The sequence below is a fragment of the Stegostoma tigrinum genome, chromosome 5 (genome assembly GCF_030684315.1).
Source record: "Stegostoma tigrinum isolate sSteTig4 chromosome 5, sSteTig4.hap1, whole genome shotgun sequence".
Taxonomy (NCBI): Eukaryota; Metazoa; Chordata; class Chondrichthyes; order Orectolobiformes; family Stegostomatidae; genus Stegostoma; species Stegostoma tigrinum.
Window position 1 is genome coordinate 3288642 of NC_081358.1, and position 72089 is coordinate 3360730.

A 72089-nucleotide genomic window follows, 5' to 3' on the forward strand; every position below is an offset into this window, starting at 1 on the left:
AAAGTCAGTGTCCTTCTCCAGTCTGCCAGAGTACATGCCACTATTTTCTCTCTGACCTAACAGTCATCTTATCTCTGCTAATTGTATCCTCCTCTCACCAAGGATCATGACCTACCATTGTCATGCACCTCAAACCCCAATGCCTTCTGATGCTGCCTTCTGTGCAGCCTGCTAACTCAGAATATAACAGCTGTGCCACCACTTCCGTCTCCTATAATATCCACCTTCTCTCATTCAAGAAGAAATCAACCTTTAGTAGTGCAGTAAGTAGTGGGCTGCCTGACATTTGGCTCCTCACCTCTTATACGGAAGGCATTCTGATTCTGACCACCTTGAGCCCCAGCCCCTGGACTGGTCTCAGAGGCTCCCCTTGACATAGAGTGTCAGGACCCCCTTATTTTACTGGGACCTATTGACAACCATGACAAGCTTCCTGCTAAATGGCAAGCAAAACAGAAGTACTGTGAAAAAGCACCATTGTCGACAGAGTTCTTATCTTGGTCTGACCAATCTCCTGCACTTCTGTCCCCACTCCTCTTCACTTCTGCAGCAGTGATAGGATTCCTGTTGTCCTTACCTACCATCCCACCAGCATCCACATCCAGAAGATCATCAGTCACTATTTCTGCTACCTACAGCAAGATGCCACTACCAGGCACATATTCCTTTCCCCTCCCTTGTCTGCCTTCTACAGGGACTGTTCGCTCCAGGACGCCGTAGTCCACTATTTCATCACTCCCAACACCCTCCACGGCACCTTCCCCTGCAAGCGGCGAAGGTGTAACACCTGCCCATTTACCTTCTTCATCCCCGGTAGTCAAGGGCCCAAACATAACTGCTAGATGAAGCAACACTTCACCTGCGCTCCCAGAATCCAGTCTACTGCTTTTGCTGCTCACAGTGTGGTCTCCTGTACATTGGAGAAATGATGTGTAGACTAGGTGACCACTTCACAGAACATCTGCGTTCTCCTCTCAAAAAGGACGCTGAGCTTCCAGTTTCCTGCCACTTTAACACACCACCCTGTTCCCTGGCCAACGTCTCTGTCTTGTGCTTGCTGCAGTGTTCTAGTGAAGCCCAGCGCAAGCTGGAAGAACGATACCTCATTTTCCGCTTGGGGACCCTGCAGCCCCTCAGACTCAATACTGAGTTCAATTACTTTAGGCCCTGAACTCTCCCATGTTCTGGCCCCCTGCCCCGCGCATTATGCCTTGTTATCACATCACCCGCCATTACACACTACCTATTGTTAGTCACTAACAATCCCCGTTAGCAGCGAGTCAGTGCAAAGCAGGAATGTTGTGAGCATCCAAAGTTAGACTCAGAGTGAGAGAGTGCAGTGACAGTACACAAAGAGTCCAGAGATGCAGTCTGATCCAGAGCATGGCCTGGGCGCATGGGCAACTTACCCACAGCATAGTGAGAAACCCACCATACTGCTTAACAAAACTTAAAAGATGGTGCAAGATGCCAAGTTTGAGATAGGTCTTGCCAGATCTCTTGCACTATTCTGTGCAAATTTTGCCACGTCCAATGTTTCTCAGACCCATATAAGATTCTACCCCATATAGCTGAAGAGGTTAGAGGTGCTTCTGAAGAAATAACATCTGCATTTCAGTTACACAAATGACCCAAAATCAAATTTTGTATCAAAATAAAATCAAATAATTTTTTTGCGTTGGATGTTGAAAGCAATGAACTTGACAGCTTTAAAATACTTTTTCATTATAGTTAAGTGCATCTTTGTACAATTAATTTATTTAATAAACTGAGATATATTAAAAATATTAATTTCATTTTTTTAGGTATAATGGCAGCCACCTAAACCAGCTATTCATTTTTATACTCAGTGTATATGTAAAACCCCCAAATTTTGGAACAATTTTTAGAGCTTCAAGTGTCATCTAAGTTAATGCTACAGTATGGGCCTGGTCCTGTTTCTTTCACTTCTTTAAAATCGATTCAGGCATCTCATTTCTATGTATAGTATAATGCCACTGGAATGGTAATCCAATTGTCTAGGTTAATACTCTAGGGCACTGCTTCAAGTCCCACCCTAACAGTTAGTGGAATTTAGTTACTAAATCTGAAAAAGAAAATAGTCTTGTGGATGGTGACCATTACAATTATCATTGATTGTTGCAAAAGGAAACCTGCCACCCTTAGCTCTTTTGGTGTGCAAGTACTCTAGATCCATGACAATGTGTTTTCCCAAATGACAATGCCAAAAAATTAAGCAACTGTTGAAATAAATTTCATGAAATGGAACATTTAAAGAACCTCCAGTAAAACACTTAATATTTACTTTAGAGATAATGGGAACTGCAGATGCTGGAGAATCTGAGATAACAAAGTGTAGAGCTGGATGAACGCAGCAGGCCAAGCAGCATCTTAGGAGCACAAAAGCTGATGTTTCGGGCCTAGGCCCTTCCCAGACCATTGCTTGGGTCTCTGGATTAATAGGCTAATGATAATAACACTAAGCCGTCACTTAATCATTTTTCTGATGAAGAGTCTAGGCCCGAAACATCAGGTGGCTGAACAGCTTGGGGGTGTTAACAAGATAGAGAGAAGAATTCACTCCCTCACCATTTCAGAAACTCTGTTTTTTCTCTGCTGTAAAAGTAATGCCGCAGTCATTTTAAGCCTGAGAATCATTTACGTTTCGTTCAGCAGTTGCTGTAAGCATTTAAGCTTTGTAACTAAGTCAGAGACATTTTTATAAGTGTGAACCTGTCATCCTCTACCTCTTGCAAACTAGTGAAAATATCTGGAGAAGAAAGAGTGCTCCAGCATAAGAGTCATCTCAGCAACACTTTTTAAAAAATCATTCATGTGGGCATCACTAGCTCAGCTAGCATTTATTGCCCATTCTTAATTGCCTAGAAGGCTGTTAAGAGTCAACCACATTGCTGTGAGAGTGGAATCACATGTAGGCCAGCAAGATAAGGATGGTAGATTGCCTTTCCTAAACTGAACCTGATGGGTTTTACCCTTGACTTATATGGTCATCATTAGACAACTCTTATTTCCATATTATTGGATTCAAATTCCATCATTTACCATGGTAGGATTTGAATTGTGGTCCCCAGACCATTGCTTGGGTCTCTGGATTAATAGGCTAATGATAATAACACTAAGCCATCACTTAATCACTGTGAACTCTGTGAGCAGGACCCACTACATCACCTTCCCAATCTTTCTTCCATCCATGTATATTTTCCTGTCTGCATCAGTAAAGAAAGTTTATAAGAGGACTAGAATTTTAAGTAGTAGATTTATGTGGAAATAGTTCATAATTATTTAGTTGTAGCTAGAATCTAATTACTTGTCATAAATACTAATTTTTGTTAAGAATGGTATCTAGCCCGTGTTTTCTGTCAACCTGGGCCTAAAAAACAGATAAAGTGGGGAAATTAATGTACTTTTTTATTAAAAGCTTTAACTTTTGTGGTGACTTCAATCTTGATTTCCACCACACTACCCCAGTGAGGCATGGCCATAACGCATCTTGTAGAGGAAATTTTAGAGGTGAGGACACTGGGTACAACAGCTGCGCTGAAGAAGGGTCACTAGACCCAAAACATTAATTCTGATTTCTTCCTCCAGATGCTGTCAGACTTGCTGAGGTTTTCTAGCAATTTCTGGTTTTGTTTTTGTTTTTGTTTCTGGTGTCCAGCTTCCACAGTTCTTTCATTTTTGATTACAACAGCAACAATGTTCTTGGTGGAAAGGCAGATTGTGAGATGTTTTACAGAACAGTTTACAGAAAGATATTGAGAGGTTAAGTAAGTTGCAAAAAATTGGCAAATGGAATACAATATAGGGAATTGGAAAGTTGTTTTATTTCGGACGAGAGAACAAAAGAACAAAATATTGTTTAAATGGAGGAAAACTGCAGAAAGCTGCAACACGTTAGGACTTACGATTCTTGTGCGGGAAACATAGAAGCTAAAATACACAGCAGGTAGTCAGGAAGGCTAATGGATTATTGGTCTTTATTTCAAGGAGGTTGGAGTATAAGGGAGGGGGAAGCAATTCTTACTGCAACTGTACAAGATGTTGGAGGTTCACAAGAATAATCCCTGGTATGGCAGGATTGTCTCATGAGCAAACACTAGAAAGATTAGGACTCTACACACTGGAATTTAGAAAAATGAGAGGAGTTTAAAGGAATCTCACCAAAACCAATAGGATTCTTAAGAGACTTGACAGGGTCAGTGCTAAGAGGATGATTCCATTCATGGCAGAGTCTGGCAGATAATCTTAGAATAAAGGAGTACCAATTTACAATTGAAATAGGGAGGAATTTCTTCTCTCAGAGGGTTGTGATTCTTTGGAACGCCTTTCCACAGAGAGCCGTGGGGTCAAAGTCCTTGTGTATATTTAAGGCTGAGATAGATAGTTCCTTGCTCTATTAATCAACGATTATGGAGAAAGCACAGGAAAGTAGGCATGAGGAATATTGGATCAGCTATCATCTTTGAATGTCTGAGCAGACTTAAGGGGTCAAATAACCTACTCCTTTACCTATTTTTTTATAGTCTTATGTTTTAATTTTGTACCCGAAAAGAGTAGGAAGCGAAGATGAAGGTGTACAATCTGGAAGACTTTTAGACAGAAATCACAGTCTATGAGTGAGTTAATTCTATTGCATATTTTGAACTCAAATAAATTACTTAAGATTTGTCTGAGAGGCAACAAATCATTGCTACCTCTCTTTCTTCACAGTTCCTCTCAGCAAAATGTAAAAGCTGAAGTTCCATGGAAACTCATCTTTACGACTCTGGTAGAGTTCCTGGAGAAGATTTTCGTGGAATCCACCCCAATATCTGAAGCAAAGGGAATTCGGGCAACTACACTTGTTCCAGGAAGATAGTAGTATCAGCAATATGTATGTGGTTGCATTAAATAACTTCAGAATCTGAACACCAAAGGGGACAACCCATGATATTTTCTTTTCTTCATGAGTTGAAACATTACCACTGTATTAACTTTAATGATGACCAAAGCTTTAAAGCTAACACATTGTAGAGAATTAATTTTTTTTGTCTCTTCTTTTTTGGCTGATTTCTTAAAGTTGGCTATATCATTAACCTGATTGAATTTAAAATTTGTTGTGACCAATGGAAGAGTGGGTCTAGGAAGGGAAACAGTTCACCCCTCTGACCTGAGTCATAACAAAATCCTTATGTACATCATGGCATTTCCTGATTGTAAATACATTCAAAACAACTGGTTGTTACAAGTGCCACCTATAGGTACAATGTCTGCACTGATACTGCATACCTCCAAATGCTAATATTTTGACTTTTAATATTCAACAATCTGCTTTCAGGTTTCCTTCTCATGACAAAAATAACATGTGGTCCCCTTGGTCATAACTAATATCCGTATTAACACAGTGTGGAGCTGGAGGAACACTGCAGGCCAGACAGTGTCAGAGGAGCAAGGAAGCTGATGTTTTGGGTTTGGACCCTTCTTCAGCTTTCCGGCTCCCCTGATGCTGCCTGGCTTGTCGTGTTCCTCCAGCTCCACACAGTGTTATCTCTGACTCCAGCAGTGGCAGTTCTTACTATCTCTAGAATCCGTAATATCTTTCTTTTCCACTATTAGTTTATTTGGCATTTCTGCTATCTTCCTCACTAAAGTCATTATTTTGTTCATTATAAGATCTTTTATCTCTTTGCTTCTATGTAGATTCACAAACGGTGGTCTGCTGCTACTTACATATTTGTGAGTTTGCCATAATTGCAGCGGCCCTTTTCTGAGAAACTTTGTGGTATCTTAAATAAAATCTTATACTAAAAGTTCCTAAATTTAATTCTTCCTATTATGATTACCACCTAAGATTTCAAACCTGGTTCAAACATCATTGTCCTACACCATATATCAAACATAAATTACTTACAGTAACAAATTCCACAAAATTCTGATTCTTTTTACTGCTCAGATTTATAAACTTTTGTATGTAAAGTTTAAGCACGAACTAGTGTGCACTGAAAACAGAATTCTCCACTGTATATTAACTGCTAGATAGTACATGTATCACTTTTCCCATGAACGCACTTAATAATAGAACTTTTTGACCATTATAACTTTGTACCAAATTTATCATGTAATATAAAACACATTTTAACTCCTTGCTCACTAAATTAAGTTGCCAGATAAATATTTTTACTAGATCAAAATCGGGAGTTAAATTCGACATTGTTAACTTTCCCTCCTACATCCAATTCACATAATCTAAGCTTTTAGGTGTAAGATCAAACTTATTTGCTTCCTTTTTTATCTGGAATGCAAGATTTTTCCTTGATGTTTTCTCTCCCTGTCCTTTTAAAACTCAAAAGTTTTCCCATTCTTTTGTTCTTGAAAGTCAAGTTTTCGTATTTTCCTTTCTCTTTGACCTCAATTTTTCATTTGCCTTTGTTTCTTAACTTAATTTTTTTTTGCAATTCTTTTTCTGTTTTAAACTACATTATTTGTAATTGAGTTCTACCTAACTGAACCTACATGCTGCCTGGATTACTTGTTTTTCTCATCGGTTCTATTCTGAAGCTGATATGTCAGCAACTTCTGCTTTTTTAGTGCCCATTTTTAAATTTGTTCCCAACTTCTCTGTGTTATTAAATTAAACTGTGCTGCCAAATTAAGCTTTTGTAATTGCTGCAAGACACATACAGTTAGGTCTGTTTCTTTTGAGAAATACTCCTGCAATGGACATAGCCATGTTATGTGTTTAATGAACACAGCAAAAGCAAATGGGAAATATTGTTCACTTGTACTCTGCTAAATTCTAGCATATTCATTCACATCATCTGGATTCATATCCTACAAGAGGCCTCAATTTTGATACAATCCCTGTTTAGGCCATTTACTTTAAAAAGATATTTGAATTCCCAGTGTCCTAGCTAAAGAAATCACACACTGTTTCAAGTTTTAAGACTTACGCTGTAGGAAACACACTAAAAGTAACAGTAAACACAATTTAGCAAATAACTAATACTCTAAATTACAGAAAACATAACCTTTTTTAACATGAACAATAACCCCATACTGCATTCATGTAGATTACAACACTCTCCACAATATTTCAGTCTTTGTAAGAAACGGTACGCAGACACAGCCAGATTCCAGTGGTTCGGATCTTCCTGTTTCAATGAGTCACGGCCTGAGTAATTCACAAAAGTGACCATCGCTTCCCTTAGCTTTTAGAGAACTTCCAAAGTGCCAACTAGCATGATGACCCACTCTAGCAATTTCTCCTCCTGGCTTTTTAGCCAGGGAAAATCTTTCAGTCTGTAGTTTGTGAAAAGATGTATATCTTTGATGAGAGACTGTCTACCCTCTTGTATTTTCCCTGGAATAGTAAAAAAAAACACACAAGAAGTATTGTTAAACTTGCATTAAGCACGAGTTAAACGTCAGTATGACTGCGGGTGACTATTTCTGCACACCACTGTTTAGGAAATATTTGAGACATCAGAATGAGTGCAGAAGAGATTCATTAGATGGTTCCATTGATGGGGAACTTTAGTCATGTAGATGGATTAGAGAAATTTGAACTGTTTTCCCTGCTAACAGAGAAGATTGAGAGGAGATTTGATAGATATTTTCAAACTCATGAGAGATCTCACAGAGTATACAGAAATAAATTGCCCAATAATGGAAGAGAATGAGACTAGAGAGCACAGTTTTAAAGTATTTGACAAAAGACACAGTGGTGATCTGGATATTTTTCTATGCAGTGAATAATTAGGATGTAGAATGCACTGCTTTAACATTTGGTGAAATGCTATAAAATGATATTTAAATTTACATTTATTAATTTCCTTCGTGATTTTATTTTTCTTTCGGTGCTCCAGAGTCAGCAAGACCGAGTTACACCCATTGGAAGATAAAGTTAGGGTAATCAAAAGTCCCACGTCTACACTGGCGTTTGGGCCTTTCCTTGGATTGGCGAATTATTATTGAAAGTTCATACGTAACCTGATCTCCATCCTGGTACCATTACATCAGCTATTGAAAAAGGGTCAGCTTTGGAAATGGTTTTGTAGCCAAGACATAAGCCTTTAGGTATGTGAAGAAATTGCCATCAAAGTCAAAGATGTTGGCACATTCTAATCCCATGTGAGATTTGATACCAACTTGTCTTGCCTCCCTGTATGGTATGGGGTATTGTTGGCTCACAGAGGGTCCAATGGAGAGGAATGCCCAAGCGTATGCTTCCTAGACTTTGGCTGATGCAGAGATCAAGCATGCCCAGACAAAGAAGGATGGCTTGGCAGTCATCTTTGGTGTGAGAAAGTTCCATCAATAACTTTACAGATGTAAGTTTGCAATAGTAACAGACCACAAACCCTGCAAGGGCTACTGAAAGAAGATAAGTCTGTGCTGCCCATGACTTCAGGTCAAATTCAGCAGTGGACTCTCATTCTAAGTGTGTACAGTTACAAGTTGGAACCCTATCTAGGAGGCCAAGCAGCAAATGCCAATGCCTTGAGCTGCCTCTCACTGGCAGATCCACCACTGGTCCTGGTTTTAAACTTTTTGGACACCCTCCTTGTCATCCCCAACAGTATCAGACTGTGGACACAAAAAGATCCAGTCCTGGCCAAACTAAAACAGCTGGTGGTCATGGGCGAAACAAAAGGGCCATCACAACTAGAATTTAATCCTTTCTGGACCTGGTGAGACTGTTTCACTGTTGAGGATGGAATTTTTTTGTGGGGATCAAGAGTGATTGTCTCGAGCAAGGAGTGGCGCCACATACTGCTGATCTCCAGCAGGGTCATCCAAAATGAAGATGTTGATGAGAAGTTATGTCTGGTAGCCAGGGTTGTATGCAGACATAGATAATAGGAACTGCAGATGCCACAGAATCTGAGATAACAAAGTGTAGAGCTGGATGATCACAGCAGGCCAAGCAGCATCAAAGGAGCACAAAAGTTCTGGAAGTAGGAGGGTAACTTCTTTATGTTAGGCATCCGTAGAAGAGGCTTCGCAGTGAGGTTAAAATTGTATCTGAGATAATAGGAACTGCAGATGCTGTGCTCCTAAGATGCTGCTTGGCCTGCTGTATTCATCCAGCTCTACACTTTGTTATCTTGTATGCAAAGTGTTGGTGGGGCAGTGCACAGTGTGCCAACAGGGACAAATATTACTGCTAGTAGCTCCCCCACATTCATGAGAATGGCCTCAGTTACATGTCGACTGTGCTAACCCTTCCATGGGTTCAATGTTGTTAGTCATTGTAGATGCCCATTCAAAGTGGTTGGCCGTGTACAGAGTTCATTTGTCAAATACAGGGACGATGACAGAAAAACTGCGAGCATCTTTGTGATACACGGGCTCCCAGCAGTGTTGGTCACAGAGAATGGGCCATCAGTGTGACTGAAATGTCAAATATCCTTGAATAGTCAGCTTCCAGTCTTAGTAACCCTGCAGGTATAGCAAAGAAATCAGAACCATCTACCTCTATTTAGGCCTTTAAATCATTCAACTTGTTCCAAAAGCTGCATGTAATCAGTTAGGAAAGCCCTTAACTTTGTCTTTTTGACATTATTCTGCATTTTAAGCATAGTTAATATTTGCTTTCATTTTGGTTCCCTTCTCATTTAACTTGCTATTTTCCTACTTCTTCGTGTCAGACCATAATATTGTTAAAGCAGAAATAGGCCATTCAGCCATTGAGTCTGCTCTGCTATTCAATGAGATCATGGCTAATCTGATTCAATTCCAATTTCCTATATTTTACCCATTGTCCTCGATTCCATTATTGATTAAAAGTGCATCTATCTAAGCCTTGAATATACTTAATCACCCAACCTTCAGAGCCCTCTGCAAAAAGAACTCCACAGGTTCACTACCCCTCTTGGAGAAAAAAATCCTCCTCATCTCTATCCTGTCTGGATGACCCCTTATTCTGAACTTATGTTCTCTGGTGCTGGAGTCTTTCAGAAGGGAAATAACCTCTCGGCATTGACCTGTCAAGTCCCCTATGAATCTTGTATATTTCAATAAGGTCATTATTCATACATCAAACTCAAATGAGTATAAGCTTATCTTTTCAATTTATCGACATGGAATAAACCCTCCATACCTGGAATCAACCTTGTGAACATTCTGTGGACTTCTTCCAGTGCCAGTGTATATTTCCTTAGATAGAGCGATAAAAACTTTAGCAAGACCTCCCTATTTTTCTTTGTCATTCCTTTTGAAATATAGGCCAATATTCCATTTGCCCTCCTCGTTATGTATTGAACTGGTATGTTGGCTTTTGTGATTTATGAATGAGAAGCCCCAGGCCCTCTGTGTTGTCATTTTCTACAGTCTTTCTCCATTTAAATAATATTTAGCTATTTGTTCTTCTTGGCAAAGTGCATAAATTCACATTATGTCCGTTCTGCCATCTTTTTCCCACTCTATATATTTCATCTGCAGACTGTTTGTGTCATTCTCACCACTTGATATCTCACCTATTTCTGTCAGCTGTAATATTGGCTATAATACAAACACTTTCCTCATTCAATACAGTAATAAATATTCGAAATAATTGTGGCCCAGTACTGATGCTTGTGGCACTCTACTGGTTACTGGTTATTATTCTGAAATTGCCCCCTTATTCCAAATCTCTGTCTTCTATTAGTTAACCAATCTTCTGCCCATGCCAGTATATTGTCTCCAACAATGTTGGCTTTTATCATATTAAGTAGCCTGGTGTAGTACACTATCATTATTAGTACATTATCATGTATTAAACATCTTCTAGAAATCCAAGCATATCATGTCCACTGTTCCTCCTTTATTTCTCCTGCCTGTTAACACCTCAAATAATTAAAAATTTGTCAGGTGTGATTTCCTCTCCATGAAACCTTACTGACTCTGCTCGATTATGTAATGCATTTCTAAATGTTCTGCTTAACTCCAAACTCATCAAAATCTTCCTTCAGGATCTCATCCCACTTCTTGTTCTTGTTACCAATATGGATCACGACTCTAGGCTGTTCAATCTCCCTACAAAGGATATTCAGCAGACTGCATCCCAGAAGCTTTTGCTTTGACACCAGGGAGATGACTCACCATTTTGGAGTAACATTTGTTGCTTGACTGATGCCCTAACTATGGAATCCCTAATCACGTCCACTCTTCTTCCTCCCTCCTGTATAGCCAAATTGCCCATGCTGCCACATACATGGCTCTTACTGCACCTCTCCAAGGAATTATTGGTCTCATTGGTATTCAAACTGGGAAATAAATTTTCAAATAATACTTAGTTTGGGGACTCCGGCGTCTGTCTAGTTCTGTTAAACTGCCTGACAGTCACCCATTCCCTCCTTGCTTGTGTGCTTCTCACCAGTAGTGTGATTGCCTCCTTAAATTTGTTATCCATGTAGTTCTTTGCCTCAAGGGAGCACAACAAAGATTCCAGCCACTGTTGATTTCAAGCTTGTGCTGCACTGCCATTTCCCACACATGTGATTGACAAGGACACATGGTGCATCCGTTCTTTCCCACATAGTGCACTTGGGTGGGCTGGCCAGCAATATCATAACTTTAAAAACAATTTATTACAAACAAGATAGACAATTGACAATGATCTGGGCTTCAGAAATCCTAACGGCAGACACAGCACAGCCCACTCTGCAAAGGCTTCTTTACCAATATTTGTGGAAACGTCAAAGGTGGCAGGGTACAGACTGTATTCTAGGTCAGGGACTTCAATGTCTGACACCAAGAATGACTCAGTTGCAGCACCATTGACCAAGTTGACTGAGTCCTAAAGGACATAGCTGCTGAATTGGTTCTGTAGTGAATGGTGAGGCAACCACTCAGAGGAAAGTGATAATGGGAACTACAGATGCTGGAGAATCCAAGATAACAAAGTATGGAGCTGGATGAACACAGCAGGCCAAGCGGCATCTCCTGTGCTCCTGAGATGCTGCTTGGCCTGCTGTGTTCATCCAGCTCCACACTTTGTTATCACTAAGAGGAAAGTATCTACTTGATTTTGTCCTCATCAATCTACCCTCTGTAGATGCCTCTGTCTAGGACACCACACAGTCTTTGTGAAGACAAAGTCCTGACTTCACATTGATAATATCTTCCATTGTGTTGTGTGGACTACCATCATGTTAAATGGGACAGACTTTGAACAGACCTAGCAGTTCACAACTGTGCACCCATGTCACTGTGAACCATTAGCAGTAGCAGAATTATATTCAACCACAAGTTGTATCCTCATGACCTAGCATATCAACTACTATTGTTATCATCAAACTAGGAGATCAGCCCTGGTTCAATCTAGAATGTAGGAGGGAATGACAAGGGCAGTACCAGGCACACTGTCGCAACACTGATAGGCACTGGATATCAAGACCCATATTTCACGAGTCATCACAAATGTGAAACCAGATAGACAATTGGCAATGATCTACGCTTCAGAATTCCTAACGGCAGACACAGCACAGCCAACTCTGCAAAGGCTTCTTTACCAATATTTGTGGAAACATCAAAGGTGGCAGGGTACAGACTGTATTCTAGGTCAGAGTCATCGCAAATGTGAAATATGACTAATTTAATCACTAGAATGGTTAATGCCTGACTGTTACAACTATTTAAGATAAAATAAACAATGCAAGGTTACATCAATGAACAAAAAAGCAAAAATGTACTCATTATAACAAGCATATCTAACGTGGCAAAAATTGATAATTAGTTACTAATATGCAACTTTATACTTATGCTCCTGTTAAATCCAAACACAAATGTTAGTTCATATAGCGGAGAGAAGAGACAAGCACTGTTTTGTAGAAATATTGTTGGTAGGAAAAATAGGCAAAAAAGCACAATGTCTGCGATTCAGAGTCCAAACCAAAAGGAGAAATGAGATGACTTTCTCACAGTGCTTTTTTTAGTTTTTGGTGTGTTATCAAATTGTTGTCAACTGTGGTGATCCTTGATTTGGGAGCTGGGCAGCTGGTCTTGGCTTGAATTCGCTGTTCTTTTCTTTTTGGCAGAGTCTTTGAGTGTTTTTCTTTCCTCCCACAGAGAGAGAGAAAGGGCGAGAGAGAGTGAGAATGAGATCTTGCTTGCTGGAAGACATTTCAGAAGTCTGGATCCTAACTGTTCTCTTTCCTCTTAGTTCTGTGATAGACTGCCACTTAAAACCAAACCACAAGTTGCTTTACAGTATGTTTTCTTTTATCCCCAAAGACACTGGTGCCAGTGGGTTTCAAACTGGTAATAAATATAACTTCTTCAGATCACACAGGTCTCCTTTCTCTTCGAGCCATAAGCAAAACAAATAATCCAAACTTTCATTTTCTGATTTATGTTTCAAAGTGGCATATACAATGTCCTTACAAATGAGGTTAAAACCAGGCGAAGCTACAGTAGGATTTCTTGTACACTAAACAGTGGAAGCAGTGTGTGGAGATGGGCCTAAGTGATTATGCAACTAATAAATGTGTTCTAAGCTATGCAGTCGGGCCACATCCAATTTTAAAATGGTGGTGGTTAAATAACTAACAGAAGCTGGAAGTTCCACAAATATCCCCACCCTGAATGTTGAATAAGCCCAGGATCAAAGCCAAAGACAAGGCATCCACCTTCAGCCAGAAGTGCCAAGTGGATGATCCACTTGCTGAGGTGCCCAGCATCACAGATTGAATTCACTCCGCATGATATCAAGAAATTGCTGAAGTTGTTGGATATTGCAATGGCTGTGGGCCCTGACAATATTCCAGCATTAGTACTACAGATTTATGTTCCAGAACTATCTGCACCCTAGCCAGCTGTTACACACCAGCTAAAACTGACGACAGTAGGATAAATTACAGAGATATATCCTGTGCATAAAATGCAGGACAAACAAAACTCTGCCAGTTACTGACCTATCAGCTTACTCTTCATCATTGGCAAAGTGATAGAAGACACCATTGATCAGTGCTATCAAGTGACATATGTACAGAAATAACCTACTTACTGATCTTCAGTTTGGATTCCACCAGGGCCGCTCAACTGAGCTCAATGCACCTTTGGTCCAAATATGAATAAAAGACAACATCAGAGGTGAGTTAAGGGTGATTGCATTTAACATCAATGCAGGTTGAGTATTTCAGAAAGTGCCCCAAGCACAGTTGGAGTCAGTAGCAATAAGAGGGAAACCTCTTGACAGATTGGAGTCATACCTAGCACAAAGGAAAATTGTTCTGGTTGGAGGAGGTCAATCATGTCATTTCCAGCACATTACTACAGGGGTTCCTCAGGTTGGTGTCATAGAACAATACAGCACAGAACAGGCCCTTCAGCCCTCTATGTTGCGCTGACCTGTGAACTAATCTAAGCCCATCCCCTACACTATCCCATCATCATCCATCTGCTTATCCAAGGACTGTTTAAATGCCCCTAATGTGGCCGAGTTAACTACATTGGCAGGCAGGGTGGTCCATGCCCTTACCACTCGCTGAGTAAAGAACCTGCCTCTGACATCTGTCTTAAATCTATCACCCCTCAATTTGTAGCTATGTCCCCTCGTACAAGCTGACGTCATCATCCTTGGAAAAAGACTCTCACTGTCCACCCTATCCAATCCTCTGATCATCTCGTATGTCTCTATTAAATCCCCTCTTAGCCTTCTTCTCTCCAATGAGAACAGACCCAAGTCCCTCAGCCTTTCCTCATAAGGCCTTCACTCCAGACCAGGCAACATCCTGGTAAATCCCGTCTGTACCTTTTCCAATGTTTCCACATCCTTCCTGTAATGGGACGACCAGAACTGCATGCAATATTCCAAATGAGGCTGCACTAGTGTTTTGTACAGTTGCAGCATTACATCACGGCTCCGGAACTCAATCCCTCTACCAATAAAATCTAACACACCGTAAGCCTTCTTAACAGCACTATCAACCTGGGTGGTAACTTTTGGGGATCTACGTACATGAACACCAAGATCCCTCTGCACATCCACACTACCAAGAATCTTTCCATTGACCGAGTATTCTGCCTTCCTATTATTCTTCCCAAAGTGAATCACCTCACATTTATCCACATTGAATTCCATTTGCCACCTTTCAGCCCAATTCTGTGGTTTATCCAAGTCTCCCTGCAACCTGCAACATTCTCCCACACTGTCCACCACTCCACCAACTTTAGTGTCATCTGCAAATTTACTAACCCATCCACCTATGCCTGTGTCCAAGTCATTTATAAAAATGACAAACAATAGTGGTCCCAAAACAGATCCTTGAGGCACACCACTAGTAACCGGACTCCAGGCTGAATATTTTCCATCAACCACCACTCGTTACCTTCTCACAGAAAGCCAGTTTCTAATTCAAACTGCTAAATCTCCCTCAACCCCATGCCTCCGTATTTTCTCCAATAGGCTACCCTGTGGAACCTAATCAAAGGCTTTACTGAAGTCCATGTACACCACGTCAACTGCCCTACCTTCATCCACATGCTTGGTCACCTTCTTGAAAAATTCAGTGAGGTTTGTGAGACATGACCTGCCCTTGACAAATCCATGTTTACTATCTTCAATCACATTGTTGCTTGCTCGATGATTATAAATCCTATCTCTTATAATCCTTTCCAAAACTTTTCCTACAACAGACGTAAGACTCACTGGTCTATAATTACCTAGGTCATCCCTACTGCCCTTCTTGAACAAGGGTAAACATTTGCAATCCTCCAGTCCTCTGGTACTAAACTTGCCCTGGGCACAACCAGCTGCTTTATGAATGATTTTCCCTTCACCGTAATGTCAGAAGGAGGGATGCTCACTGATGTTTGCACAATGTTCAATGTAATTCAGAGCTCCTCAGAAACTGAAACAGCTTTTGCAGCAAAACCTGAACATCTAGGTTTATGCTAATCAGTGGCAAATAATAATCACACCACACCAATGGCAGACAATTACCATGTCAAACAAGAGAGAAACTAGCCATCTTCCCTTGACATTAAATGGCATTACAATTGTTTGATTTCCCCACTGTCAACTTTCTCAGAGTTACAATTGGCTGCAACCTGAACATGACCAGTTATATAAATACTTTGGCTACAACTCAGAGACTTGGAACTCAACTCCTGATTCACTAAAGCTTGCCCACATCTACAAAACCATGAGTCAGGAATAGATGGAATACTCTTCATTTTGCATGGAGGGGTGCAGCTCCAACAACATTGAGGAAGCTCGACATACTTTAGGCACATGACCTTCAACATTTCCTCTCTTCTCCACAATGCAACATAGCAATACACAGAGAACATGCACTACAGCAACTTGCCCAGGATCCTTTGACAACATCTTCTAAACCCATGACCGCTCTCAGAGAAATACAGGGGCAGCAGCTGTATGAGAATACCACCACCTGCAAGTTCCTTTCCAAGACACACACAATTCTGATTTAGAATGATATTGCTGTTTCTTCACAGTGGCTGGGTCAAAGATCCAGAGCTCCCTTTCTAAAATTAATGTTTATTCCTACCTCGCGCAGTTTGCCACCACCTTCTCAAGGGCTAATATGGATGGCCAATAATACCGGCTGAGCTGGTTACCTCTACATCCATGAACGAATAATAAAATAAAATGGTTTTGTATTTTTAATCCATGGCAATTTATTTTTCCGAAAAGCTTGACCTTTTAAAATCTTCACACTATGCACGTTTCAAAAAGATGGCAACATTTGTTAAATGTACATTTAAATGGTGTTTAATAAAATTACAAGTCGCTCTGAGTAACTTTCTTCTGCGCAAAATAGAAGTTGTCACAAACTGAATTTGGAATAACTGCTGAAACCATGGGACTATTACAACTGCGAATGACGGTTCCCTTCATGTCATCGATGAATTCGTATTAACGCGACTCTGCGAGTGCATTTCCACCCAAACTCTGTTCCTGTTTATCGGTTACGCTCAGTTAGTGTTTGCCCACACTATTTAATCGCCCGTTACTGTCGATCCTCTTCTGTTTCTTGGCCAATGTTACTTGCTGGATTTGATCAGCATTGAAGCCTCTACCTCAAAAACTTGTCCTTCTTTGCACATGCCCCATACGATTCAACGCGCTTCGGGTGAAGAGCTGGATTTAAGTAGTAATAACACATCTGAGGTGCTGTTATGGAGGAATCGTTGTAGCTGAGTCACTTCATCAATAATACAGGATTTCATTTTTATTTGCTCTGTATTGTAATATTTAAGATTTAAATTTCAGGTCAAATGTGATGAGTAAGCAAGCGCCTCTCTGAAACTATATGCAAACATTGAGCGTTTCAAAAATTGTCATGCGTGAGGAATAAGAAACAGATGCAGGTGATGTCACTGTAAGTGGAAAAAGAGATGAAAGATACCAGCAAAGGAAGTAACTGGAAAAAGAACACCACATTTCTGATGGGCATTGCACGCTAGATGCCGTCCCATCATTTCCGCGGCCCCTGCCGTGGCTGAATTTATCTCCTGATAGTTCTGGATTGCCGAAATCTGACAGGAGCACCTCCTCTTATTTGTTATCATTCTGATCGTCAGCTCTTAATTGGTCGCTCACTTTAAATACAGGCAAATAATTTATATCCCCTGACCACCCCCCTCCCACCTGAGTCGCTGATTTTTTTTATTTTTATGTGACAAGAAGTATATATATACTGGAGGAGAGCAGGGGAATCGGTCTGCACTTTACAAGATGCTGCCAGTGTTTGCTGCTCTCTGCCTTTGGCTCGGACCAACTGTCTTGTCGCAGGGAGCACCCTGCGAACGTGTCAGAATCCCGATGTGCAAAACAATGCCATGGAATATCACTCGGATGCCCAACCACCTTCATCACAGCACCCAGGAGAATGCTATTCTCGCCGTAGAGCAATATCAGGAACTGGTGGACACTAACTGCAGTCCAGCGCTGCGCTTCTTTCTCTGTGCGATGTACGTACCCATCTGTACCTTCGAGTTCCTTCACGACCCCATCAAGCCGTGTAAATCAGTTTGCCAGAGGGCAAGGGACGGTTGCGAACCTATAATGAGAAGGTATAACCACAGCTGGCCGGAAAGTTTGGCGTGCAACGACTTACCTGTCTACGATCGGGGAGTTTGCATCTCTCCGGAGGCAATTGTCACTGATGGACCCGCAGGTGAGAGGCTGAGAACGATTTCCTATCTTTCAGAGAAGTGCTTTGTTACTATTTGTAACAATGCGTTAATAATCCTTAAAAGCAACCTATCACGCACCGACATGTGATTTCCCTTTTTAACGTTTTCTCTCAAATTAAATTCAATCAACAAAAGATACGATTTCGATTTCAGTGAGAAGAAATCATGCAATAACACTTCACTTGATGCTCTTAGACGAAAACATTACTTGCACCTCCAAGGAGTTATCGTAGTTAATAATTCGCTTATCAGTTTGCAGAGAAAGCAGTTTGTGGAATTAATTTATCCAAAATTGGTCCTGTGTTTTTGTTTCAAATTTCCAGATGCGATGTGGATGGACATCACCCGCGATATGATCGTACTGGAGCCTTCCGACTGCAAGAGTTGGAACACAGGTGAGTGGGAGGAGAGCTGGGGAAAAGGTTTGTAAAGATTTGCAGCGCTCCTACCGTCACATCAGAATGATAAAAGTATGTGCGAAGCGTTATAGAAGGATTAGTGCTCTCGAACAAACATTTTTTTGTAAACATTTATTCTGCCTACCCTGTGTCTTGGCAGAAGTTCGAAGATCGCAAAACGTTAAATTTTACACGTAACTAATTGGGAAATTATAAAAACGCCGATATTATTATCCATAGAAACAGGGTAATGAAACAGGATAAAAAAGAAACCCGCGGTCTGTCATCATCCGTAGAGAGAGACATTGATATTTCAGAATAGTCACCTGGTTTTCAGCATTTCCGAAATTTTGCTTTCCCGTATACTTTCAGAATTGCCATTCTGATTTGCTCCTTTAAAGGGCACGACCATTGTTCGCGATTGATATGGTCCATTCAGAAACCGAGCTCTTAAAGAATCCACTGCTACTTTACATCTTTCTTCTTAGCTCATCTGATTACTTCACAGCGTCAACTCTCAGTTGTATTGTAAAACGCAAATCTCAGGATTCTACGATTTGTAAAAAAAAGCATGCTGATTTGGATTTGACTGTATGTTATTTATTAGCGTTGCCCTGCTTCTCTAAAATACAGTTGGGAATTTTTTTGCTATCTGTCCCATTAAAGCAAACTGCCTGGATCGCTACTGTAAAATATTTATTCACGGTCTGTTAAGATTGACAGACTAGCCTTTTTGCCAGAGCATTCGTATTCAAACCTCTATTTTTCGCATTTCCGTTCACTTAAAATTATACGTACTTTTTTTTGACAGGTCGTTGTAAATGTAGAAAAATTAAACCAACACTAAAAACATACTTGGAAAAGAACTATGACTATGGTGAGTGATAGCTATCTATTGTCAGGTGCCTTTAAAAACACAATGATGGTAGCAGCATTTACATTCATCACGTTTCTTTTTAAAGAGCTCCAAACTTCATAAAGCACTACAGATTATGTACAAATATCAGCAACATTTGTGGGAGAGAGGATAATCTGTTGCGTTTGATTGCAACAGCGTCCCTGATGATTTTATAACCCAACAATGATAAATTGGGTCATTTTTACAAACTTACAGTCACTTTTCTTATCTAACTGATAAACATCTTTCCGTCCTCCAACATCTTTCACTGAATGTTGACATGAATTTTTATATTTTCATTAACATTGTATAGTGTTAGAGATAGTCTGTTAGTTCAGTTGACTAGATGGCTGGTTTGCAATGCAGCATGAAGTAGGCGTAGGTTAAATTCCTGTGCCAGCCGACATTACCACGAAGGACTCTCCTTCTCAACCTCTCCCCTCACTTGAGGCATGCTGCTGTTTGGGTTAAAACCACCACCAGTTGTCTGTAGAACTTTGGCAACTTTATCTTGTGGCTTGGATTTTGTTTCCTCAAAAGGCAATATTCTTTCTATTGTCTTGTGAAAATTTTCTCTGAACTTGATGTTATTTGCTGCAAAATGTTAGTCAACAGGATGTTTAGGCATGTTGCAGTCTTAGACTTGGTTTCTCTCAAGCATATTTTATTTCTACCCAATGTTATAAAACATGATTTTTGAGGGACAAGGTAATTTATTAAATGCTTTCTCTCAATATAGTGAAAATTGAACTAAAATTGCAATATGATAAACCTGAAGTTAATGAGACGTAGGTTAGCATGATCTGTTGATAAAAATACACCTCTAATTTTCTTTATGATAATTTTGGATGGAGTAAGAGAAGGAATGTGGGTTTCATTACCTCGATAAAAGTGTTACTTTAAATGTCTTTCACATTTGACATTAAATGCTCCCAATTATAACATGGCCTCAGTGATTGCCAAACGTTCTACTAACCTCAACCCGCCCCCTTGACCTGTCCGTCCTCCCCGGACTGACCTATCCCCTCCCTACCTCCCCACCTAAACTACTGGCTCCATCCTTGCCTCTTTAGCTTGTCTGTCTCCTATCTTCTCCTCTATCCATCTTCAATCTGCCTCCCCATCTCTCCCTATTTATTTCAGAACCCTCTCGCCCTCGTCCTTTTCTGATGAAAGGTCTAGGCCCAAAACGTCAGCTTTTGTGCTCCTCTGATGCTGCTTGGCTTGCTGTGTTCATCCAGCTCTACACCTTGTTATCACAGACCCAGCCAGTCCAGTTTTTCTCCATAGAGTCACCTCTTCATCTGAGGAATGAGTTAATTGAACTTTTTCTGAACTGTCTGGAATGGAATTATATCCTTTCTTTCAAACAAAGAGACCAAAATTATCTATGGAGTTCACATGCAATTTATAACAAAGTACTATGAGAACTGCTATAAGGTTATTAAGGAATAGAAACAGGAGTAAACCATTTAAGCTCTTAAAACTGCTCTGCAATTCAGTATAATCATGACTGACCTTCTACTTCAACTCCACATTTCTGCCCTTTTCCCATACCCCTTGATTATTTTGAGGGATTTAAAACTATCAATCTATGTCTTCAATATACTCTAACAATGGAAATAAAGCTCAGGATATGTACCTGTTATTAAATCAGAATATAATAGTAATGCATTGCATTTTTAACATCAGAATTAAAGCTAACTTGCAGTTTCTGAATGTGACAACTATTGAAATAGCACCAAAACAATTTGGGATAAATTAACAAATTGAAGTTAAAAGATTAAATGAATATAAAAGGTAATTAAATTTAGCCCAATGTTTTAACTAATATCCAAAAATGCCAGCTACTATTAATGCTGGGGAAAATACATGTTTGAATATTGATTGTTAAACATTGATTCAAATTCTCTAAACAGAACCGTTTGGTAATGTAGTGATATGAAATCTTATTTGCTTTGGAAAATCAGATTTGAATTTCACTTTATTTCTGTCCACCTGTTTTTGCTAGTTATCCGAGTCAAAGTAAAAGATGTGAGCAGAAGTGGTTGCAATGAAATCACCACGGTGGTGGAGGTTTTACAGACATTCAAGTCATTGGCACCTATCCTGCAGACTCACATAGCCCTTCTTACCAACTCTTCGTGCTCATGTCCTCAGCTGCCACATAACCATGATCTGCTCATTATGTGCTATGTGTTGCATTCACGGTAAGTGTCATTGTTTTTCACACAAACTGCATAAGCATTGGCTGCAAGTTTGATGGCCAAGCCAGGCTATAAGCACCTTTGATACTATAAGGTCTTCATCAATAGGTGATTTCATGCTTCAACTGCAAGCCAGACCCTAGCACTAGGATTTTTTTTCATTCCATACCTTGCGATAACTAACAATCCCTCTTTTAGACCGCACATTCCATGGGTATACATTGCATCTATAATTGCATAGGGATGACAGCATCAAAGGAATAGCAAGAGGAATAGATATGTTTTAAGTTGTTTATGTTGATCATGCACTTAATTATTACTGAACGTTTCAAACTGTTATCATCCCAGCTGGCATTATTACTCAACAAATCAGATAAAACTGAAATAGATTATATTTTGTTTTGATTTGGCTTTATTGAGGTGACTCTGTCACTGAACTATGAGCACTCAATTTTTAAGTTTGGTTTAATCAATAAAACTAAAGTTTATTAAGCTAAAGAAATGAAAATAAAGTATAATAGACTAAACTATTTACATGTAATATGCCTTTAAAGATTTTGAATCACATGGTAGAAATATAACCCCATTAATCACAAAGTACGCCCTTGACAGTACCCAGAAACACCTCTTCTACATTACTCACACGAGACAATACTCACACCAGAGAAAACATTTCTTTTACTAACATCTCAATAGACTTAACTGTCACTTCAACTCTATGTCTGGAAAATCTAAATTAGTAGCATTTTCCTGGAATGACTAATTTTAAACATTCAAATAATGTTTTTTAAATGCCTAATTTTAAACATTCAAATAATCTCTTCAAGGTCAGAGACACCAAGAATACAGTATTCCATCCTCTGGAGACTGTGCTTTTAACTTTATTTATTTATCTATTCTGCCATGGATCTTGATATGACAGAATGGCCCAATCTTCAATCCATGGATATTTGGGCAAATGGGTAGGCTATCTAATGAGAAATATGAATTCATAGAACATAGAACATAGAACATAGAACATAGAACAGTACAGCACAGAACAGGCCCTTCAGCCCACAATGTTGTGCCGACCATTGATCCTCATGGATGCACCCTCAAATTTCTGTGACCATATGCATGTCCAGCAGTCTCTTAAATGACCCCAATGACCTTGCTTCCACAACTGCTGCTGGCAACGCATTCCATGCTCTCACAACTCTCTGCGTAAAGAACCTGCCTCTGACATCCCCTCTATACTTTCCACCAACCAGCTTAAAACTATGACCCCTCGTGCTAGCCATTTCTGCCCTGGGAAATAGTCTCTGGCTATCGACTCTATCTATGCCTCTCATTATCTTGTATACCTCAATTAGGTCCCCTCTCCTCCTCCTTTTCTCCAATGAAAAGAGACCGAGCTCAGTCAACCTCTCTTCATAAGATAAGCCCTCCAGTCCAGGCAGCATCCTGGTAAACCTCCTCTGAACCCTCTCCAAAGCATCCACATCTTTCCTATAATAGGGCGCCCAGAACTGGACGCAGTATTCCAAGTGCGGTCTAACCAAAGTTTTATAGAGCTGCAACAAGATCTCACGACTCTTAAACTCAACCCCCCTGTTAATGAAAGCCAAAACACCATATGCTTTCTTAACAACCCTGTCCACTTGGGTGGCCATTTTAAGGGATCTATGTATCTGCACACCAAGATCCCTCTGTTCCTCCACGCTGCCAAGAATCCTATCCTTAATCCTGTACTCAGCTTTCAAATTCGACCTTCCAAAATGCATCACCTCGCATTTATCCAGGTTGAACTCCATCTGCCACCTCTCAGCCCATCTCTGCATCCTGTCAATGTCCCGCTGCAGCCTACAACAGCCCTCTACACTGTCAACGACACCTCCGACCTTTGTGTCGTCTGCAAACTTGCTGACCCATCCTTCAATTCCCTCGTCCAAGTCATTAATAAAAATTACAAACAGTAGAGGCCCAAGGACAGAGCCCTGTGGAACCCCACTCACCACTGACTTCCAGGCAGAATATTTTCCTTCTACTACCACTCGCTGTCTTCTGTTGGCCAGCCAATTCTGTATCCAAGCAGCTAAGTTCCCCTGTATCCCATTCCTCCTGACCTTCTGAATGAGCCTTCCATGGGGAACCTTATCAAATGCCTTACTGAAGTCCATATACACCACATCCACAGCTTGACCCTCATCAACCTTACTAGTCACATCCTCAAAAAACTCGATAAGGTTTGTAAGGCATGACCTACCCCTCACAAAGCCGTGTTGACTGTAGGACACTTTTGGAGGATTTCAAAGGAATTGCTCATTGGCTTTTGCAGTTCCCATGGAGCGACAAGGCCCAAAGATACAACTGCTAGGCGTGCTGAAAACATGACTGTCTAGTTATTAGAAAATTTCTACCAAGTTGGCTAATGGCTGAATATTGTGTTTGGATTTTGATTATCAGGGTTAGCAATTCAGTCCCTGTAGGCGATGATTAATAACATGAGTTTAAATGGAGGGTGATAAATTGCTTCATCTTTAGTCTGATTGATCATAGTGGAATCTCATTCCCCTATTGGGAATACATTTTTTTTATGGAATACATACTTATATTTTAGGATTGTGCACTAACTGGAAGATATGGGACTGTTAACATTTCCAAAATGGAAAATGTTTTACCATGTGGTTTCTTGCAAAATGAGGTCAACAACTCCTCCTATGTTTGTATGATGTTTACAAACAATCAAGTTACTTTAGGAAAAAGTCAAGCAAAGCTTTTAGGGTGATGAGAGATAGATTTTATGGGTCTCAACTGCTGGAAAATCTGGCTATGAAAAGACTATGTGGCCTCTGAGCTTTGTGGATGCCTAGTAATCTTTTCTGGAATTGATTTGTTTTTGTAGACCTTAATGGTCGGAATGAATTTTGCGCAATAATAAAAGGATGGTGAAAGTCTCTTTTATTCTGGACAGTAGCACAAAGGGGAATGATTTATCTATTCGAGTGATTGTATCAAAATATTTTTACAAATTGTGAGCCTGGTGAAATAATGGAACTTGATTACCAGAGTATTTCTCCCAACAAAGTATTAACACCCGCAATTGGGTATTTACCCAATAATAATTCTCACCACACCAAAATTAAAATAGTTATGATTTTCATTTTTTTGTTATATGCGGCTGAAACTTATTTGGCTAGATGACAGTTTTTTGGAAGCTCCTTGCAACACAAGGCCGACTAAGATTTCTCACCATATCCTCCTCATTAACTACCTATGCCATCCTCTAATGGCAGCCCTTTCATCTGATTCAATGACTATCCTACCACATGCCATTCCCAGATATCAGCAGATATCCATTGAAAGACTGACATCCCTGGTGCCTGCAACAGTTTTTAAAATCCACTGTGCACCTGGACCAAAACAAGCATTCCAAAACTATTCTGATTGGTGATATTGTTTTCCTGGAGGACCAGCAGAGGAGGCCAGGACATCAGACTCTGGTTGCCTGGTCCTAGGTTGTCATCCAGATCAATGCTGCCTCCACTTTGTGGAGGAATGACCATTCAATGTTCAAGAAGGTCAGGGTATGCTGTGCCAGCTAAGTGCCACAGTCTTCATCTGATTCCTCATGTTCACTCTATCTCTTCTACTGCACAAATCTTCCATCAAGGCTCAAGCTTTGTCACTCTTACTATTGCCTGTCACATTTTACGCCACCAATCTCATCCCCATCAACCTTCCATACCACCTACTTTGCACATCCTCTGCACTGCCTATACACTCCCCCAGAACACCTCACCACCTTGTGATCATCTGTAACAGCACTAAAAGCTCTGCTACCCACTTCTCATCTCACTCAATCTCTCCTTACTCTCATTCTAGGAACACACAGCTCACAATAGGGCAGTAATGGTCCACACAGGTGGAGAGGTGCCCAACATCAGACTCTTCACACCCTACAAGGACAGAATCCTACTTCTTTGCAGGAGAAGATTGTGACTGCTCCTCAGGAGATATTGTGACACCCACATACTACCAAATGAGCAAACAGCATTCTTCATTCTACTATAACTTTCATAGTAACCCACTGTCAGTGTCATTCATTGCACACCACTTCTAACCATTGGCCACATTGTCTTCTGTCAACTGTGTCTTGATCTCCATGGAGAAATGGCCTCCTCAACCAGTAGACACCTTCTTGACCTCTTATGATGACAGAACTGAGCCTCAGAGGAAGCATAAGCAAAGTTGCCACCTGCCCTTCAACTAGAGAAGATTCTGACATTTGGTGGGAACATCAGCCTTGAAAGATTTGGGAGTACATGCTGGTGAGCATCTCATTATCACAGCTAAGCAGCTAGCTGAAGAAGTCATGGTCCTTTGGCTGCTACACATGTTCAGGCTCACATAGGAGATGGCCCTATGGTATTGGCAGTCAGGGACATCAGGCATATGCACAGAGAGTATAGGAGCAACAGAGAGATATGTGTCTCACAATGCATTCATTGCAAAGAAGTGCTGCCAAACTCTGGGGACCTAGCTGCCCTAAGCATACCTCCTTGGACAGGTTGGCAGCTGTGATGGATCCAGGTCCAGCACCCTTAGTGTCTAGTAAACAGGAGCACACAACTTCACTCCTTCACCACAGCTATTGGTCGTCAGGACTGAAGGCAGAGGGACAGGGAAGCTGGTACACACTCACAAGGAGACAGGGCAGTGCCAGGAGGCATCAAGCTGGAGGAGGAGCAATACACAAATCCTTCAGGAGTCTTCTCTTAGGACACTCAGAGAACATTTTTCCTCTACTTGCACCTTACCTGGTCTTCCCCAACCCACTGGAAGTTCATTTGAAGAGGGGTCCGTTTGATGAGCAGGTGCTCTCCTCTCCAACTATGTAACCTGGGACAACATGAAGAGGCAGTTGGAGGAAAAGAAAGTAACACAAATTGAGGACACTTTAGTTGCTCAAGTGATTGTGTGCTGTAGATTAATTAACACGCTCATATAATTTGATTGGTTTTATGTTACATCCATTTGTTTGAGTCTCTGTATAGCCATAACTGTGGCAGCATGAAATCTAACTGCACGTCCATTTGGGATGTACAATGGATGTAATATGACTACGGATTGATGCCTATGTTCAGAGCCTGCTGCAGCATGATGAAGCAAGGGTGTATATGTGGTAATGGGTTCTGCTAATACCACTGCCCCACATTCTAAAATATCCCCATTTTTCTTGTGTTCAAGAGTTGGTTTAATGAAGTTGTCAGCAATGTCCGGAATTAAAACAGGAATTGCTAGAGAAACTCAGCAAGTCAGGTAGGATCAGTGGAGAGAGAAATGGAATTAATGTTTAGAGTTTGTATGCCTCTTATTTACAAAGTCTAGGGCAGGGAGGTGGCAGCACACAGGGAGCAAATGCATTAGGAACCCTGCAGGTCTGAGTTCCGTACAAGGTATGGATCTGTGGATAATGTTGTTTCCCTTTAAAGGGCTTCATATCAGTGAATCTTGCAGTCCCTTTCTTACATAAAGATATTTACCTCACTCCATTTTCTCAAAATCCTGCATTCTAATCGTGACAGTGAATGGTCATTGGCCAGTGGCTTCCAGCCACCACCCCAATGCATTGATGATGTCCCGAAATGACAGCTCTTCTCACAACCCCTGACCAACTGGTCTTTATGAGCCAATATTAGTCTACATTTCTCCCCATCCCCTAGAAGATGAGGAGACCATGCCAGGTGTGGTCATACACTGTCTTCCCCTTGAGACCAGCGAGCTCCATAATGTGAATGAACGCCACTCCCGCATTACCATGTTTCCAGCCATGCTTTACCATATTCTCCCTTACAAATATAATTGCCCCTCTTTAAATTGTCATCGCCCCTCCCCCACAGCTTACAGCCCCCAACACAAATGAATAAACTCCCGAATGTCCTGCCTACAGGAATAAACCCCTTTGTCCCCTCCATCTTCCTTTCCCCTTAGCTTCTATGCACAGACCCAATGGACTGACTGAAGTAACTCCACAAAGGCTAGTATCCTGTCACCAAATTACCCTTTATTTGTATTTGCATAATACATGACACTGACCCAAAGAACAAAGAAAATTACAGCACAGGAACAGGTCTTTCGGCCCTCACAGCCTGCGCCGATCCAGATCCTCTGTCTAAACCTGTCGCCTATTTTCCAAGGATCTGTATCCCTCTGCTCCCTGCCCATCCATGTATCTGTCTAGATACATCTTAAATGATGCTATTGTGCCTGTCTCTACCACCTCCACTAGCAACGCATTGCAGGCACCCACCACCGTCTGTGTAAAGACATTTCCACGCATATCTCCCATAAACTTTTCCCCTCTCACTTGACATTGTGACCCCCTAGTAACTGAATCACCCACTCTGGGAAAAAAGCTTCTTGCTGTCCACCCTGTCTCTACCTCTCATGGTTTTCTAGACCTCAATCAGGTACCTCCTCAACCTCCATTTTTCTAATGTAAATAATCCTAATCTGCTCAACCTCTTCTCAAAGCTAGCACCCTCCACCCCAGGCAACATCCTGGTGAACCTCCTCTGCACCATCTCCAAAGCATCCACATCCTTTTGGTAATGTGGCGTCCAGAATGATACACAGTATTCCAAATGTAATCGAACCAAAGTCCTATACAACTGTAACATGATCTGCGAACTCTTGTACTCAATACCCTGGCCATTGAATGAAAGCATGCTGTATGTCTTCTTGACCACTCAATCGACCTGTGTTGTCACTTTCAGGGTACAATGGACCTGAATACCCAAATCTCTGTGCATCAATTTTCCCTAGGGCTTTTCCATTTACCACATAGTTCGCTCTGGAATTAGATCTTCCAAAATGCATCACCTTGCATTTGCCTGTGTCAGCTCAGAGCTAGCTTCTAGAGTGAGCAGAATCCCTGACACTCCTGCTTATGTCTGTCAGCCAGGACTCCCTGATTGGACCAGGTTAACAACCTCAGTCAGGGAACTCATATTCTATGAGGTCCATCTGGCTGACCTCATTCCAACCATCACACTGATCGTGGCTTACCTCATTGAACAACCTAACCAAACAGCCTGAGATAAGAAGCACCCAGATCCCTGACCAATGGCTGCATTAGCCCTACTCCCTAAAGTAGGCTACAAAGCAATTGGACCCTCAGTGACCCAGTTCCTGGATTGCAGAGGCATGAACACCCCACCCCCGCCACCAGCATTTCCTCTAATTTTCTTCGCAGCTGCCTGGGCCACCAAGGTGCATGCACAACAGTGACTTACAGAACCGGAAATCAGCATTGTGATTAGCATTCTGATGTTGGTCACTGCGGTTAGAATCTTGGAGCAGAAATGTCGCCTCTGTCCGAGGTCACCTTGACTGGATGCCTGACTGTAAACAATCTCCTCAACTGTTATTGGAGCTTGCCCTTGCTGAGACCCCCTAACTGATTCCTACCTCCATGGACTTCAGTGAAGTATACACCCCCAAGGCTGAGATATGGCTCCAAGATAATAAAGTGTGAAGCTAGATGAACACAGCAGGCCAAGCAGCATCTCAGGAGCACAAAAGCTGACGTTTCGGGCCTAGACCCTTCATCAGAGAGGGGGATGGGGAGAGGGTTCTGGAATAAATAGGGAGAGACAGGGAGGTGGACCGAAGATGGAGAGAAAAGAAGATAGGTGGAGAGGAGAGTATAGATGGGGAGGTAGGGAGGGGGTAGGTCAGTCCAGGGAAGACGGACAGGTCAAGGGGGTGGGATGAGGTTAGTAGGTAGGAAATGGAGGTGCAGCTTGAGGTGGGAGGAAGGTATGAGTGAGAGGAAGAACAAGTTAGGGAGGCAGAGTCAGGCTGGGCTGGATTGGGGATGCAGTGGGTGGAGGGGATGAGCTGGGCTGGTTGTGTGATGCAGTGGGGGGAGGGGACGAACTGGGCTGGTCTTGAGATGCGGTGGGGGAAGGGGAGATTTTGAAGCTAGTGAAGTCCACATTGATACCATTAGGCTGCAGGGTTCCCAAGCGGAATATGAGCTGCTGTTCCTGCAACCTTCGGGTGGCACCATTGTGGCACTGCAGGAGGCCCATGAAGGACATGTCATCTAAAGAATGGGAGGGGGAGTTAAAATGGTTCGCGACTGGGAGGTGCAGTTGTTTATTGCGAACCGAGTGGAGGTGTTCTGCAAAGCGGTCCCCAAGCCTCCGCTTGGTTTCCCCAATGTAGAGGAAGCCACACCGGGTACAATGGATGCAGTATACCACATTGGCAGATATGCATGTGAACCTCTGCTTAATATGGAGAGACATCTTGGGGCCTGGGATGGGGTTGAGGGAGGAGGTGTGGGGGCAAGTGTAGCACTTCCTGCTGTTGCAGGGGAAGGTGCCGGGTGTGGTGGAGTTGGAGGGGAGTGTGGTGCGAACAAGGGAGTCATGGAGAGCGTGGTCTCTCCGGAAGGCAGTCAGGGGTGGGGATGGAAAAATGTCTTGGGTGGTGGGGTCGGATTGTAGATGGAGGAAGTGTCGGAGGCTGGTCCCCCACCGCATCCCAAAACCAGCCCAGCTCGTCTCCTCCCCCCACTGCGTCCCAAAACCAGCCCAGCCTGTCTCTGCCTCCCTAACCTGTTCTTCTTCTCACCCATCCCTTCCTCCCACCTCAAGCCGCGCCTCCATTTCCTACCTACTAACCTCATCCCACCTCCTTGACCTGTCCGTCTTCCCTGGACTGACCTAACCCCTCCCTACCTCCCCACCTACACTCTTCTCTCCACCTATCTTCTTTTCTCTCCATCTTCAGTCCGCCTCCCCCCCCCTCTCTCTATTTATTCCAGAACCCTCTCCCCATCCCCCTCTCTGATGAAGGGTCTTGAACCGAAATTTCAGCTTTTGTGCTCCTGAGATGCTGCTGGGCCTGCTGTGTTCATCCAGCTTCACACTTTATTATCTTGGAGTCTCCAGCATCTGCAGTTCCCATTATCTCTGAGATATGGCTACTTGCTGCCACACAATGTGCTGATGGCACAGGGAGTTGATGTGAGAATGACATAGAGTATTTCCGCTCAGCAAGACGTACGCCTCTTGATGAGGACTGCTGCTCGCAAGGCACACAGCTTGGTTGTGTGACCACGCTAATTGGCACAGCAAGGCAATACAAGGCAAAGCAAAACAAAGCAAAGCAGGGATGCCGTGAACATGCTGATAGGCGCTAAGTGAACAAATGCTAAGAAAACAAGCCAGCAGTCCTGAGATGGGCCTGGTCTAATGTGTGAGCTGTGTGTCTGTGTCTGTTGGTGCAAATGTCCATGCAGTAGCCTTTCAATGCTACTTGCCAGTATGTCCTGAGAGGCAGCTCCATGCTTCCTAAGCAACCTGGAAGTAGACTGGAGAGGTGCCATACGGATTGTGAGGGGTTGGCAAATGTCAGATGCCAATATCTGTGGATGAAGAGTGTGTGCAGCTGGTGCCTATGGGTCATAGCTTGCATTACCTTTTGGTGCTGAGCAACACTGAAGCTCTTCATGGAGGGTAGTGAGGTACTGGCTCTGACTCCCATGTTGAGAATTCCAGATGCCTAATTTGTTTGATGCATATTGTGAGAAAGGAGTGTGAATACTAATGAGGTGAGATTTGCTATTAATAAGACGTTTAATAAGCTATGCAAACCTTAATCAGTAATTCATTTCAGCCTCTTGAGAATTTGCTTCTCCACTCAGCAGATGCATGGAAAATGCAGCAAGCTGATCCCAATATCGAGATAGGCTTTGCTGGATGCCTGGCATGATACTGCTGCAAATCTTGCCATAGTTCTTGTCTTTCAGGGCCCTTTAAGATTCCACTCCTCGTATCCATTTTGTTTGTGAACAATTTGTCTTTCATAACAAATTTTTCCAGGACTTTTCTATTCAAAATAGGTATTTATAAAGAATTCTATTTTATCTGAGACACAATGGTTAGTCAAATCCTATTATGTAAATAAAACTAACTAAATAAATTCTGAATGCAGTAATTTATTGCTAATTCTTCATTTGTTCCTTATTGCAATCATTGCTTATAGAATTTTTTTCGAACTGTTAAAATAAATATCTTTCTGTAAATGGAACTATTTAGAGTCATAGACGTAGAGATATACATTATGGAAACATACCCTTTGGTCCAACTTTGTCCATGACAACCAAATATTTTAAATAATCATGTACCATTTGCCAGCATTTGGCCCATAACCCTCCAAATCCTTCCAGTTCATACACCCATCCAGATGCCTTTTAAATGTTGTAATTGTACCAGCCTCCACTATTTCCTCTGACAGTTCACCTTCTGAGTGAAAAAGTTGCCCCTTAGATCTCTTTTAAATCTTTCCCTTCTCATCTTAAACCTATGCTTCTAGTTTTGGAATCTCCCACCCCAGGAAATAGACCTTGTCTATTTATCCTATTCATGCCCCTAAAGATTTTATAAACCTCTATAAGGTTACCCTTCAGCCTTTGATGTTCTAGGGAAAATAACCTCCCCATATAACTCAAACCCTCCAACTCTGGCAACATCCTTGTAAATCTTTTCTGAACTCTTTCAAGATTCACATAATCCTTCCAATAGCAAGGAAACCAGAATTTCACACAGTATTCCAAACGAGGCTAGTCAATGTCCTGTACAGCCGCAACATGATCTCTCAATTCCTGGACTCAATGTACTGACAAGCATACCAAATGCCTTCTTCACTATCCTATTACCTGAGACTCCATTTTCAAGGAACTATGAACCTGCACTCCAAGGTCTCTTTGTTCAGCAACAGTCTCCAGGACATCACCATTAAGTGTATAAGTCCTGCCCTGATTTGCCTTTCCAAAATGCAGCACTTCACATTGATCTGAATTAAACTCCATCTGCCACTCCTTGGCCCATTGGCCCATCTGATCAAGATTCTATTATATTTTGAGGTAACCTTCTGAGCTGTACACTACACCAATAATTTTGGTGTCATCTGCAAACTTACTAACCATACCTCCTATGTTTATATCCAAATGTTTTATATAAATGATGAAAGTCAGTGGACCCAGCACCAATCCTTGCAGCACGCTGCTGGTCACAGGCCTCCAGTCTGAAAAGCAACCCTCAACCACAATTCTCTGTCTTCTACTTTCGAGCCAGTTCTGTATCCACATAGCTAGTTTTCCCCATATTCCATGTGATCTAATCTTGCTAACAAGTCTACCATGAGGAGCCCTTACTGAATTCCTTCCAGAAGTCCATATAGATCATGTCCACCTCTCTGCCCTCATCAATCATCTTTGTTACTGTAGCAAACTCAATCAAGTCAGTGAGACATGATTTCCCATGCACAAAGCCACTTGACTATCCCAAATCAGGCCTTGCCTTTCCAAATACACGCATAACCTCAGGATTCCCTTCAACAACCTGGCCACCACCAATGTCAGACTAACCAGTCCATAGTTCCCTGGTTTTTTCCTTACCACCTTTCTTAAAATTCCCCCAGAAATTCCATAAGAAAAAATTGTTTTTAATAAAAGCCCACATCTGAAAAGATCACCACAACTTGATGATTAGAACCATTGGTCAAAGTGGTAGAGAAGTCTCAAGGAATGAAGGGCTACGGGGAGAGTGCAGGGAAGTGGAGTTGAAATGCCCATCAGCCATGATTTAAATGGCGGAGTGGACTTGATAGGCCGAATGACCTTACTTCCACTCCTATGTCTTATGGTTTTATGGTCTAAGTCGCTTGTGGTGCAGGAAAATGGCTATCCTTGGGGAGAAACATAATGAGCCAACAGTTATTGTAGAGGAGAAAAGAAAACTGCTTATCTTCAAAACCCAAGTTGTTTTTGTTACAACATAACTGATTAATCAAATGGAGGCTGAGATGAAACATCCACTTGACACTAATGGTTGAAGGGGTCTAAAACTGACCAAATTGGTTAGAGTAGAGGAAAATGTAATAAGGAGTTAAAAAAAATATGGTGAAGCAAGTGGGTCATGGAATTCTGCAAGGTTTCTGTTCTAAGGTCATTTCTGTTTCCTGTCATATTAAGTACTTTTATCCAGGAGCAGAGGGAGCACACTGAAATTTGCTGATGAAACCATAAAAAATAGAAAGCAAAAATTCAGAAGGTCTAAAAGATTTCTTTTATTGCCATCATGAAGATATTTGAGGCACTGTGTCCTTCATTTTTAAAAGTCTTTTTTGCTAAATTTCTCAGCTCCTTTCCTGAATCACTGGAAAATGCCAAACTCTGTACACAAAACGCCAATACTGTACACCATTGAAATATTTTGTCATATAAAAGTAAACATGGTAAATTGATTAATAAATAGGTTTTAGTCCTGCAAGATGGAAGATTATTTATTTGGACCATCTATTTTGTAAATTTAATTCTGATGCTTTCCTTTCTGATTTTCACAGATTGATGCTCTTTAATGGATGTTTAGCTGAAAAATGGAAAGATCAATGGTCTAAACGACTTAAGGTAAGGCTGATGTGGATTAACAGTTTGAATGTTCATTTTAAAAATGCTAAATATAAGTTTATTACAAACTGAATGCTTTGACAACAAAGTAGTCTAACATTTGCTCATTCCCATCAGTGTGCTCACTTATAGTAGTGATGGGCATGACAGATGCAGAAGGAAAATATTTTTGTAGTGTTAGAGAGCCTTCAAATTTAACTTTTCCATATATCTTATATTTTAATCTTTAGTTCAAAGGGCTAAAGTATGAAACTAAAGATTAAAAAAAGGGAAGTCATTGGGAGTCATCCTAAAATCGTGGACTGAGAGCAGCTGCTCCTAAGATTGAAGGTTTATTTCTAGATTTACTTTTTGATTTCTAATAGTTATTACATTTCAGTAGTATAAGATTTTTATTTTGATTCATTTTTAGTTCATTAATACTCAAAATCACAAAACTACCCAAACAATTTTTAAAGAAGATAAGCTTTGTTTTCCAAGCTGAGTTTGGTTAACGGACCTTTTGGAGAGACCTACCCCAGTATGGATGTTGGATGGCTTGGATGTTTTTTCTATAAAATTATACGAATGGAAGAGAGTTTCCTTAACACCTTAACATCGCTAAAGAGATTATTTTGAAATCATGGAGGAGAATTTTTTTTAAATGAAGTTGTGTTTACGGAGGTTTTGAAGAGGCCTACACTTGAATGGTTCTGGTGTGAGATTTTTTTGATCAGAAGATTGAAAGCTGTCTGCTGGACCACTTGACCAAGAGATGTTTTGTTTAATTCAATTTTCCACCCATGCGGTTGATTTTATTTAAGATTTTTGCATTTGATTTTTTAAAAATTCTTATTTTTTGCATGCTTAATATTAACTCCTTGGGGAAAGAAAGATAGTTTATTTTATACATAAGGCTCCATTGTATGCTGCTTCTTTTTTAGGGTAAATGACATTGAGGATATACAAGAGACATTCAGTTAGATGGCTAGCAGATTTAGAAAAGTGATTACATAGATGGATCAGTCAAATAGATGGATGACTGTTAGGAAATGTAAGAGGGATGTTCAGAAGTCTCCAATGGCTTTTCCTTTCTCAAACAGATACTTAGCTTTGGGTACTGTTGAAAAGTATAGTGTCTTAGAAGAGAATAGAAGAGACAGTCAGATCTTAGGCACAAAGAATGAATCTCATATTAGGTGGCATTTGACAAAATTTAAAACAATAATTGTTACAGGGGGCCCACCTGTCAAAGGCACAGACAGGAGATTCTGCAGCAGTGAGTGTGAGTCTGGAATAATACATAATTTCCTGGTACCAGGATTAAGAATGTCTCAAAACATTTAAAGCATGTTGTTAAAGGGAAGGGTGAGAAACCAGAAGTTATTTTATGCATTGTTAGGATTGACATAGACAAAAAAATTAAGGTTTTACAGACTGAATAAAAGGTTAGCTAGAAGATTGAAAAACAGGGCCTCAAAGTAGACCACGTCCTGAAGCAAACCAGGTACTACAGCCACACTACCGCTCACACTTGGACATTGAACAGTTTTTCTGCCGCCTTCACCTCTGTGCTTACTTCTTTATTTTATCCACCTTCTTTCTCCCCCCCTTTCCCCATTTATTTCAGAATCCCCTTCCCCGCCACCATTTCTGAAGAAGAGTCTAGTCCCAAAACGTTAGCTTTCCTGCTCCTCTGGTGCTGCTTGGCCAGCTGTATTCATCCAGCTCTACACTTTGTTATCTCAGATTTTCCAGCATCTGCAATTCCTACTATCTCTGCCCTCAAAGTAGTAACCTCTGGTTTACTCCCAGTGCCAAGCTCAAATGAAAGAAAAAAATGAAAGGGTAAATGAGACAAATCAATGGCTGAAAAGGCAGTGTAATGTTCAGGAATTCAGGTTCTTGGATCATTGTGATTTATTCAGGATCAGAAAAGGCCTGTTCAAAAAGCATGGGTTTCACCTGTACTGAAAACGGATCAATATCCTTGTGGGAAGATTTGCTAACTCTATTGTCAAGACTGTAAACTATTAGAGAGAAGAGATTTAGGGATCCTAAGTAGCTGAGTAAATAGAGAGATAGATGAGAATGGTTTTGAATTTGAAAAGGACAATTGGAAAAGACAGGCATGAGCAAGTCAGAGAATGAAGTAACTCTGAAGAATGAAACTGCATTTATCGACAATAGACAATAGACAATAGGTGCTGGAGTAGGCCATTCGACCCTTCAAGCCAGCACCACCATTCATTATGATCATGGCTGATCATCCACAATCAGTATCCTGTTCCTGCCTTATCCCCATAACCCTTGATTCTACTATCTTTAAGAGCTCTATCTATCTCTTTCTTGAAAGTATCCAGAGAGTTGGCCTCCACTGCTTTCTGGGGAAGAGCATTCCATATATCCACCACTCTCTGGGTGAAGAAGGTTTTCCTCAACTCTGTTCTAAATGGCCTACCCCTTATTTTTAAACTGTGTCCTCTGGTCCTGGACTCACCCATCAGCGGAAACATGCTTCCTGCCTCCAGAGTGTCCAATCCCTTAATAATCTTATACGTCTCAATCAGATCCTCTCTCATCTTTCTAAACTCAAGAGTATACAAGCCCAGTCGCTCCAATCTTTCAACATATGATAGTCCCGCCATTCCGGGAATTGACCTTGTGAACCTACGCTGCACTCCCTCAATAGCAAGAATGTCCTTCCTCAAATTGGGAGACCAAAACTGCACACAATACTCCAGGTGCGGTCTCACCAGGGCCCTGTACAGCTGTAGAAGGACCTCTTTGCTCCTATACTCAATTCCTCTTGTGATGAAGGCCAGCATGCTATTAGCTTTCTTCACCACCTGCTGTACCTGCATGCTTGCTTTCATTTATTTCAATGCAAGATAAAGCTAATGAACTCAGGGCGTATTTAGGAAAATAGGATTGGAACATTGTAACTATTACAGCAACTTGGCTGAGAGATGGCCAGGACCAACAGCACAATGTTCTTAGCTTCAGATGCTAACTGTAGGTGATTTTAATTTCCAAACATTGACTGGGACTACCATAGTGTTAAAGGTTTGGATGGTGAGGAATTAGTTAAATGTGTTCGAGAAAAAATTCTCTCTTAATATGTAAATGTTCTTACTAGAGGGGCAAAACTTGACCTTCCCTTGGATAACAAAATAGGCAAGTTACCGAAGTGAGAGTAGAAAAACACTTTGGTTCTAGAGATCATAATTCTGCTTGTTTTAAAATAGTTATGGGAAAGTATAAGCCTTCCACAAAAATAATTGTTTTAAATTGGAGTAAGGCATATTTTAATGGCACGAGACAAGAACTTTCAAAAATTGATTGGAGTGGACTCTTTGCAAATGTCCAATAAGTGGGAGGCTTTCAAAGTGTAATAACGAGATCACCATGTCCCTCTTAGAGTGAATGTAACGCTGGTAGGATTAGAGAACAATGGATGACTAAAGATATTGAGGTTCTAGTCAAGAATACAAAAAGAACCAGATAAAAAACTGGGTTCAAATGAATTTTTTAAACTGTATAAAAAGTATTTGGACATTCCTAAGAGAAAGATCAGGAAAGCAAAAAGAGGACATGAGATAGCCTTGGCAAATAAAGTTAAGGGTAATTATAAGAGATTCTACAAGTACATTAAGAGCAAGACAGCAACTAGAGTGAGAAAAAAAATCAAAGTAGTTACCTTTATGTTGAACCTCAGGAGATGGGAGAGATATTAACTGAATATTTTGCATCAGTTTTTGCTATGGAGAAAGAATTAGAGGCTAGAGAACTCAGGGAAATAAATATTGATGTTTTGGAAACAGTTCACATTACAGTAGAGAATGTGCTGGCAGTCGAAGAAAATATTAAGGTGGATAAATCTTCAGGACCTGATCTTGTGTATCCTGGGACTTTATGGGAAATTAAGGAGGAAATTGCATGGACCTTTGCAGAAAAATTTGTATTATTCTATAAACATGGATGAAGTGTCGATGACTGAAGAGTGGTTAATGTTGTGCCTTTGTTTAAGAAGGAATGTAAGGAACTATGGACCTGTGAGTTTGACTTCAGTGGTGGGTAAGTTGTTGGAAGTGATTCTGAAAGATACGATTTGCATGCATTTGGAGACGCAAGAAATGTCTATGGATAGTCTGTATTGTTTTGTATGAGGGAAATCATGTCTCACAGACATGATTGAACTTTTATGAGGAAATAACCATGGACTGATGAGGATGGAGTGGTAGACATTGTTTATTAAAGCCTGTGGCAAAGTTGCACATGGTGGACTAATTAGTAAAGTCAGATCACATGGGATTCAGAGTAAGCTTACCAATGGGACACAAAGTTGATTTAACGGTGGGAGAAAGAGAGTAGAGGTAGAGGGTTGTTTTTCAGACTGGAGGCCTCTGATCTGCTGGGTCCACTTTAGTTTGTCATTCATACAAATATTTCAATGAGATTATAGAAAGTATAGCTAGTAACTTTGTGGATGACACCAACATTGGTGGTATAGTGGACAGTGAAGACGATTATCTGAGATTACAAAAGATATTGATCAATTGGGTCAATGGGTTTAAGAGTAGAGAATGGAGGTTAATTTGGATAATTGTGAAGTATTGCAGTTTAGTAAAGCAAACAATGACTAAGACTTATACAATTAAAAGTAGGGCCTTGGGTAGTATTGGAGAAAGGATAGACCTCAGGGTTTAGGCACATAATTCTTTGAAGTTTGCATCACGTATAGATAGGGTGGTTAAGAAGGCTTTTAGCATACTTCCCTTCATTGCTCAGTCCTTTTAGTGCGGGAGTTAGGATATTATGTTGGAGTTGTACAAGACATTGGTGAGGCCTCTTCTGGAGTACTGTGTCCAGTTCTGGTGTCCCTGTTATAGGAAGAATATTATTAAGCTGGAGAGGGTCAGAAGGGATTTACCAGTATGTTGCCGGGAATGGGGGGGTTTAAGTTATAAGGAGAGATTGGATAAACTGGGACTTTGTTTCCATTGGAACACAGAAGGTTCAGGGGTGGCCTGAAAGAGGGGTATAAATGAGGTAAATGTGAATGCCTTTTCACTAGGGTGGGGGATTTCAATACGAGGAGGCATATTTTTAAGGTGAGAGTAGAAAGATTTAGAAAAGACATGGGGGCAATATTTTTATACACAGGTGCTTTGTGTGTGGAATGAAGTTTCAGAGGAAGTAGTGGATGTAGGTACAGTCACAATGTTTAAAAGACATTTAGATAAATACACAAATAAGAAATGTTTGGAGGGATATGGACCAAGCACAGGAGGTGGGATTAATTTAGTTCAGGATTATGGTCGGCATGGACTGGTTGGACCAAAAGGTCTATTTCTGTGCTGTATGGCCCTATGACTCAAGGAAGCTAATAAGTCACTATGGTTGTTGGAAACCTGGTAAAATTTAGCATGCAGTGTGAATGTTAATGATAAGCTATAGCAACAACTAGAAATAGATTATATTGAGAAGACCATGAAAGACTGACATTTTAGACAGAACTAGGTCAAGAATTACCTGCAAAAGAGCTGGTCAGCACTACTTTTATTTGCTACATGTCCTTCAAAATTTGCCCAATTTCATCAATAGTGTCACTGTGATACTTTTGGCTATTTTGAAATCATATTGCAGAGCACTTCTTTAAACAATCGTTATACATGAATGAGTAAATTTTTCCCATTTTAGGGTAAACCATGGTAGCAAACTTATTGTATCAGTGATAATGGGAACTGCAGATGCTGGAGAATCCAAGATAATAAAATGTGAGGCTGGATGAACACAGCAGGCCCAGCAGCATCTCAGGAGCACAAAAGCTGACGTTTCGAGCCTAGACCCTTCATCAGAGAGCTCTCACATTTTATTAGTAAATTTATTGGATGCCTTCATATGATTGAATTATCTCACCCAATCACATGCTTCATAGTTCATTATCTATGAAAGCAAGATGTTGTGCGAATTACTTGGCAAATTGTAAGGTGAGAGAGCCGAAGGATCTTGCCACTGGCAGACTTTCGGCTAGAGGAGTCTAGCACCATATATAAAGGCCAGATAGAGACTGCATCAGTTGCTGCAGCCAGGATCACCCCCTCAGTTTTTTGGTGTTGCTCCTTCAGCAGAAGAGATACGAGCAAAAAAGCCTTTGTTAGCTCCCTCTTTTACAGAAGCATGTTGTGCATGTTGCTGGATGGGATCACAGAAAGATGGCATATCCCCTTCCTGGTTATTAGAATCAAAATGCCATGACATCATACCCAACTAAGCTAGGCACAATTACAGCACAAGTCGGTGTTGTTGCATGGCAAAAACAATGGCAAAATGGATGGCAACCAGAGCCAAATTGAGTCATTGATCTCCTGTGCACCTCTATGGTAAATGACACCATTATCTCTTAGGTACCTCACACTCATATCATTCCGTGTAACTCTGCCACTGCACACACATGTCACCAAGGGTGTTGGACTGTAAACCCCAGCATCACATTCCCAGAAGAGGTGATGGCCCAATGGTATTATCTCTGGACTGTTAATCTAGAGACCCAGATAACATTCTTGGGACCGCTTGGGGACCGCTTTGCAGAACACCTCCACTCGGTTCGCAATAAGCAACTGCACCTCCCAGTCGCAAACCATTTCCACTCCCCCTCCCATTCTTTAGATGAAATGTCCATCATGGGCCTCCTGCAGTGCCACAATGATGCCACCCGAAGGTTGCAGGAACAGCAACTCATATTCCGCTTGGGAATCCTGCAGCCCAATGGCATCAATGTGGACTTCACCAGCTTCAAAATCTCCCCTTCCCCCAACACATCCCAAAACCAGCCCAGTTCGTCCCCTCCCCCTACTGCACCACACCAGCAGCCCAGCTCTTCCCCGCCACCCACTGCATCCCAAAACCAGTCCAACCTGTCTCTGCCTCCCTAACCTGTTCTTCCTCTCACCCATCCCTTCCTCCCAACCCAAGCTGCACCTCCATCTCCTACCTACTAACCTCACCCACCTCCTTGACCTGTCCGTCTTCCCTGGACTATCCTATCCCCTCCCTACCTCCCCACCTGTACTCTCCTCTCCACCTATCTTCTTTTCTCTCCATCTTCGGTCCGCCTCCCCCTCTCTCCCTATTTATTCCAGAACCCTCACCCCATCCCCCTCTCTGATGAAGGGTCTAGGCCCGAAACGTCAGTTTTTGTGCTCCTGAGATGCTGCTTGGCCTGCTGTGTTCATCCAGCCTCACATTTTATTATCTAACATTCTTGGGACCTGGGTTTGAATCGCTCCACGGCAGGTGAAATTTGAATTCAAAAAATATCTGGAATTAAGAGTCTAAAGTTGACTGTGAATCCATTGTCAATTCTTGGAAAAAGCCATCTGGTTCACTAATATTTTTAGGGAAGGAAACTACCATCTCACCTGGATTGGACTACGTGTGACTCCAGACCCACAGAAATGTGGTTGACTCTTAAATATCCTCTGGGCAATTAGGGATGGGCAATAAATGCTGCCTGGTCAGTGACACCCTCATCCTGTGAGTGAATAAAAAATAAACATTCATCATATCCATTTCATGGTTTATAATCAACTCTTCTTTTCCAAATTACTAACCCTTCCTGCCCACTGCACTTCCTACTCACTCACTGGGGACAGTTCACCACTTTATAGAGTTATGCATGATGCCAGATTACTCCAGCACCCATTCCCATCATATTCAAACTTTCTCTTTATCTCATTGCGGGAAAAGTCTTCCCATTACAGGGCTGAGATGGACAGAATTAGCAGAGGTTAGACATTGGGTTCCTCTCTCCCATTAACACAAGGATCATCAAGCTGGGTGGGGACAGTCAGGACTAGGGGGAGACCAGCAACCCAGGAAGCAAAGTTGTGCTCAACTGTTCTCGGATGAGCCTTAATATCAACACTTTGCTTCTTTTTATCTTCACCATTTTTTCTCATCTCTTTCAAAGGCACTACCCGTACCCATGAATCCTCAATGAAGAAGAGGCCACACATTGTGCCCCTCTACACCGGCACTATCTCTGAGGAACAAGCCTGTGATCTACAGAGGATGCACTGGCAAAGCATTCACCTAAACCCTCCACCAGAGCAGAGATGATCACCTTAGCGATAAATAGGCTCAGGGACACAATCTGGTGGGCATTTCATTGATTTGTGTCTTCAGCCAGACGGAAAAAAAACCACCTGAGCTCTTTGATACTCAGAGGAGGAGGCCTGGCACCTGCTCAACCCCAACGTACTCAGCTATCAGTTACATGATCAACCTACAGAAAGAAGTACAAGAACATCAGGCAGGTGTGTCAGAGGCCCTTGTTAGGCTAGAACAAAAGGCTGAGCTGGCCATCATTGTTCTCACTATTGCGGTGGCCCTAGCATGTGGCACTTACCTACCTCGGTGTCAAGAGTGGAACCCTCACCCCCCCAGTCCAGCAGAGCGCTCTGTGAATCCTGGGTACACACTCGGATTTTCACTCTTTTGCTTTAGTCATGGGTGCTCATCATCACTGGAAAAGCAAAAGTGGGATGAGGGATCTCTACCTCACTTCTGGTGCCCTTTCCTCTCAAGGAGAAACACAGAGGGACAAGGAGTAACAGACAGGCACCCTGGCACTCCAGAAGTATCCGGCCCTTTGCCTCACTATCTGCCTGTTTCCCTTAAGCCTCCAGCAGTTTAATCTGAGGAGAGTGAACTTGTATCGGGGCAGGACACTTTCAACAGTTGGGAACACCTATTTGACCTTGTCACAAATGTAACTGTTTACGATAGTACTGATGGTAACAAGCATCACACTATCCTTGAGAAAATGAAGTCCTCTTTTCCTTTTGGGAGTACCTCCATCATATTATGTGGTACTATCTTCATGTGAGATGGGATAAAATTTGATCAGATCCAGCAACTTAAAACTGGGCATCCATGAGTTCCTGGGAATCATCAGTAGCAGTAGGATTGTATTCAACATAATCTGTAAACTGTGGTCCTGCATTTCATCATTGCACTCTACCATCAACATCAAGCTGGGAGAGCAACTCTAATTCAGTGAAGTGTCCATAAGACATGCTATATGCAGCACCATTAATACCTAAAAGTGAGATGTCAGCTTGGAGAAGCTACATTACAGAACCTCAACTGCATGCCAAATAAATGAAGTAGCATGTAATGAGCTAAGAAATTCCATAACAGATAGCTCAGATTAAACCTCTTCAGTTCTGTCATATCAGTCAGGAATGGTAGCGTAAAATTACCCAAATGACAGCAGGATGAAGCTTCAAAAATATCCCCATTCTCATAAGTACAAAAATAATACTGAAGTATTTGCAACAACCTCCATCCTGATATGATCCACCTTGTCCTTCTTTTGAGGACTCCAGTCTTCAGCCAATTTGACTCACTGCATTTAAGAAGAGGAGATGGCCTACAGCCATTATCACTTGATGATTAATCCAGAGCCCCAGGTTATGGTTCTGGGGACATGGATTCAAATCCTGCTTGGCAAGAGAAAATAATTAGGGGTTTAAGAGTCTAAGGATAACTTATGTGTGACTCCAGACCCACAGCAATGTGGTTGACTCTCTACTACCCTCTTGGCAATGGGGAATAAATTCTGGCCTGGCCCATGATGTCCACATCCTGTGAATGACTTAAACAAAGTTGATGCAATAAAATGGCTGAAGGCACTGGATGTTCCAAAGGCTATGAGACCTGACAACATGCCCATAACACTATTGAATAATTGTGTTCCAAAATCAGCTGCCACCATAGCCAAGCTGCTACAGTACAGATATAACACCGGCATCTACTTGACAACATGAAATGGTACGTCCTGTTCACAAACACAGAATCTCAGAACTGTTACTAACTTGAAAGCAGAATATTGGGTGAACGGAAAGAAACTTGGCCGTGTGGAGGAGGAGCAGGATCTTGGGGTTCATGTTTACAGCTCCCTGAAAGCTGCCACCCGGATGGATAGAGTTGTTAAGAAGGTGTATGGTGTGTTAGCTTTCATTAATAGAAAGATTAAGTTTAAGAGCCATGAAGTTATGCTCCAGCTATACAAAAGCCTGGTTCGGCCTCATCTGGAGTATTGTGTCCAGTTCTGGTCACCTCATTACAGGAAAGATGTGGAAGCATTAGAAAAGGTGCAGAGAAGGTTTACCAGGATGGTGCCTGGAATGGAGGGAAGGTCTTACGGGGAAAGTTTGAGAGAGCTAAGACTTTTCTCTTTAGACGAAGGATGAGAGGCAACTTGATAGAGGGGTACAAAATGATCAAAGGTATAGATAGAGTGGTCAGCCAGAGACTTTGTCCGAGGGTGGAGGTAGCTTTTACGAGGGGACATAGTTTTAAAGTGAGTGGAGGTAGATATAGGGGAGACGTCAGAAGTAGTTTCTTTACTCAGAGAGTGGTAGAGGTGTGGAATGCATTGCTGGAGAGGGTAGTGGAGTCAGCCTCATTAGGGGCATTTAAGCAACTATTAGATAGGCATATGGATGATAGTATAAGGTAGCAGTGGAGGTTCGATAAACTTTAGGTTTTGGGTAAAAGCTTGGCACAACATTGTGGGCCGAAGGGCCTGTGCTGTGCTGTACTGTTCTATGTTCTATGTTCTAAAATGACAAGGCCAGCTGGTGCATGGGAGTATCATGCTTCAAGGTAGTCTCAAGTTCATTTCAAGCCACACAGTATCCTGATCCGAAGCTACATTGCTGTTCCTTCATATTTATCTTGATCTTGGAACTCCTTGGCAGTACTATGGGTATCTCGACACCAGATAGATTGCTGTGATACAAAAAGGTGACTGCTCACTACCTTTTCAAGAGCAATTAGGAAGGGAATAAATGATGACTATCTTCGCAATGTCTGACTTCATGAACAAATAAAATAAAACTCTGCTGGTTTCAGTGTGTCACCTTAAAAATTCCCTGTACATCTTTACTCTCTGTTTTCTGCCGAGTAGTCAATCCTTTATTTAAGCTAATATAATGTCTCCAAATTCATAAGCTCTTATTTTGTATAATAACATTTCATCTAGTACCTTATCCAAAGTCTTTTTTGCAATCTAATTACATTAAATTCTCCAATGATTCCCCCAGACAGACAGCCTCCAGAGATCACAGCCATTTTTGACTGTCTCCTAGTTGTCAGAATAAAGGTCTGCCATCTTTACATCTCACTTACAGTTGTCCTTGTAAAGGATGCACAGATGCCCAGGAGGTCACGGCTCAGTGGCCAGTGTAGCATATCCTGTGGGATATGATTGGCATCTAGCTGATGCGTGTGGTTTTGCCAGGTGCAAATGTCATTGACTTCATAATGAGTGCATGCTGATGGAATAAGCATACCCCTGAAATTCTGAGCTTGTAACTTATTCTCTTTGTTTATTCCCAGTTTCTGGATCTAGCCTCTTCTCCTTGGGTCTTAATTTTGACTGTGCTACATCAGCAAACTCAACAACTGCTTCAAATAGAATTCTGTCCTTTCATATCTTTTATTATAATTTAGTTTCAATTTCTCAACTTCTGTTTGGTCCTGATTGTCTTAAAAACCAGATAGTTCTTTTGCATTTTGTGCTTACTTTTTCTGCTCTCCTCTTGATTTAACCGCAGTTTTAAAGCGCAGTCTGCCTCAAAAGCATTCAAGATTAAACTTAAATAGTACAGATTAGACCAGATCACAGAAAAAAAATTATTATACATTTGTCCTGCAGAAAGACAGTTGAAAGGAAATGTACAAGCGGGACATAGACTTCACTGTAAGAAACTTGCTATTCCCAGTGATAGGTATCCTCATAAACGGTTCAGATTACATTTTCTCCATCAGGCTCTCAATTTGAACAAGAGCCAGCTAACCTCATTAGTATCTATGTTACAGTGATATTCTCCAGTGTAGAGGAGAAAGACCAAATTCATGAGGAGGTTGGCAATATTTTCAGCAGAACATTTATCTCCTGGTGATTTAATTTTCTGAGTGGGTGCAGACTATGAGACACAACCCTCCTGCCTTGAACATCAGAGTTTGGGTAGATGACCACGGACAGGGACAACTTGACTGCTATTTCAACAAGCTTTGTGTGAAGAATACTCACATTCAGACCAAACCAAGATATTTTGGAAATATCCAACATGACTTTAGCACCAGTTGGGCATGATAATCAGCAGATCGCAGAATTGTTATCATGTAGAAGGAGGCCATTTGGTCCACTGTGTCTGTAACCCTAACTGTCTGAGCATGCTGACTTAGAACCAAACTCCAGTGAGCAGCATCTTCTTCACGTACAGCTACCACAGCTCTGTCTATATTACAGAGCATTCCTAGCATGCAACAGAATAGGATGCAAAACTTGAAACAGAGCTGCCATCTTCATAACAATGTCAGCTTTGCTGCCTACCTATGTATAAATCAACAGTTTCTTTACTCAATTGAATGGCAAAATGGTAAGAAAAAGCCAGGCAACTATAGACCAGTGAGCCTGACATTGGCAGGCAAGCAGTTGGAGGAAATCCTGAGGAACAGGATTTATATGTTTTCAGAAAGGCAAGGACTCATTAGAGATAGTCAATCTGGCTTTGTGCATGGATGTCGTGTCTCATGAACTTGATTGAGATTTTTGAAGAAGTTACAAAGAGGATTAATGAGAGCAGAGGGGTGGATGTGATCTATATGAACTTCAGTAAGGCGTTTGACAAGGTTCCTCATGGTAGACTGGTTAGCAAGGTTATATCACATGGAATACAGGGAGAACTAACCATGTGGATACAGACCTGACTTGAAGGTAGAAGACAGAGGGTGGTGATGGAGAGTTGCTTTTCAGGCTGGAGACCAGTAACCAGCAGTGTGCCACAAGGATCAGTGCTGTGTCCACTGATTTTTGTCATTTACATAAATGATTTGGATGTGAACATAGGAGATATAGTTAGTAAGTTTGCAAATGGTATCAAAATTGGAGGTGTAGTGAACAACAAAGAAGGTTTCCTCAGAGTACAACAGGATTTTGGTCAGATGAGCTAATGGGCCGAGGATTGGCAGATGGAGTTTAATTTAGTTAAATGTGAGGTGCTGTATTACAGAAGGGCAAATCAGGGCAGGACTAATACACTGAAAGGTAAGGTTCTGGGGAGTCTTGGTGAACAGAGAGACCTTGCAGTGCAGGTTTGTAGTTGCAGGAAAGTGGAATTCCAGGTAGATAGGATCATGAAGAAGGCATTTGATATGCTTGCCTTTATTGGTCAGTGCATTGAGTGTAGGATTTGGGAGTTCATGTTGTGGCTGTACAGGATGTTGGTTAGGCTGCTTTTAGAAAACTGCATTCAATTCTGGTCACCCTGCTATAGGAAGGATGTTGTCAAACTTGAAAGGGTTCAGCAAACATTGACAAGGATATTGCCAGGGTTGGAGGGTTTAAGCTGTAGGGAGAGGCTGAATAGAAGGGGCTATTTTCCCTGGAGTGTCAGAGGCTGAGGGGTGACTTTATAGAGGTTTATAACATTATGAGAGGTACGGATAGAGTAAATAGACAAGATCTTTTCCCTGGGTGGCAGAGTCCAAAACTAGAGAGCATTGGTTTAAGGTGAGAAGGGAAAGATTTAAAAGGGATCTAAGTGGCAACATTTGGACACAGAGGGTGGTGTGTGTTTCGAATGAGCTGCCAGAGGAAGTGAAGGAGTTTGTAACAGTTACAATACTTAAAAGGCATCTGGGCAGGTATATGAATAGGAAGAGTGGAGAGGGATATGGGCTAAATGCTGGTAAATGGGACTAAATTTATTTCGGATATCTGGCCAGCATGGATGAGTTGGACTGAATGGTCTGTTTCCGTGCTTTATGACTTTGTGTGTGCTGACATCCCTCTACTGCATGCACAACATTCAGCAACTGCTGCTCCTCCTACTTCCCCTTCCCCTTTCTCCAACTGCACATTCTGCTGTTGTATCACCTCCTGCTATAGCTCCTCCACTTTCCAACAAACAAATCCACTCCGATCTAATGCTGTGACTTCCACCTGCCAAAGGACTTGCCAATGTACATAATTGGGGCTCATTAATGAACAGTGGTTACAAGCAAACTCCGGAAGCATGCTATCAGTATCTCTGTAAAAGGCAGGAATGGGGAGAAAATAGCTCAAACAGATTGTTCAACAAAGTTCTGTTAGGCTTTCTTAGATTAACGTTTTTACCTAGAAGATAACAAGTACGCAATATAATTTACATATTGATAGTGTTATACATTACTATAAAAGGAGCATGATCTAATAATGATCTAATAATAATGGCCTAACCCAAATATATTGTTTCCTCAGTGCTTTTCCACAGCATATACATGAATCATGGTGTCATAAAGTCATTCAGCATGGAAATAGACCCTAGCCCATATTCCTCCAAACATGTCCTAGTCATGAACTTATCCAGATGTCTTTTAAGTGTTGTAACTGTGCCAAATCCACCACTTCCTCAAGAAGTTCACTCCACTCACGAACCACCCTCTGTGTAAAAAAATTTTGCCTCATGTCTTTTTAGGAAGCATGGACTGGGAGCAGTTGTTCCATGGTAAGGGAACTATAGACATGTGGAGATGGTTTAAGGAACAGTTGTTGGGAGTGATGAGTAAATATGTCCCTCTGAGACAGGCAAGACGGGGTAAGATAAAGGAACCTTGGATGACGAGAGCGGTGGAGCTTCTAGTGAAAAGGAAGAAGGTAGCTTACATAAGGTGGAGGAAGCTAGGGTCAAGTTCAGCTAGAGAGGATTACATGCAGGCAAGGAAGGAGCTCAAAAATGGTCTGAGGAGAGCCAGGAGGGGGCACGAGAAAGGCTTGGCAGAAGGAATCCGGGAAAACACAAAGGCATTTTACACTTACGTGAGGAATAAGAGAATGGTCAAAGAAAGAGTAGGGCCGATCAGGGATAGCATAGGGAACTTGTGTGTGGAGCCTGAGGAGGTAGGGGAAGCCCTAAATGAGTTTTTTGCTTCTGTCTTTACGAAAGAAACGACCTGTGTAGTGAATGAAACCTTTGAAGAGCAGGTGTGCATGCTGGAATGGATAGAGATAGAGGAAGCTGATGTACTGAAAATTTTGTCAAACATTAAGATTGACAAGTCGCCAGGCCCGGATCAGATTTGTCCTCGGCTGCTTTGGGAAGCGAGAAATGCAATTGCTTCGCCACTTGCGAAGATCTTTGCATCCTCGCTCTCCACTGGAGTCGTACCTGAGGACTGGAGAGAGGCAAATGTAATTCCTCTCTTCAAGAAAGGAAATAGGGAAATCCCCGGCAATTATAGACCGGTAAGTCTCACGTCTGTTGTCTGCAAGGTGTTAGAAAGGATTCTGAGGGATAAGATTTATGACCATCTGGAAGAGCATGGCTTGATCAAATACAGTCAACACGGCTTTGTGAGGGGTAGGTCATGCCTTACAAACCTTATCGAGTTTTTTGAGGATGTGACTAGGAAGGTTGATGAGGGTCGAGCTGTGGATGTGGTGTATATGGACTTCAGTAAGGCATTTGATAAGGTTCCCCATGGAAGGCTCATTCAGAAGGTCAGGAGGAATGGGATACAGGGGAACTTAGCTGCTTGGATACAGAATTGGCTGGCCAACAGAAGACAGCGAGTGGTAGTAGAAGGAAAAGATTCTGCCTGGAAGTCAGTGGTGAGTGGGGTTCCACAGGGCTCTGTCCTTGGGCCTCTACTGTTTGTAATTTTTATTAATGACTTGGACGAGGGAATTGAAGGATGGGTCAGCAAGTTTGCAGACGACACAAAGGTCGGAGGTGTCGTTGACAGTGTAGAGGGCTGTTGTAGGCTGCAGCGGGACATTGACAGGATGCAGAGATGGGCTGAGAGGTGGCAGATGGAGTTCAACCTGGATAAATGCGAGGTGATGCATTTTGGAAGGTCGAATTTGAAAGCTGAGTACAGGATTAAGGATAGGATTCTTGGCAGCGTGGAGGAACAGAGGGATCTTGGTGTGCAGATACATAGATCCCTTAAAATGGCCACCCAAGTGGACAGGGTTGTTAAGAAAGCATATGGTGTTTTGGCTTTCATTAACAGGGGGATTGAGTTTAAGAGTCGTGAGATCTTGTTGCAGCTCTATAAAACTTTGGTTAGACCGCACTTGGAATACTGCGTCCAGTTCTGGGCGCCCTATTATAGGAAAGATGTGGATGCTTTGGAGAGGGTTCAGAGGAGGTTTACCAGGATGCTGCCTGGACTGGAGGGCTTATCTTATGAAGAGAGGTTGACTGAGCTCGGTCTCTTTTCATTGGAGAAAAGGAGGAGGAGAGGGGACCTAATTGAGGTATACAAGATAATGAGAGGCATAGATAGAGTCGATAGCCAGAGACTATTTCCCAGGGCAGAAATGGCTAGCACGAGGGGTCATAGTTTTAAGCTGGTTGGTGGAAAGTATAGAGGGGATGTCAGAGGCAGGTTCTTTACGCAGAGAGTTGTGAGAGCATGGAATGCGTTGCCAGCAGCAGTTGTGGAAGCAAGGTCATTGGGGTCATTTAAGAGACTGCTGGACATGCATATGGTCACAGAAATTTGAGGGTGCATCCATGAGGATCAATGGTCGGCACAACATTGTGGGCTGAAGGGCCTGTTCTGTGCTGTACTGTTCTATGTTCTATGTTCTATGTTCTAAATCTCTCTCGTCTCACCTTAAAAATGTGCCTCTTGGTCTTGAAATCCCCCATCCTAGGGAAAAGACACCGACCATTAACCCCATTTATTCCTTTCATAATTTTATAAACTTCAATAAGGTCACCTCTCAACCTCCTACACTCCAGTGAAAAAAGTCCCAGCCTCTCCAGCCTTTCTTTATAATGCAAACCTTCCATACCCTACAACATCCAGGTAAATCTCTTCTGAATCCTCTCCAGCTTAATGATACCCTTCCTGTAACTGCCAATCAGAAATGGACAAAGCACTCTGAAAGAGGCCTCACCAATATCTTGTAAAATCTCAGCATGACTTCCCAACTCCTATACTCGAAGGACTGAGCAAATAAGGCAAGCATGCTAAATGCTTTTTTAACAGGTCGGCACAACATCGAGGGCCGAAGGGCCTGTACTGTGCTGTATTGTTCTATGTTCTATGTTAACCACTCTGTCTATATATGATTCAAACTTCAAAGAATTATGTACCTGAACCCATAGGTCCCTCTGTTCTATTTGCCACATTTAATGTCAAAGATGATGCTTTTTCAGAATGTACCTTGCAACATTGTTTCCTTTTCCTAGTATCTTGTGATTTTGTTTTTATTAGCGCTGGGAACAAAGACTAGATCAGCAACAGCAGATGCGTATCATGCAAGAAAGAAAGCAAAATGCAAGAAGCCCAAAGTCAAATTCAAAGAATGCAAATAAAGCTCCTAACAACCCCAGGAAGATCAACAAAAATAAAGGCAAGAAGGAAGCCAAGAAAGTATGAACCAGCAAATTTTTATAACTACAATCATCTAATACTCTGGATGTCATAAGTTGGTTCAATAGCAAGTAACAATCTGCAGATCATTTCTACCCATAAGCACCCCTGTATTTATTGTACTATTGCATTTCAAAATTACTGCTTAGCATCATTAAAGCACTAAAACTTTACATTTTCATATGCAAATACTGCTAACCATGTTCATTGGTTTGCATTACAAAATGGTAGGATTTCTATGCCTTCATCTTTCTCACTTACTATTTTCTTAGCAAAGATACGTGTGATATCAATCTCGTTAGTGCAGCTAATGCTCCTTAAAATTTGGATACTTGTGCTATTGAACCTGTTCTTTTGCTGTATTGGGTGGGTTGACAAAATACTCTCTCCAAGTCAACCTCTACATCTGAATGGACTCTTCCCATTTCACAGACCATGTCATTGCAATACAAGATACTTAGCATTACTTATTTAAAATATTATTCTGCTACAACACAGCTTAATATACAGAACTGCAGATTTTCAGACTGGATTTTATCTTCATGTTTTCAATTATTATCTTCACAAACCTTTGAAAATTTCATGCCATTCATAAGAGCTATGTTTTTTCAGGAATGCACCTTAATGAACATCCGTTAAATTTGTTTATTTCCTGTTAAGTTGTATAAAACAGTGATGTGGATGTTTCTGATAATGATAAAACGAGTTGTGACTTTTACAAGTACAGTTGTATGTCCATAATCTGGCAGCTTTGCGACTAGTGGACTGGAGAATTTGCTGACCACAGATAGTTACATGTGAATGCTAACATGGGAGCTTCTAAACACTTTTAACAAGTGCTATACGACATAAAATGTGATGATAGAATGAAAAGCAGCTATTTTAATAGAATATAGATATCTTTTAAACTGCTTATTCAGTGTTGTTGTCTTTATGCTGCTCTGGATCTTTCTGCGCTGGTCATAGATGTTGCCAAGACAGTATGCCAAATTAGGGATTTACAACCTGCTGAAGGATTTTGTTAAAGTTGAGCAAAAACTACAGAAACAAAATTAGATTAAGCAATCCCTAAGAATTGAACTTTTGGTTGTGGTGGTTTTATTGCTCATAATTATGTTGTGTTTGCTGAAAATACTGGAATTGATCTTTAGCAATGTAGAATATCTGCATGTTATCAATCACAGCTACACTTATTTGACTATAATGACATTTTTTACATAAATAACAAGAAATTTTGTACTGAAAGGTTTTTAGAGCTTGTCTGTTCCACTTAAATGCAGCATCCGTTCATCTCTTAAATGCCTAAAGTTCAACATTCCTCTCCCACAGAAATATGAAATAAACATTAATGGTGGACGTACCTGTTTGTATTTGTTTAGTGTTTTCTTTTCAGGTAACTTACAATTAACGCCAAATCAATCCCCCAGGTAACTATTATTTTTTGTAGCTGAAAATAAAAAGAAAATGGTGAAAAAAGAATCAGCAGATCAACTACCTAGGGAGAAACAAAATTAAAATACCCGGCCAATCAATTTAATTCAGAAATGCAAGATGTTATAGAAACTGCTGATCTCTAAAATAATTCAGTTCTAATGACAGGTGAATGATCTGAAATATGCTTCACAGATGCTCCAACATCATGTTGTGATCTAAAGTATGTGCAGCTTGATTGACAAGTTGTCATTCTGAGCATTTAGTAAAGCCCACCCAGCATGTGATGGAAGGCATTTTTTTTCAGTGTCTGTATTTGGGATGACCATAGGCTATTATGAAGTGGACTGCTCAGTTATAAACACTACTGCTCAAAACAGCTCTATTTCAACGTAAGTGTCAAATGGCCCGTGTGCAGTTTCTTGATTCAGGACTGTCAGATTCATAGCTTTGACCCCATTGCCAATTTTCAATTGCCACAGAACATGGTAAATGGATCCTGATAGAAGCCTGCATGTGATTTTGTTTGTTGTGGGGACCTTGGAGCCTTTCAACCTTGACAGGTTGGTGAACAGATTGTAGATGATGTGTCAAGCTGCAAAGATTAACACCAATTTGCCATTGGGCCCTTTTCCACCTTTGAGCAGCTGATGAGATTTCCTTTGCTAGCGTTGCTTTTGAGGATTCTTTGGACTGCACCTTTTGTGGTACCTCCTCTTGACTTTGCTGCAGGAAAATTACACCATCAAAAGGGAAATTGAAAAATTTTGCTTGGGTGTAATTCAATGGAATGCATCAATCTGGCATTGACGTATGCCCTAGTGAATAGAAAGCATAAATTCTATGAGCAAGATAATCTTGGTGGCACGGTGGCTCAGTGGTTAGCACTGCAGCCTCACAGCACCAGGGACCTGGGTTCGATTCCAGCCTTGGACTGTCTGTGTGGAGTTTGCACATTCTCGCCATGTCTGCGTGGGTTTCCTCCGGGTGCTCTGGTTTCGTCCCACAGTCCAAAGATGTGCAGGCTAGTTGGTTTGGCCGTGCTAAATTGCCCGTAGTGTTCAGGGGTGTGTAGGTTATAGGGACGTGGGATACTTCAAGCGGTGGTGTAGACTTGTTGGGCCGAAGGGCCTGTTTCCACACTGTAGGGAATCTAATCTAATCTAAGATGATAGTTTACACATGGTGATGCTTGTAACCTTCCCTAGTTTAGCCACTACTTGAAGAAGTGAGATCAACCATACAGGGGGAGAGAAACAAACATTTCTTGACATTTACATTCATTCTTTTTACCTTTAGATATGATCACCTGAGAGTTGAAAATGAGTGAAATGAAATTGAGGTATTGTATCTGTTAGCTCAATTTCCTGGACAGCTAATCCACAATGCAGAGTAATACCAACACAAGGTGTGTTCAGTTCCTGCACGAGCTGAGGTTATCATGAAGGACTATCCCTCTCAATCCTTCCCTTCATCTGAGGTGTGGTGATCCTCAAAGTAAACAACCACTAGTTATCTCTCTTCAACGAGAGAACAGCCCTATAGTCCAGTAGGACTGTGGTGATTTTATTTTATTTTAATTGAATGGAAGTAACTTTTTAAAGTCAATTACACATTGCTAGCAATTTGGGGTGGTTCAAATCAATGATGTTACATAAGATGAAGGGTCTAGGCCCGAAACGTCAGCTTTTGTGCTCCTGAGATGCTGCTTGGCCTGCTGTGTTCATCCAGCTCCACACTTTGTTATCTCGGATTCTCCAGAATCTGCAGTTCCCATTATCACCATCAAGAAGATTGCTGTCTACATGGGTTTTAGTAATATTTTCAATAAGGTCCCTCATGGTAGGCTAATCCAGAAGATTAAGAAGCATGGGTTCCATGTGACTTGACTACTTGGATTCAGAATTGGCTTGCCTATAGAAAGCAGAAGGTAACAGTGGAAGCGTGATTTTCAGGCTGGAGCTCCGTGACTAGTGTTGTTCTGTAGGGGATGGTACTGGGAGCTCTGCTGTTTATGGTATATTATATAGAAATGACTTGGATGAAAATGTGTATGGGTGGGTTAGTACGTTTGCAGATGACACAATGATTGGTGGAGTTGTGGTTAAAGTAGAAGGTTGTCAAAGTATACAGTGGGATATAGATTAGGTGCAGATATGGATGGAGAAATGGCAGATGGAGTTTAATCCAGATAATTGTGAGGTGCTGCTCTTTGGGAGTCAAATATTAAGGAAATGTATACAGTTACTGGCAGGACTCTGAACAAAATTAAGGTGTAGAGGGATCTTGGGGTTCAAGTCCATAGCTCCCTGAAAGCGGCCAAGCAGGTAGATAGAATAGTGAAGAAGGTGTTTAGCAGGCTTACTTTTACTGGTTGTGGAACTGAGCAAAGAATCAGGATGTCACATTGCACGTTTATAAAACTTTGGTTAGGTCACGCTTAGAGTATGGCTTTTAGTTCTGGTCACCACATTACAGGAAGCATGTGGAGGCTTTGGAGAGGGTGCAGAAGAGATTTACCTGGATACTGCCTGGATTAGAGTGTATGAGCTACAAGGATAGGATAGAAAAATTCAGGTTTCTTTCTATGGAACATTGGAGGCTGAGGGGAGACTTGATAGAAGCCTATAAAATTATGAATTGCATAGATAGGGTTGACAGTCAGAATCTTTTTCCCAGAGCGGAAATATCTAATACTAATACATTTAGGGTGAGAGGGGGAAAGTTCAAAGAAGATGGGAGGATAAAATATTTTACCCAGAGAGTGGTAGGAGTCTGGAAAGTGCTGCCAGGGTAGTGATGGAGGCAGTTACAATAGAGATGTTTAAGGGACCTTTAGATAAGCACATGAGAATGCAACGTATGGAGGGGTATGGACAAAGGACAGGCAGAAGGGATTAGTTTTAATTTGGCTTCATATTTGGCACAACATCATGGGCCAAGGGGTCCACTCCTGTGCTGTACAGTCCTATTTTTTATATTCTAAGGTACATCATTATCATTTAAAGACAATTAGGGTGGGCAATAAATACCAGTCTTGCCACCATTCCCAGATAAGATTAATTAAAGTAAATTTCTTTTTTGTTGCCATCTACCTTGTCCATGATTTTCTTGGGTTATTTATGAGTATAAAAACATATGAAATAGGAGTGGAGGTAGGCCATTCAAAACTTGAACTGCTCAACCATTCATTAAGATAATGACTGATCTGTTAATGTTTCACATTCCAAATTTCCCATTTGCTTCCAATAACCTTTAATTCCATTGCTTAAAAAAAACTACCACTATCTTAAAATATTCATTTAATTGCATCACCTTCAGAGACAGAGTGACCTGAAATTGCACAGTCCATTGAAAGAAAAATGATCTCTTCTCATCTTTAAAAGAAAACATCATTTCCAAATCTTTTCCACAGTAACTGTGGCTGACAGAATGGCTGAATGGCCTTCCACCACATTCAACCAATGGTACACAGAATCAACCACTAGAAAATGTAGATGTTTGCTTCAATGATGAGCATTCCTGTTATTGTTCCTGTCACATAGCAGCATAGAATGGTTACAGCACAGAGGTGGCTATTTGGCTAGTCATGTCAGTGTCAGATCTCTGCAAAAGCAACTGATAGTCTCCTTCAGAGATAATGGGAACTGCAGATGCTGGAGATTCCAAGATAATAAAATGTGAGGCTGGATGAACACAGCAGGCCAAGCAGCATCTCAGGAGCACAAAAGCTGACGTTTCGGGCCTAGACCCTTCATCAGATGAAGGGTCTAGGCCTGAAACGTCAGCTTTTGTGCTCCTGAGATGCTGCTTGGCCTGCTATGTTCATCCAGCCTCACATTTTATTATCTTGATAGTCTCCTTCCCCTGCTTTACCCCATTACCCTGTAAACATGTCCCATTCTGACAATTATCAAGTTCTTCTTTGAAAGCCTTGAATGAAGCTGTTTCAGGAAGGGCATTCTATTTCCTAACCACATGCTGCATAAAAAAGATTTCTCTCGGCATTAACCTTTCTTGACAATCACCTTAAATTGATATGGTCTGGTCCTCAATGGAACCAATCTTGTCTATCTGTTCTGTCTAAGACCTTCTTCATTTTGATACCTTCATCAAATTTCATTGTAATCTTTTTTTCTTGAAGGAGAACGTCTCCAGTTCCTCAAATCTAGCCATATGACTGAAGTTTCTCACCTCCGGAACCATAATTTGCATGTCTTTTGTAGACTTTCTAGTGCCTTCACATCCTTCCTAAAGTTTGGCACCTAGAACACAATAGTCTAGTTGAGGCCAAACAAGTGTGTTATACAGGTACGTAAGAACTTGCTAGCTTTTGTACTTAAAGAGTGAAATTTTCCCCTTCCTGGTCAGGTGTGGGCAGTGGAAAAGCAGGTGTTAAAATATGGCGAGAATGAAAAAATCAGAATCTCAACACATAGAAACAGTTTGTGACTCTCCCCTTAAGTTTTAAGTGGCTTCTTCAGAATCTTGCTATTCAGTGTTGACTAGTTTATTTCTACACATCCGCACCTCATTAACAGCCTAAGTTGCCTCATTTCTATTCTACTTCCAAAGTCCTCTTCTCCAAGATATTAGATAACACAAATTCCCAACAACGTCAGGCTGGGTGATTTGCAGTAGCAGCTTGCTGGACACTTGACCCAGTCCAAGTGTATATGTAACACAATGTTCCTGGGAGCTCCATGACCACCAACTTCTTAAATATTCGTCTGCACAAGCTTGAATCAACAAACTAACAGCCTCACTACAACATCACGGCTGCTCTCAGACCAACTATCACACCAGTTCAGCCCTTCAACACCTTACTTTGGAGCTCAGGGATACCCATGATTTGCATGTTTCTGCCAGGTCATTTTGTGCATAGGGACACAAATACATTTCATTCATCTACACAGAATGCATCTTATGGTTCTTAAACAGAACATAGAACAGTACAGCACAGTACAGGCCCTTCAGCTCACGATGTTGTGCCAATCTACTATCCTACTAAGATCAAACTACCCTGCATACCCTACATTTTACTATCCTCCATGTGCCTATCCAAGAGTCGCTTAAAAGTCTCTTAAAGTATCTGACTCCATTACCACTGCTAGCAGCACATTCCACACGCCCACACTCTCTGTGTGAAGACCCTACCTCTGACATTTCCCCTATACCTTCCTCCAATCACCTTAAAATTACGCCCCCTCATAATATACATTTCCGGCCTGAAAAAAGTCTCTGACTATCCACCCTTTCTTTGACTGCCATCATCTTGTACACCTCTATCAAGTCACCTCTCATCTTCTTCACTCCAATGAAAAAAGCCCTTGCTCCCTCAACCTTTCCTCATAAGACCTACCACCCAGTCCAGGCAGCATCCTGGTAAATATCCTCTGCACCCTCCCTAAAGCTTGCCCAGTTTTTAACTTGCTTCCTTACTGATCACTCAATTTGCACTTACTTGGAGTTCTCAGTCTCTGTGTTTTGTATTGTTTTTAGCACACAGCCACTTCTGTGCCAAGTTACACATTACTTCCATTATGTTTTAGTGTATGGCTCTTCAGTGCTTAGCTACAGCTTGCCAGTCTTTTTGGCTTGTAAGCTTTGTTTAGCACAGAGGTAGTTGTGTACAGGCCACCAAACAGAAGCTGTGAGGTTGGGTGGCCTCAGACAGGAAATTAGAGATGCGTGTAGTAAGGGTACCACAGTTATGGGTGGCTTTGACCTGCATATTGATTGGACTAACCAAAATTGTAGCAATGCGATGGGGGAGGATTTGCTGGAATATATGAGGGAATGTATGACAATATGTCAAGGAACCAAATAGACAGCTATTAGAGCCATTAGCAACCATGTGGTGTGAGATCCTTTGGGGAAGAGTGACCATAATATGCAAGAATTCTTCATTAAGATGGAGAGTGAGACAGTTAAATCTGAGTCTGGATTCTGAACTTAAAGAAAGCTAACTTTGATAGGATGAAGCATGCATTGGCTTGGATAAACTGGCCAAAATACTTAAGGGGTTGATGGTGAATAGGCAATGGCAAACATTTAAAGAACACACTTCAACAGCTATACATCCCTGTCTGGCATGAGACTAAAGCAGGGAAGGCAGTTCGACTATGGCTAATGAGGGAAATTGGGAATAGTGTTAAAGTGAAAGAGAGAGCATATAAATTGGCCAGGAAAAGCAGGAAACTTGAGGACTAGGAGAAATTTTAAATTCAGCAGAGGAGGACAAAGGGTTTAATTTGGAAGGGGAAAATAGAATATGAAAGTAAGATTGTGGAAAACATAAACACTGACTCTAAAAGCTTCTGTAGATGTGAGAAGAGAAAAAAGACTGGTGAAGGCAAATGCAGGTCCCTTACAATTAGAATCAGGTATATTCATAATGGTCAACAAAGAGATGACAGAACAAATGAACAAATACTTTGCATCTGTCTTTGCTAAGAAATGCTAGTGAACAGAGGGTCACACATGATAGAGGAACTGAAGGATATTCTTATTAGCCAGTTAATGGTATTAGGGAAATTGATAGAAATGACTAAAACTCGATAAGTCCCCAAGACCTGATGCTGTGCTTCCCAGAGTACTTAAAGAAGTGACCCTAGGAATAGTGGATGGATTGGTGATCATTTTCCAGCATTCTATAGACTCTGGAAGAGTCCCAATGGGCGAGAAGGTAGCTAATGTAAATCCTATTTTAAAAAAGGAGAGAATAAAGAGGAAATTATGGGCCTGTTAGCCCGACATCAGTGAGGGGAAAAGTGCTGAAATCAATTATCAAGGATGTAATACCTGAGCATTTGGAAAGTAGAACAGAATTGATCCAAGTCAGCATGGAATCACTGAATGGAAATCATATTTGACAAATCTTTTGGAACTTTTTGGGAATGTGACCAGTTACTGTGAGGTGATGCACTTTAGTAGGAGTAACCAGAAGGCAAAGTACAGGGCTAATGGTAAGATTCTTAATAGTGTAGATGAGCGGAGAGATCTCGGTGTCCATGTACACAGATCCTTGAAAGTTCCCACCCAGGTTGACAGGGCTGTTAAGAAGGCATACAGTGTGTTAGCTTTTATTAATAGAGGGATCGAGTTCTGGAACCAAGAGGTTATGGTGAAGCTGTACAAAACTCTGGTGCGGCCGCACTTGAAGTATTGTATACAGTTCTGGTCACCGCATTATAAGAAGGATGTGGAAGCTTTGGAAAGGGTGCAGAGGAGATTTACTAGGATGTTGCCTGGTATGGAGGGAAGGTCTTACGAGGAAAGGCTGAGGGACTTGAGGCTGTTTTCTTTAGAGAGAAGAAGGTTGAGAGGTGACTTAATTGAAACATATAAAATAATCGGAGGGTTAGATAGGGTGGATAGGGAGAGCTTTTTTCCTAGGATGGTGACGGCGAGCACGAGGGGGCATAGCTTTAAATTGAGGGGTGAAAGATATAGGACAGATGTCAGAGGTAGTTTCTTTACTCAGAGAGTAGTAAGGGAATGGAACACTTTGCCTGCAACAGTAGTAGATTCACCAACTTTATGTACATTTAAGTCATCATTGGATAAGCATATGGACGTACATGGAATAGTGTAGGTTAGATGGGCTTGAGATCGGTATGACAGGTCGGCACAACATCGAGGGCCAAAGGGCCTGTACTGTGCTGTAATGTTCTATTTCTATTTCTATTTCTAAGGGTGAATCAGTAGATGTTGTGTATTTGGACTTGTAAAAGGCTTTTGACAAGGTTCCACACAAAAGGTTAGTGAGGAAAATTAAAGCTCATGGTATTGGAGGTAATGTATTGACTAGGATAGAGAACTGGTTGGCAGACAGAAAACATAGATTTGGAATAAATTGGTCCTTTTCAGAGTGGCAGGCAGTGACGCGTGGGTTACTGTGGGTTCAGTGCTGGGACTCCAGCTGTTCACAATATTCATTAATGATTTGAATGAAATGATTGAATGCAGTATCTCCAAATTTGCAGACAACACTAAGCTCAGTGGTCATGTATGCTGTGAGGAGGATGTTAAGAGACTGCAGGGTGACTTGAACAAGCTACCTGAGTGGCAAGTACTTGGCAAATGCAATATAATGTGGATAAATGTGAGATTCTCCACTTTGGTCACAAAAACAGGAAGACAGATTGTTATCTGAATGATGGTAGTTTGGGAAAAGGGGTTGTGCAACAAGACCTAAGTGTCATGGTGGAACAGTCACTGAAGGCTGACATGCAGGTGCAGCAGGCGGTGAGGAAAGCTAATGGGATCCTGGCCATCATAGCGAGGGGATTTGACTATAGGAGTGGGGATGTCTTGCAGCAGTTATACAGGGCCATGGTGAAGCCACACTTTGAGTAATGTGTACAGTTTTGGTTTCCTAGTCTAAGGAAGGACATTATTGCTATTCAGGGAGTTCAGCCAAAGCTCACCAGATCGATTCCAGGATGGCAGGACTCATAAATGAAAACTGGATCGAGTAGGCTTGTGCTCACTGGAATTTAGAAGAATGAGGGGGGATCTTATAGAAACATATAAAATCCAGATTGGACTGGATAGGCTAGATTCAGGAAGAATGTCCCTGGTGTTGGGGAAGTCTAGAACTAGGGAACACAGTCTAAGAATAAGGGGAAAACCATTCAGGACTGTAGTGACATCCCACCCCACTCCACTGCATCTCCAACAAGGATTCCAACCCATTCTTCCAGTTCCTTCACCTACATTGTATTGGCTCAGACGATGCCACCTTCCAACACAGCACTGCTGACCTGGCTTCCTTTTTCTTTAACCATGGTTTCCTGCCCACTGAGGTTGATAGGGCCCTCAAGTGCATCCAACCCACTACCCCCTGTGCTTCCACCCATGTCCCTTTCCATCACTCACAACAACTTGATCTGGTGCTCCTTGTTCTGATTTTTCACCCCACCACCCTCCACATTCAAAGGTTCATTCTCTGTCATTTCAGGCAACTCTAGCAGAAAGCCACCACCATATACATCTTACCCTCACTCCCCCTGTCTGCATTTCGCAGGGATTGTTCCCTCCAGGACACCCTAGTCCATTCCTCATTCACCAACACCACTGCCCCTTCTCTTGGCATCTTTCCATGTAACTGCAGAAGGTGCAACACCTGCCCCTTCGCCTCCTCCCTACTCACCATCCAAGGGCCTAAACCGCCTTTCCAGGTGAAGCAGCATTTCACCTGTACCTCCTCCAATCTTATGAATTGTATTCACTGCACCCAAAGTGGTCTATTCTGCATTGGAGAAGTAAGACTAGGTGACAATTTCTCAAAACACCTCTGTCTGTGTGCAAACATGGCCTTCCTGTAGCTGGTCATTTTAACATAGCATCTTGCTTGCATGCCCACTTATCGTCCTTGGCAAGCTGTAGTGCTCCAGCGAATCATAGCGCAAACTGGAAGAACAACATCTCATCTTCAAACCAGGCAGTTTACAACCTTCTGGGATCAATTTTGAGTTCAACACCTTCAGATTGTGAATCCTCTCCCATTCCTTCCCTTTCTTTTAGCTGCACTTGTTACATTCACTGTCACCGTGTCCTCTCTCCCCTTCCCCTACCTCAGTGGGACTGTCTGTTCTTCCCAGTCTGGCAGTCAGATAGACCACTGTACTGCCATTGTCACATTCCGATAACTTAATCTGAACTATCAACATCCTTTCTCTTCCAATAGTCCAACTCCATTCCCACCCTACTATTGCAAAATGCTGCCCACTCCTCACTTTGCTTCAGTTCTTGTGAAGAGTCATCTAGACTCAAAACGTCACCGTGCTTTCTCTGCATAGGTGCTGCCTGACCTGCTGTGATCTCCAGCATTTTTTGTTTTCAGTTAAATAGTGTGTAAATATGACACCAGTGGCATGAATGCCTGATGACCCAGCAGAAGCTAGGACGTCTGCTCCTCCAATTACGCATTTCTACAAGAGGGCTGCTAAAGGGTCTGCTTGCACAATTAATGGGGTGAAGAGCAGAAAAGTGCAAAGCTCAATGGCGAACCAGGTGTCATAAATCTCACTTCATTAAACAGTTTCACCAAAATGAAATCTTCAGTGCGAAGGGTAGAGCTTTTTAGTTCTAGGGTAGGTGAAAAGTATAGCAGGCAGGTGAACTTAAACTGGTGAGAGGTAAAAAGCAGATTCTTATCATCAAGATAAACTTTAGTGTTTAAGCTCTCTGACCTCAACAGATAAGTCAACTTTCCTGACTACAGGTGTTGAGAAGTTTATCTACAAGGAACAAAGAACAATATAGCACAGGCCCTTCAGTCCTCCAAGCCTGCGCCACAACCTTTTGCCCTTCCATACTGAAGCTTATTTCACTTACAGAATCACTTACAGAAGTCCCTCAATCTCTTGCATTCCATTGAAAACAAACCTGGTCTATCCAATTTTTCTTCACAGCTAAAATGCCCCCTTACCAGGTAACATCCTTGTAAACCTTTTCCATACTGTCTCCAAAGCATCGATATCTTTCTGGTAGTGTGGTCACCAGAACTGTGGGCAATATTCCAAGTGTGACCTAACTAAAAGTTCTATAAAGCTGCAGCATAACTTGTCTATCCTTATACTCAATGCCCCTTCCAATGAAGGCAAGCATGTCACAGGCCTTTTTTACTATCTTAGCTACCTGCACGCCCACCTTCAGTGGTCTGCGGACCTGTACATGCAGATGCCCCTGCATAACAATACTCCTGAGTTGTCTACCATTCACTGTATAATTTTCATCTGTACTTGACCTTCCAAAATGCATCACCTCACATTTATCCAGATTAAACTCCAGCTGACACTTTTCTGCCCATGCCTCCAACTGATCTATATCCTGCTGTATCCTCTGACAATCGTCCTCACTATCTGCAATTCCACCAATCTTTGTATTGTCTGCCAACTTACTAAATAGACTTGCCACATTTTCCTCCAAATTATTTATTTGGATCACAAACACCAGAAGTCCCAGCACTGATCCCTGGGGATCACCACTAGTTATAACCCTCCATTCTGAAAAGCATCCTTCCACCGCTACTCACTGTCTCCAATGGCTAAGCCAGTTCGGTATCCATCTTAGCAGCTCATTCTAATACCACATTACTTCACCTTTTGTATCAGTCTGCCATGAGTGCCCTTATCAGAGGCTTTAGTGAAGTCCATGGATACAGTATCAACCACATTTCCCTCATCAATCCTTTTCATCACTTCCTCAAAAAACTTGACCAAGGCAGCAAGGTACAACCTCCCCCATACAAAATCATGCAGTCTATTGCTAATAAGCCCATTAGCTTCTAAATGCGTTATAAATGCAGTTACATGCATTTAAAGCCTAACTCACTAGAATTAATTCAGCCTTCTCAATCAATCTCCTCCCAATCAAGAAAACTTTTGCTTTGGATACTTGACCACATATATCAGACAGGTATCTGGTACACTTCACTTCTTCATGGATGTCAGAATATGTATTTAATGCTTTGTCCTTATAGTGATGCAGCTTTAATTGAGTTACATCAGAAGACTTCCAAGTACTGTTGAAGAATTGAAAGAGAGGGCCCTCTTCTGAAGAAGGGTTTAGGGCTGAAACATTAGCTTTCTTGCTCCTCTGATGCCGCTTGGCCTGCTGTGCTCATCCTGCTCTACACCCTGTTCTCTCATGGTTAATGAGACAAAGTTTTTTCTGGCAGAAGGGCACTATGGAGCTCAACTGGCACAGTGGCTAACTGTAGCTGAAGGACACAGTATTTACAAGATACTAACTGGAAGAGGCAGTGTGTGGTCAGTGCTATGTTCTTATGCACATGGCTAAGGGAGGAACGTTAATGCAGCGAGGATGGGACACGCTCCATAAAGAGATTGGGCCACCATCTGTCGAGGGGTTGGAGCACTGTCCGTCCAGGAGAGGAAGATGGACCTTGTAATAATTTCTGTTCTGTCATGAGGATTTTGAGGTCATGGCTGCAAAGGAAGAGTTTGCTGTCTAAGCCATAGCCTTTGCTGTAGGTGCTTCATACTTGGATATGTCTTGCAGTATTGGCTCTTGGACAATACGGTCATAATCATAAGAGTGAGTTGTATAAAGTAATGTGGTACTTGGTGCATCAGGGTCAGGGACTGTATAGGCCCATATGATGAACTAAAGGAAGTGATATTACAGATAACCTCAATCGTAGGAGGATATAAGTTTAGAAAGGGCATTGGAGATGAACAGTGATGGGCTCAGGGGTTAAATAAGGAAGTCACAATGGCACAGGGGGAGGCTAAAAAGTCACAGGATTAAGAAGGATTTCAAAACAATGAAAAATGCAAATAATAGTGGGAATTCATTCAAATTGTTGTCTTCACAGCCCTGACAGTATAATGGCACAGATTAGCCTGTAATTCTTGTGGTCATTTTGCAGATCATGAGGAACTGGAGATGAAATATTGAGCTGCAGCAGATTTCAGCTGTGGTTCAGCTTGCAGAGGCACAATATCCAGTTCTACATCAGTTCACAGGGCAGGATCCAATGTATTATTCCTTGAACAAAGCTACATTTCCTTGAATGATCAATGCCATCACAATTCTCTTTCAATTTCAATAAAGGTACAACCAGAATAGTAAGGGTATTTTTGGTGGGGGGGAGGAGCGGGGAACAAGGTGGAATTACAGCTTAAATTTTCTGGTTAACTGAAGGGATATTCCATTAATCATGAGGCCAATTGATAGAGAATCATGATCAGCTGAACTCAATTCAAACATACCAGCATCCAAACACAATTTATGGCCTCACATTCCAATGAGTATCATGGAGAAGACTTGCAGAACGAAAATGAGGCGAAACATGACTATGCGATTGGAGCAACTGGGCTTGTATACGCTTGAGTTTAGGAGGACGAGAGGGGATCTGATTGAGGCGTATAAGATTATTAAGGGATTGGACACTCTAGAGGCAGAAAGCATGTTTCTGCTGATGGGTAAGTCCAGGACCAGAGGACACAGTTTAAAAATAAGGGGTAGGCCATTTAGAACAGAGTTGAGGAAAAACTTCTTCACCCAGAGAGTGGTGGATATATGGAATGCTCTGCCCCAGAAGGCAGTGGAGGCCAACTCGCTGGATACTTTCAAGAAAGAGATAGACAGAGCTCTTAAAGATAGTGGAATCAAGGGCTATGGGGATAAGGCAGGAACAGGATACTGATTGTGGATGATCAGCCATGATCATAATGAATGGTGGTGCTGGCTCCAAGGGCCGAATGGCCTACTCCAGCACCTATTGTCTATTGTCTATCAAATTGTTGTCTTCACAGATCTTCTAAAACTGACATCATAATGATGTGGATCAGCCTGTCATTCTTGTTTGCAGTCATTTTGCAGTTCAGAAGGAATTGCCAATAAAGTATTGAGCTGCAGCCTCAGTAACAGTTGTCGACTGTGGTCTAGCTTGCAGAGGCAGAATATCCAGTTCCACCTCAAAGCAATTCTCTGCAAATATGTAGAGACAACATTGAAGATATTTCAGGTTGTGCTGAAATATTGTATCCTACATCTGTTGGTGTTGAACAAGCACCTGTGTCTGGATAGATTGACAGACAACCCCATTCCAGTTGCCTTGAAGGTAGGAGTTGTCCTCAGTTTTTATGCAAGGGAATAATTTCAGGCAGCCAGTGAGGACCTTTGCAGAATTTCACAGGCATCCAATACACCCAGGAAATGACTGATGTTCCTTTACCAAAATGCATTGACTTGTTCATTCCTACCTGGATGCAAGAGTCAGGCAGAAAAGACAATTGATTTTGTTGGTATAATAAAATGTGAGGCTGGATGAACACAGCAGGCCCAGCAGCATCTCAGTATTCCATCCCCACCCTTGTCTGCTTTCCGGAGAGACCACTCTCACCGTGACTCCCTTGTTCGCACCACACTGCCCTCCAACCCCACCACACCCGACACCTTCCCCTGCAACCGCAGGAAATGCTACACTTGTTCCCCACACCTCCTCCTTCACCCCTATCCCAGGTCCCAAGATGACTTTCCATATTAAGCAGAGGTTCACCTGCACATCTGCCAATGTGGTATACTGCATCCATTGTTCCCAGTGTGGCTTCCTCTACATTGGGGAAACCAAGCGGACGCTTGGGGACCGCTTTGCAGAACACCTCTGCTCGGTTCGCAATAAACAACTACACCTCCCAGTCGCAAACCATTTCCACTCCCATTCTTTAGATGACATGTCCATCATGGGCCTCCTGCAGTGCCACAATGATGCCACCCGAAGGTTGCAGGAACAGCAACTCATATTCCGCTTGGGAACCCTGCAGCTCAATGGCATCAATGTGGACTTCACCAGCTTCAAAATCTCCCCTTCCCCCACCGCATCTCAAAACCAGCCCGGTTCGTCCCCTCCCCCCACTGCACCACACAACCAGCCCAGCTCTTCCCCTCCACCCACTGCATCCCAAAACCAGTCCAACTTGTCTCTGCCTTCCTAACCTGTTCTTCCTCTCACCCATCCCTTCCTCCCACCCCAAGCCGCACCTTCCATTTCCTACCTACTAACCTCATCCCACCTCCTTGACCTGTCCGTCTTCCCTGGACTGACCTATCCCCTCCCTACCTCCCTGCCTATACTCTCCTCTCCACCTATCTTCTTTTCTCTCCATCTTCGGTCCGCCTCCCCCTCTCTCCCTATTTATTCCAGAACACCCACCCCATCCCCCTCTCTGATGAAGGGTCTAGGCCCGAAACGTCAGCTTTTGTGCTCCTGAGATGCTGCTGGGTCTGCTGTGTTCATCCAGCCTCACATTTTATTATCTCGGATTCTCCAGCATCTGCAGTTCCTATTATCACTGATTTTGTTGGTCTTGCAGGTTTTTAACAGCTGCAAGATGCAATCAATTGTAGTGATCAAAGCACCTAATTTACAACCAGCAATGCTCATCATTTGGAAAAAGTTATACTACATGTGTGTACAGATAATCTGTGACCACACTGGCCAAATATTTCAAGTCTACATGTGATATCCAGTGAACTTTTATGACTACGCTGTTCTGGAACAGTTACAAGTGTCCGCATCTCTCAGTGCTCCTTCTCATATACAAGGTTGGCTGCTTGGAGACAAGGGATCCTTCCTCAAGACCTAGCTGATGACACCTATCAGGAAACCTAGAATGTTGCTTTGTGGAGGTTAAAATGTTGTGCTGCTTCTGAACGGGCTGGTGAGTTAACTAGAGGCCTCATAAAAATGAGATTCAGATTTTTGTATCGCTTAGGTGACGTGCTGAAATATATAAACATGCAAACATAGGAATGTATGTATTAAGATTAGGAATAGGTCACTAGGTCCTTAAGCCTGCTCCATCTTTCAATAAGATCATGGCTGACCTGATTTCTCCACAGTTCTGCCTACCTATTATAATCTTTCGCCCTCTTGCTTATTGAAAATAAAGCTACCTCTACTTTAAAAGTATTCAAAGATTCTTCTTCCACCGCCTTTTGAAGAAGAGAATTTCAAAGACCAATAGCCTTTGGGAGAAAAAAAACTCCTTATCTCTGCCACAAATGTAAATGTCTTATTATTAAACAGTGATCCCTTGTTCCAAATTCTCCAACAAGAGAAACTACCATTTCCATCCTGTCATGACCTTCAGGATCTTATATATTTTGATCAAGCCAGCTCTTATTTTTTGAAACTCTAGCAGGTACAGTCTTAGTCTGTCTAGCCTTTCCTCATATGACAATCTACCCACTCTTGGGATAGTAGGAGCTGCAGATGCTGGAGAATCTGAGATAACAAGGTGTAGAGCTGAATGAACACAGCAGGCCAAGCAGCATCAGAGGAGCAGGAAAGCTGATGTTTCGGGCCTAGCCCCTTCTTCAGAAATGGTAAAGAAGAGTCTAGGCCGAAACTTCAGCTCTCCTGCTCCTCTGATGCTGCTTGGCCTGTTGTGTTCATCCAGCGCTACACCTTGTTATCTACCCACTCTTGGCATTTATTTAGTAAATCTTTACTGAACTGCCTCTAATCATTTAGATTACTTCTTAAATAAGGAGGTCAATACTTTATACAACAGTCCAAATGTGGTCTCATCAATGGCCTGTATAACTAAATATAACATCACTACTTCTGTACTCAAATCCATTCACAATAAGTGATGAAATTCTATTAACTTTCCTAATTACTTGATGTACCTGTACACGAACCTTTTGCAATATATGGACTAGGATAGCCAGATTCCTCTGTACCACAATATGCTTCTGATTTATTCTTCCCACTAAAATAAACAATTCTACATTTTTCCATGTTATACTCCATCTTCCAGTGCTTTGCCCACTGGCTGCACCTATTCATATCTTTTTGCAGCCTTGCTATATCCTCTTTAAGCTTCCTCTGTGTCTTTGCATGATCAGCAAATTAGCAACTATATGTTTGGCCCCAGCATCCAAGCCGTTTATTTGTATGCTGTATGCTCCACATCCTATTGACTTGAGAGCATTCTAATTTGAACGATCGTTTTAAACAAAGTCTGCATTTTTAATTTTGACGTGCTGGCACTGAGATCATTTCGAAGTGTCAAATATATTCTTTTCACTAATTGCATGCAGTAATTGTATGCATCATCATACTACTCCTGTGAACAGGGACTCCGAGTAGAAAGCAGGATTATGGGGGCTTTGTCTCAACCAAAGAAGTGGCAGAATAATAGGTTTCTTGATCATACTATTGTAATAGTTAAGCATCCTCGGTGACTGGGCTTCTTTTCTGGGCTACATAAACCTGATCACTTCTGCTCTATCTCGATGTAAATCTTTTACACCTTTTTTGGACATCACATCTTTGCACTATTTCCACAAAATTATCTGTATACTGTTCACTGTGCCACTATCCTGAGCCCTGTGTACTCACTTTAATCCCATGAGATAAAGTAGATGTCTCTGAACTCAATCTTGGAAGCCTTGATTTAAATCCACAAATGCTAGCGTATGGGTCATTCACTGGGTCATGAGAATAACTTTGGGCACATGCATTGCAGATGATGTGAAAGAATCAAAGGTGTCTTGACTAAAGTGCAGTATATCCTTGTAATTGGAGCAGAGGCTGTTCTTCTTTCACTTCTGAGATATGTGTCAGGGCCTAGCACAGTAATGAGAGGGCAGTAAACATTAGAACAATGCAATAATTAAATATTTTCTTTACTACATGCTAAATAGATTGGTTAAAAACTCATGCCACAAATGTGCCCTCAAATGTTCCTCTTTCTTTGTCAATTGTTACACGTGGTGGTGCCTTGACAACTGCAGGTGAAGTGGAGGCAACCTGCTGACAGGTACACCTTGCTGATTCCTGGCTTTGGTTGGTGTCCTCTGGCGGTCTAGAGCTAAGAGGCAGGCCGTGCCATGGGTTTCCTGTACAGACCTCTTGCAGGTAATTGGACCAAATAGAGATCAGGTGGAGATGCACAACACATTTGGTGAGCCCTGAAATGAATCTTCTGGATGGCTGGCTGGCACTTCTTCTCCAGCGGGTACCTACTGACACTCCCATGTCCTTGAGATGAAGGGCTACCTGGAGTGATGTCAAAGCTCCTCATAGCCTTTTCATCTTGCTATTGAAATGATGAACCATCATTACAATAATGCTGTCCAGGTCCCAGTGCATTTCCAAAGCCACCATGTGTTCTGCTATATTTGGGGTACCAAGAGACTTCCCAGCACCCACATACTGATGCCATGCCAGGAGTCTGAACTTGGATGGACTCCTCCATTTTCTATGCTGATCTAGTGAGGGACTCTGGTATCTCTGCCTAATATTTATCTGGCTGTCTTAGGTTGACCATTTCACTTTATGACCAACTGTAGAGGTACATCAACTTCATGGTGCCCAAAGGACACCAACAGTCCTCAGGGTATTGTTTCTTCTGCTGACTGTGGACCATGTCAGTGATGGGCTCATCAGATTGTTACACTAAGGTGCTCGGATTAAGATCGTCTTTAAGCATTTCAAGCATATTGTTAAAGATGAGATTGAGAAGCCACAAATTATTGTACACATTGGTAGGAATGACCATTTTAGGAAAAAGATTAAAGCATTACAGAATGAATTTAAGATGTTAGGTAGAAGATTAAAAACTAGAAACATGAAAGTAATAATCTCTGGTTTGCACCCAATGCTAAACTCAAATGAGTGAAGAAACAAAAGGATAAAAGAGATAAATCAATAGCTGAAGAACTGATGTATTGTTCAGGGATTCAGGTGTTTGAATAATTGGAATCACTTTTCGGACAAAAAGACCTGTTCAAAAAGATGGTTCTGACCTGAACAGGAAACGGACAAATATCTTAGCAGGGAGATTTGCTTGTTCCATTAAGGGAAACTTTATACTGCTAGAGATGGGAGTGGACAAATTCTAAGTGGCATTGTAAATAGAAAGGTTGATGGGGAAGATTCAGAATGTGAAGACAGCCCATGGAAATAGAATAGAAAGACAAGGCAGAGTTTATTTCAATGCAAGGCATCTAACTGGTAAGGTTGATTGTCTTAGGGCATGTTTAAGAACATAGAATTGGGATGTCGCTGCTTTTACAGAAACTTGGCTGAGAGATGGACAAAATTGGCAGCTCAATGTTCCGGGTTTTATATGCTATAAAGACGATAAGAAAGGAGGCAAGAAAGAAGGGGGTGTTTTTTATTCAGGACAACATTACTGCTCTAATTGAGAGAAGCTATTTCTGAAAAATCTTCCAATGAAAATATATTGGTATAAATTAGAAATAAGAAAGGTAAGATCACCTTGATGGGACTGTATTTGAGATCCCCTCCGTCCAATATTCCGAAGGAAACTGAGAAACAAACATGTCGGGAGATCTCAGATATATGTAAGTATAATTAGACTGTAATACTGAGGGTATCAATTTTCCAAACATTGACTGGGCTACCATAGTGCTAAAGGTTTGGATGGTGAAGAATTTGTTAAAGTTGTTCAAGAAAATTTTCTTTATCAATATGTGGATATTTATACTACAGAATGTGTAAAACTAGACCTTCTTTTGAGAAATAAGGCAGGGCAAGTGACTTAAGTAATAGTGGGGGAACACTTTGGATCTAGCGATCGTAATTCCATTAGTTTCAAAATGGT

The 72089-nt window shown here is 41.7% G+C and overlaps 1 protein-coding gene across 1 annotated transcript; it reads left to right on the forward strand.

Annotated features, from left to right (window-relative positions):
- The first annotated feature begins 17683 nt into the window (after positions 1-17683).
- Positions 17684-52045, forward strand: LOC125451531 (secreted frizzled-related sequence protein 4-like). The gene is made up of 6 exons (XM_048528726.1): positions 17684-18125; positions 18468-18539; positions 19354-19419; positions 21452-21650; positions 34050-34113; positions 51382-52045. The coding sequence occupies exons 1-6, from the start codon at positions 17684-17686 to the stop codon at positions 51544-51546; spliced, it is 1008 nt and encodes a 335-aa protein (XP_048384683.1). The 3' UTR covers positions 51547-52045.
- Positions 52046-72089: the final 20044 nt, after the last annotated feature.

What these genes read in the sequence shown, in the direction of transcription:
- LOC125451531 (XM_048528726.1), top strand. Translation starts at nt 17,684, where the DNA reads ATGCTGCCAGTGTTTGCTGCTCTCTGCCTTTGGCTCGGACCAACTGTC. An exon ending in GGAAAAGAACTATGACTATG is followed by an intron (nt 19,420 to 21,451) that starts GTGAGTGATAGC and finishes TGTTTTTGCTAG; the next exon opens with TTATCCGAGTCAAAGTAAAA. An exon ending in AATGGTCTAAACGACTTAAG is followed by an intron (nt 34,114 to 51,381) that starts GTAAGGCTGATG and finishes TGTTTTTATTAG; the next exon opens with CGCTGGGAACAAAGACTAGA.